Source organism: Peromyscus leucopus, chromosome 23 (genome assembly GCF_004664715.2).
Source record: "Peromyscus leucopus breed LL Stock chromosome 23, UCI_PerLeu_2.1, whole genome shotgun sequence".
NCBI lineage: Eukaryota > Metazoa > Chordata > Mammalia > Rodentia > Cricetidae > Peromyscus > Peromyscus leucopus.
In genome coordinates this window covers 7,818,838-7,890,926 of record NC_051082.1, presented here as the reverse complement: position 1 = coordinate 7,890,926, position 72,089 = coordinate 7,818,838, and the positions used below count along the sequence as shown (strand labels likewise).

General features: G+C 45.9%; 2 long non-coding RNA genes across 2 annotated transcripts; one reads left to right on the top strand and one right to left on the bottom strand.

Moving 5' to 3' along the window:
• Nucleotides 1-35,657: 35,657 nt before the first annotated feature.
• LOC119086560 lies at nt 35,658-48,346 on the bottom strand. Its single transcript, XR_005089866.1, has 3 exons — nt 48,124-48,346; nt 47,731-47,788; nt 35,658-35,815 (listed from the first exon to the last, which is right to left on the bottom strand). It is a non-coding gene; the product is annotated as an uncharacterized LOC119086560 (long non-coding RNA).
• A 107-nt stretch (nt 48,347-48,453) lies between these two features.
• On the top strand, nt 48,454-61,033 carry LOC119086571. The gene is made up of 2 exons (XR_005089878.1): nt 48,454-48,574; nt 60,461-61,033. It is a non-coding gene; the product is annotated as an uncharacterized LOC119086571 (long non-coding RNA).
• The last annotated feature ends 11,056 nt before the right edge of the window (nt 61,034-72,089 follow it).

Here is a 72,089-nt window from a genome sequence, read left to right as displayed (position 1 = left end):
CAGCTGATCTTGTTTCCTCAGACTGGAAGCCTCTGTGTCCTCATCCAAATGGCTCTCAGCTGAACTGTGCTGCTAGAAAGCCTGAAAGCTTAACCAGCCAAATGCTTAACCAGCCAAATGCTGCTAGTTTCTGGTCTTCATGCCTTTTATATCTTTCCTTTCTACCATCACTCCCTGGGATTAAAGGCTTGCTTTTTGGGATTAAAGGCATGAGTTACCATGCTTGGCTGTATCCTTGAACGGATGGATTTCTGCCTCTGGAATGCTAGGATTAAAGGTGTGTGCTACCACTGCCTAACTGAGTATCTAGTGGCTTTTCTGTTCTCTGACCCCAGATAAGTTTATTAGGGTACACAATATTTTGGGGAACACAGTACCACCACACCTGTGTGTCTGTAGAGGCCCTGGAATCAGCCACCCAGGGCCCTGAGGTCTCAAAGAACATGAGCAAGAAGGAGTACATCTCTTTCCCACTGTTGTTTCTCAGAAGAGGACATTGGGCAAGCATGGTGTCTAGGCCAAGCTGTGCATGTCAAACAGATGTGGGAACAAGCCTGGAACCTGGCACACTCTCTCTGTGTTTTCAATCCCTCATCCCTGACTTCAGATTCATGAGGCTTGCTGGTGAATGTGGAGCAGGAGAGGAACATGCCATAGATCTTCAACAGTGCTGAGGAAGGGTCTGGCTATGTTGTGAAGGACACCTCCATAAGAATCTTCAAAGGGGGGGAGTTAAAAGCACAGGTTAGAAGTGCCAGGAGAAGGGACAGGTACTTTGAAGATTTGTTTTTATCTCTTAACATTATGTGTCTGTGTGTGTGTGTGTACATGCACATGTGAGTGCAGGCACCAAAGAGGTCGGTGAATCTCCTACATCTGGAGTTACAGGTGGTTGTGATGCATGTGAATGCTGGTGCCCACACTCAGGAAAAGAGCATGAGGGAAGGAGGGAAGGACCAGGGAAAGCCCAATATAGGACATTTGGAGCTGAAATTTGAAGGTAGGGTGATGGATAAGTGAGGACTCTTCATGTTACAAGTGACCTAGAAGCCAATTTGTACTTAAATAATAATGTGAATTCATTGTTCAGGGCAGTTGGGGTCCAGAGGAGCATCAGGGTACAGCATGGCTTGATACTCGCGGCACAAATTCCATACCCAGGGATGTAGTTATTTTGTGTCTTGTTGGGACCCTGAATCACATTTGTGCATCTTGAGGGATGAAGGGTCTTCTGTCTGATAGTCCTTTTGGAAGATGAGGGAAACTTCTCTCCCAAGATCCTTTGCAAACACACTTCCTGGTTTTACATATCCATCCACAAATCAATCACTGTGCCCAGGGGATGGATACTCTGTTTAGCTGAAACCAACCTATTCATCCATGTAGCTGAAATTGAAGAGTACCATCTCCCGAAAGGATATTAAGGATACTGTCGAAAAGGGGGATGTAATGTGAGACCACAAACATCAGAATATCCATTGCAGTTGAGTTTTGGGGGTGGGATGGGAGCAGCTTGCTGAGAGTTATCCCAGTCTGTTGGGGAGTTCTGGGAAGAGCTTTTGCAGATGGCCCGAGTTCAGTTCCCAGAACCCACATCAGGTGCTCGCCACCACCTATAATAGCAGCTCAAGGGGACCACACACTTGCCTTCAGGGGTACTGCATTCACATACACATGCACTCACACACATACACACTCACACACACATACACTCACACACTAACACACACTCATTCATATACAGTTACACAACACACACACACCCCAAAACAAATAGAACTGGCCTGTCCATCAGAACTTCCAGCAAGATCTGGAGTCCTGTATTCTGGTCATTGCTGCATTACATCTCTGCCTCTCTGAAATATTGCATAGACCCTGGCCATTTTTCTACAAATCTCAGTCCAACGTGTAGGGTACAAGTGCATTTGGAAGATTATATTGGGGTCTTTATTATGCCTTTTCTGTATCAGGTATGGGGGCTTGCTGGTCTTTGATTGACTGTCCCTCTTAGGACTAGCCAATCCATAGGACAACGAACCAGCCTGCTGAGCACGTCTTTCAAATAGAACTCAGCCTCGTTTCTTAAGCTTTGATGTTCTAAATGACTGCCCAGTAATCAGGCACTAGATGGTCCTAGCCTCAGCTCCTACAGGAGCAAGCCAAATAGCCAGTGAAAATCATAGCAAGGCCTTTGCCCCCATGGTCTGACTGTCCCCCTAGCTTTTGAGTGACCCTGGTGCTTTTCCACATGGTCTTGTGGCATCGTGTTCCCTCTCTTGGGGGACTGTGAGTGGTAACCTCCTTTCTATGGCTACCTGTGTGGGTTTCTGTGTCTACTGCTCTGTTGGCCTCACATACCTCAAAATTTCTATTCATTTACTTATTTAAAAACATGGCGGTGTCTGTTTTTTAACCTCTTGCCACCCTCTTAGTATGATTGTTAGTTTTAATTATCAACTTGTCACCATCTAGAATCAACCAGGGAAGAGTCTCGAGATGGGATTGTCCAGATCGGGTTGGCCTGTGGGCAGGTCTATGGGGGATTGTCTTGATTACATTAATCGATGTGGGAAGACCTAGCCAGAAAGTGGGTGGGACCATCCCCTGGTTTCGGGTTTGGACTCTCTGAGGGCAGAGAAAGCTCACTGAGCACTAGGTACACATGCATTTAGTTCTGTCTGGTCTTGACAGCCACTCCTGGTGAGAGCCAGAAACCAGCGTAAGACATAAGGTACCGATTGATGACTCAGGGGTAGCTGAAGGAACTTTGAACAGAGGAGGCAAGACTGCGAAGAAGTTGAGACAAGGGCAGACGTGGAAGATTCCACCTTGGCCAGCTGTTTCTTTGATCTCTTCAAAACGGTGGACCAAAGAAAAATATGGTGGTGTATTGCAATGGGAGTCATGACCACTTCATAAAAAGGGAGTTCAGGACTTGGAGTTACATGATATGATTTATACTAAAGTGTGAGCCATTGACTCTGCCCTTGCCTAAACCAAGGAGATGCTGGATCCTGGAACAGTGAGGCTCTTGATGAAAATAAATGAGTCAACGGTGAAGGATGGAGGGAGGTTCTATGGCAAACAGTGAGGGCCAAGAACTGAAGGGAGGAGAACTCAGAGACAACTACTTCCATTTCCAAGTGTGTTCAGAAGTCATTTCAGTAGAGTGAGTCTCGCTCACACTCTGTGCCCCGATCCCAAGACAGTGTTACAGTTTTCACGTAGGGAACAGGCATGGGCATGAGATACCATGACATTTCCCAATGGCATCAAGACCTGACCAGGCTGGAGAACACCGACTTGTGTTGGTCATCAACATGACAGGATCTGGAATCATCCAGGAGGAAAAATCTCTCCAGGCAGAGCTGTGAGGGATTACCTGGGCTGGGTAAGCCTCTGGGCACTTTCGATAAGGCTTTTCTGGCTTAGCTTGAGATGGGAAGATCGCCCCTAAATGTGTGTGGTAGTGTCTCACTTGGCCGTGCTCCTGGGCTGAATACAGAGAAGAGAGCAAGTGGAGTACAAGCGGTCACCTCCTTCTGCTTCCTGACAGGGCTGCCTCACACTGCTTTCACTGTGAGCCCCTCATCATGATGGACTCTACCCTCCAACCACAGGCCAAAATGAACCTTCCCTCCTTTTGTCCGGGCATTTTGTCTCAGCAACTGGAAGAGTAAAGAATGCATTTGAATTTGCATGAACTTAGAATACAGCTTGGAACTCTCTTGACACTCTACACCCTTGGCACCCTACACCTTGGCACCCTACACCCTTGGCGCCTTACACTCTTGGCGTCCTATACCATTGATGCCTTCCACTTTGCCCTGCACCCAGTCTCCTCTGTCATTAATGTCTTATCTTATTGGGTGTCCTTTATTCATGAACTGATATTGGCATGTGGTTATTGACCCAACTCCACCGTCCATTTGGGTTTTGAGAATTTTTGCCTCATATCATTTCCTGGACTGGGACCCTCGGATACGAACATGTTCACTTGTTCATGTCTTTAGGCTCTTCTTGGCTCTGGCTATCTCTTAGACTTTCCCTGTTTGCACATGACCTTGGCCATCCTGGGGAGTGCTAGTCAAGTGTTTATAGAGCACCTTGTAATTGGGGTGGGTCTGGCATTTCTCTCATGATTCGATGGTGCAATGTGGATGGGGAGAAAGACCCCAAGGTCAAGTGCTATGTCAAGGGTACGAGGTATCAAAATGATTGATGACTGTTAATGCTGAACTCAATCAGCTTCTCTGCTATAAAATCACCTTTCCTCTCTTGTTCCACATTGTGTGTTTTGAAGAGTTCTCAGTACGTAGCTTACATTTAAGGAGTACTGTATGCTGCCCATCTTTGATGGCAAGAAATTAATCGTCTATATGTGTGGTATGAGTTCTCCAGATCTGATTCCATTATGATTATTGTACACTAACCTTACAAATTAATGTGATCCATTCTGAAAGTCCACACTTGTGGCATCATACAGGCATTATCCACCCTTCTAACCCAATTTTCTGGTTGTGGAATCTCCCCCAGGCCTCCTCCCCCTGTCCCTTACAAGCTGAGAAGGGCTACATGGAGGAGGCTAGATCCCCATATGGTAGAGGGCAAGGTCTAGCCCCAGAAGCGTTAATTCCCAAGTAGCATCAATTAGGCTGGAAGAAATGTGTTGTAGAAGCAGGATATTTACAGTGGGTTGTTCAGGAATATCAGGACTAATTAGCAAGGGTGCTGGGATGGTTCATGTCCATAATCGATCATGCCAAATGCCAACAGTTGCTCCTGGCAACTGTAATGGGAAGCCTAGAAGACACATCGAGGCTCAGAAGGGACACCACAAAAGGGGACAGGAAGAGCTTATATTTATAAGAACTGCAACAAAAAACAAGTGTCTATTTTTGCTTAGAAATATTCAAAACACACTCCATACCTTGAGCCAGTGTGGATGTAAGAAAATAGACACATTCATTTACACATTCAGGGGCCTCAAGACATCTCCATTCTTCAGTTAATAACTGAACTCAGGAATTTATCCGGCACCAGTGTGAACATGGTAAAAGATGAAGCTGTAAGAACTTGTGTCATTTGAGGCTGGAAGGATGTGTTGGTGCTTAGGAGCAATAGCTGATCTGCCTGAGGATGCTGGTTCAGTTCCCAACAACCACACTGGGTGGCTCATGACCACCAATAATTCCAGCTCCAGGGTATCTGATGTGATGCCTTCCCAGGGCAACACACACATACACACACACACACACACACACACACACACACACACACACACACACACGCTCCTCTAATAAATCTTTATTTTTATAAAAGAATATGTGCATTTCATTATTTATAATATAGGAAATCAGAATTAGCCTAAGTGCTTAAGGACAGTTGAAGTGTTTAATAAGTCTGTTATTGCACACGGGACACAACCTTATGGAAGTCACTATGGTGCTCCCGTAGCTTGGGGGGGGGGGGCTCCTCATATCCCTTGTCCTGGCTGTGCCACTGTGTGCTAGCCGACTGCTCAGTGCCAGAACCTGATTCAGTTTGGTTCCAGTCTTCTTCAGCTGTTGTACATCTCTCTGCTTTTCTGGAGAGGTAATCTCTGGCTGTGTCTGTGTCTCTCTCGTGTGTATTCATTTTGTGTTCATATGTGTGTGCACACATCCCCATGTGTGGGTATGAATGCATGCCTCTCTTATGTGCATTTGTGTTGTGTTCATACATGTGTGTGCACATTTCTGTGTGCATGTATGGGTGCATGCCTTGTAGAGGCCAGAGGTTGAGAGGGGTGTCTTCTTCCATCATGGTCTACCATATATATTGAGACTGGGTCTCTCATTGGAACCCAGAGCTCACAGATTTACTAGTCTGGGCAGCCAGGTTGGCCTGGGGATCCTCTGCCTCCACCTCTGGAGCACTAGGATTACAGGGGTACCCCTATGCCCACTGGGCATCCATGTCAATGCTGGAGACCCCTACATGCAGGTCCCTAGGCTTGTGTAGCAAGCACTTTACTCACTGAGACATCTCCCCAGCCCCAAGATGGCATCTCTTCCTCTAGCATCCCCCAGACATCTTTAGCGGGAGCTAGTCTGGACTGGTGGTTCTGTCAGTGTCGGGAGATACTTGTGTTTGTCAGGAGTTGGGATCCTGTAGGGGATGAGGATGCTGCTTAACATCCCACAGTGCACAGGGTGGTTAGCCTTGGAGCAGGATCCTGCAGTGCCCAGGTGGAGAAACTTGTCCACAAACATCCTGGTTTGCTCTCCTCAAACAGGCGAGGCTATGCCTCTGCTTCCAGCTTCCACTGGGGTGAATCTCTAGTTGCCTGCAGTGCGACTCAGCTCATGATCCTCCCTGTATGCCGACACTCTTTTTTTGTTCTGTGTCCTTGTCCTGGGAGCCGCTTCTGGGGAGAACACATTTTAGTGGGCGGAAGCCACACACTTGCCCTGCTGTGTTTAAAGACACCTTCTGTGGTCCACTAAGAGGGGAACAGCAGTATACTTGAGTACCATTTTCCTTTCCTTTGTTCTTTTTTTGGGGGGGAATTTCCAATGCATATTTGTGTGATAAACATTTCTAGAAGTCCCATAGCTAGGTAAACAAGCTCCCTCCTTCCTCCCCTTCCTTCCTCTCTCCCTCCATCCTTCCCTCTCTCCTTCCTCTCTCCTCTCCCCATCTTCCCTCTCTCCCTTCTTCAGTCCCTCTCTCTTCCCTTGCCTCCATCCCATCCCTCACTCCCCTCTATTTTATCTCTCTCCCCCTTCCCTCCATCCCCTCCTCCCTCTCTCCCTTCTTCAGTCTCTTCCTCCTCCCTTCCCTGCATTCCATCCTTCTTTCCTTTCATTGTGAATTTTAGGATCCACAGCACCGATCTGGCTACTGAGAGCTTAACTAGTTGGTGGTTGACACATCTAGACATGTTTTGGAAGTTGTGTTCCAAAGATCCTAAGATAGGAAATGGCCTTTTCTCCTCCTCCCCTTCCTCCTCCTCCTCCCCCTCCTCCTCCCCCTGCTCCTCCTCCTCCTTTTTTTTTTTTTTTTTTTTTTTTTTTTAAATACAGGGTTTCTCTGTGTAGCCCTGGATGTCCTGGAACTTTCTCTGTAGACCAGGCTGGCCTCAAACTCAGAGATCCTCCTGCCTCTGCCTCCCGAGTGCTGGGATTAAAGGTGTGTGCCACTGCCTCCCGGCTCCTCCCTCCATTCTTGTCTAGGGAACTGAAGTGCTTGGTCTTGATATTCATATTCTAGCACAGTTCTGTCTAGAGCTGGACTGATGTGTGGTTGATGAATGAGGGATGGAAGGGAGGAGGGGAGAGAGAGAAATGGCCCACACTCTCCCTCTTCTAGTCCTCCACCTCTGCTCTTTCTGTTGGGGTGTGCATACCAGCTCTTCCCTGACCCCCACAGAATAATCTGCTCCTGACTTCTAGGGCCACAGTCCAGGGTGGGATAGGAATTTATGGAGCCCCCACTGCCTCACTGCAAAGCACATTTATTGAGCACCTATTATGTGTTGGCTCCGTCCTGAGGACCTGAGTGAATGGCCTCATTCTTCCTTCCCGTCCTCTGAAGCTGCTGCTATTGTCCTCGGCCTAGTTTTGGGATATGTGAATTCCAGAGGAGGGGAAGCCTATGGAAAATTCCTATAACTCCTGGGGGCCTGTTACAATCCCAGCATCCACGTGGCTGGTTACATGGTCCTAACCATTAATCATGCATAGTTCCTTGCTGGTGGGGTCTGGAACAAGATGAGAGGGTTTGTTTGTCCTGGAGGGTGGATGCAGCATGCTTAGTGGGAAGGAAAGCACCATCGCAGAGTGGATGGTGTTCCAGACTCTAGAGAGACAAACCCTAGCTCTGCTCATGGCTCTGTGACCCTGCACAGTGGACCCAATGTCCCCATGTCTCCTTTATCTAAAAAAATGGAGACCACAGTGTCTCTTCTTTATTTTTTTTTTAAAGATTTATTTATTTATTATGTATACAGTGTTCTGTCTGCGTGCCAGATCTCAGTATAGATGGTTGTGAGCCACCATGTGGTTGCTGGGAATTGAACTCAGGACCTCTGGAAGAACAGCCAGTGCTCTTAACCGCTGAGCCATCTCTCCAGCCCCCTGGTGTCTCTTCTTTCTAAGGTTATTTTGAAGATTAAATGACATTGTATTTTTAGATATTTTTAGTACCTATCAGGCAGAAAGTAGTTAAGTGGCCAGTGTACATGTTCACCAAGAGTCCGTGAACTTCTGTGGGTCTGTTAGGGTCACCAGGATCACATCACCAAAGAAAACATGAATCCATTACCACAGGTTAGACCACCTCAGGTTGAAGCCCATTCAAGCCAACTTAGCAGCCGTGTGACATTAGAGTCACTGCACCTCTTTGGTCCTCATCTGTAAAATGGGAATAGTAAGTTCTTCATGATTCAGGGGGTCTAGAAAGCCAACGAGGCTGACAAGTATATTCAGATGTGGAGCAGGTTTTCTTCTATTTTTGTGCCACCCTATTGGGTTGGTTACTGTCATTGCTCCAGTTTTTTTCCCCCCAAAGAAACCAAGGCTCAAAGGACCGATGCTGTGGGTCACACTGCTGGCAGGTGACCACACTGGATTTACAATTTGTCCATGTCTGACCTCATAACTCTGCTTCTGAGGAGCCAGGGACTCTTTGGAGAGGATGCCCCGGTATTTCCACGATTGGTTGTGTCTGGCATTAGAGTCGGGGTGGCAGGATTTAGGGGACTCTTCTGCATACTGGGGGTGGTGACTGCCCAGCACGGCTTATAAATGCAATCACTGCCTGGCTTAAAGTAAACATCTCAATTAATGCAGGTGGCATTTGGGATTCCATGGCTGCAGGCAGCTTTGTCTTTGGATCCATTAAATCGTTGACAGCTAGCCCAGGCAGGTTCAGCTACATCATGGACAAGGCTAGGTGGATATGGGGGACAGGCAAGGGTCAGGCACCAATACATGGATGTGATTCTTAGTAAGAAATGCACTTTATTTCACAACCAGTCCATTACACATACGCGCGCACACACATACACACATGCACACACACATAGGCTTACACACAACTGTGGATTGGTGTTATTTTTCATTCTGTTTTTGACATGCGGGCTTCAATGCATGAAGTCAATTTCATGGCCCTAGAACTAGCTCCCAATTTGTAGCCGCAACCCATACTTTGAAACACCTCGTACTAGGAAGGAGCTGGAGAGGTGGCTCAGTGGCTAACAGCACTTGACTGCTTTTGCTTTTTCAGAGGACTCAAATTCAACTCCAAATTGGACAGCTCATAACTGCCTGTAACTCTAGCTTCAGGGGATCCATTGCTCTCTTCTGGCAGATAGCAGCGTGCAAAAGCACCTATGGGCACACACACACACACACACACACACACACACACACACACACACACTTAGAAATAAATCATAAAAAAGCTAGAAAGAGCTCAGGCCCAACTATGGTTTCTTAGCTTGTGAACTGGGGCATTCAAGACTCTGGAAAGTCCTGGGCTCGTCTGTGCTGAGGAAGAGGTTGTGGGCATGAGGCAGACCTTGGCGTTCATGCTCTTAGAACACCACGGCCTCTCCTAGTGCCCTCTCTCTGTGCCCACCTCTCCGCATCTCCACATTTTCTTTCTCACTAGCTTCAGCCATGACCCTGAGTGACACTGACCTCTTTCTCTTTGTATGACACACCAGCCACAGATCCACCTTGGGGGTCTTGCCCTCAGATGCTCTGGTGCCTGTGAACCCTGTGACTTCAGGACCCACCTACTTCATGGTCGCTGCCATGATCTCTCATCAGCCAGGCTTCCCCGTGACCCTGAATGGTGGGTGCCCATCATTCCTATGTGTTCATCTTCTTATTTCTTCCTGTGCACTCTCTCTCTTTCCACCTTTCCATTCACGAATCAGTTACAGAGAAACAGAGGAACCAGCTGTCACAATCCTGGGCACACACCCAGAGAACTCCAGACCCTGTCCTCCAGATGTGTGCGGCCCCATGCTGATGGCTGCTTTGGTCACTCTAGCAAAGAGTTGGAATCAACCTAGGTGTCAACCAAAAGATGAATGGATAATAAAAATTTGGGATATATATATATATATATATATATATATATACCTATCTATAGGGTGTATATATGAAATTATATATATATATAATATGCATACTATGCTGCTCTAAAAAATAAAGTAAAAAAATTCAGGAAAATGGATGGACTTACAATGTATAATATTAAGATAATAAGTGAGGCCACATAATCGCAGAAATAAAAGCATTTACCCCTCATACTTGGAACCTAACCAATAACACACATATATATGTTATATATATGTGTGTGTATATATATATGCACACACACACATATATATACACACACATACACATGCACACACAAATATGTCTATATTAACAAATGTAAATATGGGTACATATGACATGAAGAAAACAAGAAAGACTAAACACCAGGGCATGAGGAAGGACTGAATGCAGGCCACAGACATGAGTCATGAAGGAGGATATAAAGCCAATTGTTTCTCTGGCTGTGACTCTGTCATGGAGTTTTCCTTTTTGCTGGTAGTTAAGGACCTAAAATATATTCTGTAGTGAAAGTGTAAAACCCAGCACGAGACTCCATGGCTACATAACGGCTGCTCTAACTGTGAAGGAGTTCATTGAGATGCATAGACTTTGGGTCTGGTTAATTTCTGTGTGTGATGATTTTTCTTTGCAAGTTTTTTATAATAAAGTTTATTAAAAATACTTGAAAACATGTTCAACATCCTTAGCCATCTGGGGAATGCAAATTAAAACTGCTTTGAGATACCAAATTTAAAAAAAAAAACACAACAAAACAAGAAATGTATCCAGCTTCTTGTTATATCTCCAGAGGGGTGCCTAGTGCCTGGCGGATACCTAATGAGTGTTTGTCAAATGGCGGAGCCTAAACACGTGAGAAATGTGAGTGCTTATCCTATGTTCTAGCTTCCCCTCCCCTGCAAGGTCTTAGGAAATCATTTTCCAAATTGTAGTTAATTTATCTATTCTTTGAGAATTTCACACATGTCTACCACACATGCTGATGATGCCTACCACCAACCCCTCCCTCCAACTTCTCCTCCCAACATGCATTCCCCCTCCCAATGGCATATCTTCCAATTTTCTTTATAACCCACCGAGTCCAGTTGATTCTGCCCATATGTGCATGGCTGTGTGGCCATCACTGGAGCAGGGTAGCCTTTGAGGCAACATCCCTGAAGAAAACAGACTCAGTGGAACACTCACTCATCTAACTTGGGGAGGCCCTGTGTTCCAGCCCCAGCTCTATAGTGGAAGTCTACAGATCAACAGTTCACCAGGTTATAGCAGGTGATTAAAAAATATAATAATGGACTTTACAGTTGTATTTATGTTTGTTATTGTGATGAATAATGCTTCTACCAGCTTTCCAGTGCAAGTTAGCATGAGAATGTGTGGTATATGCGTGTGCACGTGGTGCATGCGCAAGAGTGTGTAGGGTGCATGTACTCTTGCACACAGCGCATGTGGAGGCCAGAACAGGCTCCCAGGCATCCTCCTCCTCTATGGCTCTCCATCTGATTCTCTTGAAACAGTCTCTCACCAAACCAGACGCTTGCTGTTTCAGTGAGGCTGGCTGGCCAGCAAGCTCTTGGGACCTTCCTGTCTCGACTCCCCCTCCAACGCTGGAGTTACAGATGCATGCAGCCATGCCTGCTGGAGATTCTAGCTGAGGTCCTCATGTCTGCCGTGCATGCACTCTTAGCCACTGAGCCACCCTACCAGCCCATCCTGGGTGAGGTTTTGTGTAGAGATGCATTTTCTTGTCTCTTGGCAGAAATGCGGGGGAGAATCACTGGGCCCTGTGTTGAACCTGAAGGATCAACAGGCTAGCTTCCAAAACCACTGTACCACTTGGGGTCCCCCCAGCAGCGCCCACAGCTTCTCCACATCTTTGCCACTGTTGTTGCAACTGACATGTTTATGCCAGCTGCCCTGTCCTGCTAGGTGGGTATGAGCATATTTTTTCTGTGCTCACTGGCTATTTCCATTATTATTTTTTTTTCTTTGGATTTTCAAGACAGGGTTTCTCTGTGTAGCTTTGCGCCTTTCCTGGAACTCACGCTGTAGCCCAGCCATTATCTCTGTAAAAGAAATGTCTATTCAGATTTTTTTTTTTTTGCTCAGTTGTTAGCGGAGGTGTTTGTCCTTTCATTAGTGAGTTGTGACAGTTCCTTCTATTCTTTAGATACACATTCCTTACCCGACACTGAGCTCTGAGAACATGTTGCTTTGCTTCTTTATTGTCTTGACAGTACTCTCTTAAAGCAACAACAAAAACAGAATCTTTTAAAAATTTGATAAGTCTAGCATCTCTAATTATTCTCTTCTTGCTTGAGCGTTCGTTATCTGAACCCGAGAGTCCATCATCACATGTTGCATCATGGGCGTCACCCCTGGGTCTTCATCAGAGCGTTTTATGGCTCTCTAGCTGTTGTCACGCTTGGGTCTCTGATCCACCTGGAGTTAACTGTGGTGTGTGGGGTGAGGAAACTGGCCCCACATTGCTTCACACACAGCTACCAGCTTCTCTGGCTTTATCTGTAGAAAAATCAATCTTTGTTTATGAAATGGCCTCCACATGCTTCTTGGTCCTCTCTAGAATCATTTGGCCCCAGACATGTGGCTTCCTTCTGGACTCCTAAGTCCACTCCCTGGACCCAGGTGTGTGTCCTTAATGCCGGGATTTTGATGTCTTCGACAGTATTGCTTTATGATGAGATTTGGAAACAGGAAGTACAGAGTCTCCAGTTTTATTCTTTCTCGAAGTTATTCTGGCTCCTGTGAATCACTTGCAATTCTGTATGAAATTTAGAGCCGTGTTAGCCCTTGGAATTTGGAGAGTGCCAAAATTCTACATGGAGGTCAGCTGCCACCTTGATGATGTTAGGTCACCAACCAATGAGCTCAAGACACTTGCCTATTGGTGAAATTATTAAGGCCACTCCGTGTAGTTAAAAGGAAGATTTATTTAGTGGTTAGCTTACAAATAAAGGGATAGGTAGGTCGCAGGGTCTGGGGAAGGTGTATCGCAGTCCAGCGGTGTTCTCAGGAACAGGGAGCACGCTCGCCCATCCAGATCTCGGGTCTCTCAGTGCTTCCCTTGGCCCCGCCTTGTAGGCGTGACAGTTGCCGAAGCCTCAATGGGGGTTGGAACTTCCAGATCAAAGCTGGAATGGCTACCTACTACACTTGCCCACTTATTTATTTATACCTCAGCCATTAACTTGGTTTTTGGGTCCTAGCGTAGTTTTAGGCTTCTACTGTTAACCTTTTTCTCTATATAGTATTCTTTTTCCTGCCATGGCTAAGTGGAATTTTCTTCACTTTCTCCTGCAATCCCTCATTATGATGCTGACAGATTTACTTCCTAGTGTATCCAGACTTGTTTTTGTTTCAAAAATGTGTGTGTTCATTTTGAGACAAGGTCCTTAGTATATAGCCCAGGCTGGCCTGGAACCTGTGATCCCTATGCCTCAAACTCTAAGTGCCCACACCACCACACCTGAGCAAGACTTCTAACTTAGCTTTACTCTTTTGCTTTGTCCTATGCATTACCAAGGGTGGGCTGGCCCGGACAGATGGTCAGGTCCTTCTTATGTAAGGAGCGCGTTCCCCAGAGGAGTCATCCTGCTGGCCTCTGCTCGGGTCCATTTTCATCGCTGTAAAAACGTCTCCCACTCTCTAGTGCTATACTTTGCTTTCAAGCCGATTTTGTGTGCTGATAGAGTCCACGGTGGCTTTCTCATGGCTTCTGATTGCAAGGTCGCTCCTTCTCATCGTCTCCACCAGTCTGTACCTCTCAATCTACAGCACGTCTGTTTTCTAGCTGGATAGTCTCTTCTTTACCGATAGTATTGTCAACCCATGCATGTTTAATGCTATTGATCTAGCCAGAGTCAGGCCTGCTGTCTCTTGTTTTGTTTTGTTTTATGCCTCATTTCTTTTGTTTTTTTTCCCTCCCCCTTCTTTTCTTTCACGGCTTCCGCTGGCATTATTAAACAAACGTTTTCTAATGTAGCGTTGCCACGTCTTTCAGGCTATTAAAACTTTTTGGAATTATGTTCTTAGCTGTCCAAGGGTTTCCTAAAACCACCTTATCCCCCTCAGATTCATCTCCTGTGGTCTGAAAGCTCGTCCGGCCTAGCCCTGCCCCTCCCCCTCCTGTGCCAGGGCCGCTCCACACACTTCATTTACAAATGCCGATCCAACCACACAGGGGATGTGAGTTGATAACATTTGATGTCTTTCCAAGCTGGGAGAAAGGAGAAAAATGCACATTGATAGCTTTGGTTATGTTAACCTTCTCTCTCATTGTTTCTGACTCATTTCAGTCATGCAGATAGATTCAAGGTCTTCCCTGGTATCTTCTCTCAGACAGATACAGCTTTGCTCGGGTGCACCCTCCCCCCCCCCATTGTGCACATAGCTTCCATTACGTCTATCAAGCAACCAATGTGCATCCTATGCATTTGTTTTTTTTTTAACGTGATAGAAATGCGTATTTTATCATCTTACACTTCCTTCAGATTCAATATCGAGAGCATGCCAACTATTTAAAGGTGAAACTTCTATTTCTTTTTGAATGTTCTTAGTTGAATAATAGAATTGCATCACTTTCCCTTCTCTATTTCTTCCCGCTAGCCCCCCCCCCCCGCCCCAGCTATTCTCCCCCAAACCCCTCTCTTGTCTCCTACTCTCAAGTTGGTAGCCTCTTTTTCTTCATTGTTGATACATATTTGAAAGAGAGCAAGGAAGTGCCTGTGGAAGGGTTTGGAAGGAGGAAAGAGATGAGGGAAGTGATGTAATGAGAGTATAATCTCAAGAGACAAATAAAATAATTAATTTTTTTTTCTCCTTGCTTTTGGCTCTGAGCGTTTTTCTTTGGTCCATGAGTCACTTGGAGTTTCTCTTACTCGCAGTCTGTTGTACTTAAAAATGTGTACATTTCTGTAAATCTAAAAAGTTTGTATCACATTTATATGATACACACACACACATATATATGTATGGCTTATTTGTGTGTGTGTGTGTGTGTGTGTGTGTGTGTCTGTGTGTGTGTGTGTCTATGTGTCTGTGTGTACAGACGCTGATCTTCTGGGTTTGGAGTTGAGGTGGTTTTGAGCTGCCTGACATGGCTGTGGGAACAGAATTCTAGTCCTCTGCAAGAGGAGCAAGTGCTTGCAAAAGCAGCAAGCAAGAGCAAAGAGCAAAGAGCGTCCTCCATCTCTCCACCCATGTATTACATGCTTTTCCCGTTCCTTTCTCTCCCTTCCTTCTAGTTCCCGTTCAGCCTGTGTGCCCGCACCCCTCTGAGGCTCCGTGGAGCCCTAGCTCCTTTCTTCAGATTGTGGGATTCCCCATCAGTCTTCACTTCGCAAGTTCCCATTCGGGTGGACTGTGGAACCCTCTAGTAACTTCTCCTGTCTCGGTTGCTGTGTTTTCCACTTAGCTCTTTTGACGCTGTATCTATTTATTTGAGGGGCGGGGCTATCATACCTTCCACCCCTACTTCCACCCCTTGATTCTTTGAGCACAGCTACAGGGGTGGTTTTGAAATGTTCACATGTTAAATTTAATATCTAGCTTGTGTGTTGTTGTTTGCTTGTTTGACACAGGGTCTCATGCAAAGATGGCCTCCAAATCACAGTGTAGCCCAGGCTGGCTTTGAATGCCTGATCCTCCTCATCTGCCTCTCAAGTGCTGGGACTGTGCCTGGATGACACTGGTTACTCCCACACAAAGAGCTCCTATTGACCATCCCCCCATAGATTTGCCAAGCTTTCCTGTTTCTTTGAAAGTCTTACAAATTATCTTGTTGGAAACTGGACATGGAGATCATCTGTGACAACCCTTCCTGCTATCTCTACCTCTCTGGGTCTTAGCCATCGTTATTTGCACTTCAACCCGTTTTTTGTTGTGGACCAGATTGTTTCAGTTACTTCTCCTTCATTTCGGGGTGCTGCCTCAAAGCTTTCCTCAGGGGCGTGGCCAGACCATGTCCACTGTTGTCCTGGGTTAACAGTGATTGTCATAGGGCTTTGTCAGTGTCGGTCGTCATGTGTGAAGGGCAGAAGACAGCGTGTAGGGGTTATTTTTCTCTCTTCATCATGTGGGTCCTGGGGATGGAACTCAGGACATCAGGTTTGGCAGCAAGTGCCCTTACCCACTGAGCCATCTTGGCTGTCCCTAAAGGGATAGATACTTCCTAAGGTTGGTGTCTGATATTAGTAGCAACAGAATGCGGCTTCTTTCCCCTCTCTGGCAAATTAGCTGACATACTATTTAATATTTGCCATGAGTATATATAGGTCCTCTGCATTGTCCTTCACTATAGTCAACACTCTCTAAAGGAACCCTGAGCCTTGATGCCTCTCCATGTTGTGCTGCAAATGGGGTTGATTCCCTGGAGGGAGGCACTGGGAGCCTCTGGTCTATGCCTGTCCTTCTTTCCTAGGTGAGGCCTCTCTGCCGCAACTCCAAAAGCAGGTATGGATGGATGGCAGACAACTTTCAGAGTCACACTCCCAGCCTAGGAGCCAAGCGTTCTGAGAGGTCAGCAGCACCCCGGGTCTTTGCAGTTGGCGTCTCCAAGGAGGCAATGCCCCACTCCATAAGCCAGGACAGGAATCGGCAGGTCCTTGATATTCCCAACAGTGTCGTGTTCAGGATAAAGACCCCATGTCTTTAGTGGGACAGGTAGAGGCAGGAACCCCCTACTTCTCATCCACACTGTGAAGAGCTTGGCCTTGGCAATGGACCTAAGGGGCGTCTCGGGAAAGGTTGATGCCCTGAACCACAGCCCTTGACTGGTCTCGGGGAGAGGAGGAGCCCTGTGTTCCTGAATGTACTAGTACTAGTGGGGATTTAAGCTTCCATCTTGCTAAGCTAGGAGAGAAGCAGAGAGAGAGGAGGTGTCTGAGTCACTGTTCTGTCGCTGTGAATAGACCCTATGGCCAAGGCAACGCTGATGAAAGAAAGCATTAGATTGGGAGCTGGCTTACAGTGTCAGAGGCTTAGTCCATGATCGTCATGGTTTGGAGCATGGTGGCAGGCAGGCAGGTACTGGAGCGGTAGCTGAGAGCTACATCCTGATCTGAAGGCAGCAGAAAGAGAGAGACGACGGTGGACCTGTCTTGGGCTTTTGAAACCTCAAAGCCTACCCCCAGTGACACACTTCTTCCAACAAGGCCACCCCTCCTAATCCTTTTTATATAGTGCCGTTCCCTGATGATTAAGCATCCAAATATATGAGCCTATGGGGGCCGTTCTTATTGAAACCACAACAGGAGGCTTCAAGCTCAAATACTTAGTGCTTTCCTTTGGGCTAAGTTTCAGGAGAATGTCCGACATCTGTTTTCCTCTGTTAGGTGTATGTTCTCAGGTCCATTTATAGAGCTGTAAAAATGCTAGGCGCTTAAAAAAATATATAATGTTTTCATTAAGTTTACCAGTTTGCAGGGAAGCAGGGCCACAGAAGTCCTATTACCCTGCCGGCACTGGAACTCTCTAGGTTCCATTCAGAGATGCTCAGTTGTGCACAGAGCCCTTCACCCCCATAGGAAATGGTCCCTACTCGCCCAGTCCTTGCTCCTCATCTCCTTGTCTCCCCATCTCCTTCCATCTGGCCCTTACAGTCATGTTGGTACACAGTCATCCTCCACACAGTGTTACAGTCACTTGCTTTTCTGCAACTTCCCCCTGAGATTCTTGCTTCCTTCGGGGTGGGGGGGTTCGTCTGTTCTTCCTGCACAACAAGTATTATCGAGGCATCAGGTACCTGTTAGGTATTCAAACAGAGTTGCCACAAAATTTCACATACAAGTTTTGTTTGTGTTACCCACCTCTGTGTATGTGACAGGGAGAGGGGGAGAGAAAGGGGGGGTGCATGAGAGAGGGGGGAGCAAGAGAGTAGGGGAGTGAGAGAGAAAGAGAGGGAGGGAGAGGAACCGAAACAGACAGAGAGACAGAGAGACAGAGAGGCAGACAGGAGATTCACGAGGACAGACAAAAATAGCTAACTGTAATTTATACATAGCAAGTGTTTTTCCCAGTACTTTCTACATATATTAATTTGTAATGTAATCTTCAAGGCAACCCGATTATGCATCCTTTAATATGCTTAACCTTATTATTTCTCATTTAGAAATGAGAAAACAGACACGGAGCCTTGAGTCATTCACTCAAAGTTGCACACTTGTACGTGTTGGGCCGGCGTTTGAGCTTAGGCAGTCAAATTCCACAGCTGCCCTGATGAATTGTCTAAAGAGCATATTGTGCTGGACACAACAGGTGTTAAATAATTAGTCACTGAATAAATGTGTGCATGAAGAAATGCAAACTTTCCCTGACAGAATGTCCCATCTTTTATCTCGTTTTCTCCCATGATCTACTCTGCCTCTGATTGCTGCCTTCCTTGAAAACTGAGATCTGGCCAAGCATGGTGGTGCACATCATTAATCCCAGCACTCAGGAGGCAGAGGCAGGGAGATCCCTGTGAATTCAAGGCCAGCCTGGTTTACAGAGAAGAGTTCCAGGGCAGCCAGGTCTACATAGTAAAAGCCTGTCTCAATTTTTTTCCCTTTTATTTTGAGATCTGAGGTAACTGGGTCATAGGTGATACTATTGAATGTTATCATGTGACCTCCTCAGGAGGCAAGGAGCTGGTTGTATCCCAGACACCCACATTCAGCCCTTCCTCGTCATATCACCAGCTGCCTATAGAGCCTCTTCCATCACCAAGAATCATGCCATCATTTTCTGGCCTCTGCACACTCGTGTTTCTTAGAGCAGGCTCTGCTCTCCTGTCTACTTTACAGAGCATGCTCACATCCTGGCTCTGAATCCGTTCTCGCTCAGTGCATCTACACAGTTTCAAGTGCTCTGCCTCCCAGTGGATGCTCATGTTCATGGACATGTAATTGTGACCAAATGACACTCCAGCATTTTCAACTTTATTTTCTGGGCTTATGAAGTACTGACATTTAATTTTTTAAATAAGATGGGAAATAGTGTTAGTATTGCATATTTACTATTAGTTTATTTATATTTTTAAGAAGTGTGTGTGTGTGTGTATGTATACATGCATTTATCTGGGAGGCTGAGGAACAATAAGGACACCCGAGACTTGGTCAAGAAAGGGGTGGGGCTTCAGAGCCAACAGTTCATCAAGGCCACACCCATCACTCTCCTGCAGGGAAGCAGACATCTGCAAGAGTACTTGAAATTGTGCTGATGCGCTGAGCAAGAAAGGATTCAGAGCCAGGATGTGAGCATGCTCTGTAAAGTAGACAGGAGAGCAGAGCCTGCTCTAAGAAACACGAGTGTGCAGAGGTCAGAAGAGAGCATCCCAGAATCTGGAGTTTACACATGTTTTTGAGCTGCTCACTGTGGGTATTGGGAACTAAATTCGGGTCCTCTGGAAGAGCAGTAAGTGCTCTTAACCATCTGTCCAGCTTCCTTTGATATCATTTTAATGGGAAGATGACATGTTTAGAGTGTGTAGGTGTGACACCTGCAATTCCTCCCTAGATGAATAACTAGAACCTGGGTAGAACCCAGAGGCCATTCCCCAGCCAGAGTTCATACCCAGAGTTGACCAATTTCTCTGACATCCATCACAATAGGAAAATTTGCCTGTTTGGGGTCTTCATAGGAAATGGAATTGTGATGCATGCTATGTGTTTGTCATCTCTTGCTCATCATTGCCACCAAGAATTGTCCATTTTTTTTTTAATTTTTTCCATTGCTGTATAGTTTTCCATTGTATGAATATACCACAGAACAACTTCTTCATTGTTTTGCCAACACCAGGGTGGTTTCTAGGGGTCATTATAAACATTAAGCAAATCTTTGTGTTTTCATTCGTGTTTGGTAAATGCTTTGGAATGATGCACTTGAGGGTGCAGAGAAGAGGTATACACTTTATTAGAGTCTTCCAGACCTTTTCTTACAATGGTTCTCTACTTACTATGTTTGCTATGTGAAGTTTGAGACTCCTTGGCTCTGCTTCCTAGCCAAGATTCGATGTTGCCAGCTTTTCTGTGAGCCTTTTCGCTCTACAGAAAGTGTTTTCTAATCTCTTGTTTAAAATCTCCCCGATAACTTTTGACACCAGATATATTTTCATGAGCTAATTTGTTATTTACATCCATTCATTTGTTGTTTATTTTATGCATATGAATGTTTTGGCTCAACTGTGTGTCTGTGCACTATGTTTGTGCCTGGTGCCAAAAGAGGTCAGAAGGGGGCATCAAATCTCTTGGAACTGGAGATACGGGTGGTTGTGAACCACCTTGCGGGTGCTGTAGTTCAAACCTGGGTCCTCTGCAAGAGCAACAAGTGCTCTTAACTGCCGAGGTGGCTGGCTTGTTCTGCTTCTCTGATCTTTCAGCTTTCACCCCAATATTTGGCTCCAGGTTTTTTGTTATAAGACCTCTTAAGATTCGTGTTACAATGAGCAAGTGGGGAGTTATAACCATGGAGCAGGGTGCAGGTCAGTGGATGTAAAATGACTAACAGAAAAAGTAGGGGCTAGGGGAGATCTTGGCTAACTTGATCTTGTGGGATTCTCTGTGGGGACAGACCAGGGTCACCAGGCCTCTTGAGGGAGAGAGTAGGAACATGATCACATACACAGGGTGGGAAATGCTTGTGGAACTAATCTCCATTTTTTTTTTTTTCTGAGACAGGGTTTCTCTGTGTAGCACCTTTCCTGGAACTCACTCTTTAGCCCAGGCTGGCTTCAAACTCACAGAGATCTGCCTGCCTCTGCCTCCTGAGTGCTGGGATTAAAGGTGTGTGTCACCACCACCCGGCTAATCTTCCTGTTTTAAGACTAGATTTTTTATCAAGATTATGGTCATGGATAGAGAAGGAAGCTGACTAGAGTTTGGTCAGCAAGGTGATTTTTACCATCAAATAGATCTGCAGATTCAAAACTCTGCCTCATGTTCTCTCTATAATTATGTATACACACATTATATATATATATATATATATATATATATATATATATATATATATATATACATATACACATACATACACATCTATCTATCTATCTGTCTATCATCTATCTACCATCTTTCTATCTATCTATCTATCTATCTATCTATCTATCTATCTATCTATCTATCTATCATCTATCTATCCATGCAGTTTTAAGCCTCATAATTGTGTTTATCTTTAGTTTCTCTTTGTCTTTCAACCCCTCTCTCCATTTCCTCTGGTCTCTTCCTCCCCCCTTCCCCCTTGCCTCTCTCCCCTTTCATTCTCTTCCCTCTCAGCATGTTTGTGTCCTCTCTCTAGTTCTCCTCTGCCTCTCCCAGTCCCTTTGTGTTCTTCCTTTGAGTTTGATCAAGTGCACATTCCTGTAAATCCTGCCCTGGCTTTCTCTGGGCCTCTCCCATTTCCTCTACCCTGCCTGGGCCATCTACCCATTGTGCATCTGAGCACATCTGTGCCCGCATGCGTCTCCATTCTCCTTCCTTGTTAGTCTTCTTTCTCTCTGGTTTACACACCTCTACCCCTGAAGCTCTGCAGCTTCTTATAAATACAAACTTGGCTGCAGGGATGTGTGAGACACAGGGCAGACCCTGCCTCCACCACTGCGGACCTCAGGATGCTCAGGCCTTCTTCGGGAACCCTGTCTGGGTCTGTCCTGCCTCTGAGCAGGGTTTATCTGGGTCCCTCAGCCTTGTGTGTTGCCAGAGATAAGGTGGCTTTGGTGGCAGGGTTGACTTGGACATGACCTTCAAAAGACTAGATAAGAAGCAGAGGCTGCTCTGGGCTGAGGCCGACCTTCCTGCCATTGACTTTGAAAAGCTACAGCTCTCTTAGGGTCTCTGTGCCCATCCAGTTCTTAGGACAAGCAGATTCTCACTTCTCTTTGAGCTGATATCAATTCATCTTACATTCAATAATTAACTTAATGTGTATTGATCAGTACCGTACACCGAATTCTGTCCTCGACCTTCAACAAACAAATAAGTCTTGTGCCACGGACAGCATACCTACTGTGTTCTATGGATTTCATTATACAAAGAGCTTTGTAGAAGAAATCTTGGCAATAAGAGAATGCCTCTTTTACTGATAAAGACTTTACCTTCTTGTAAATATTATTACAGCTATTAATAGACTGGATGCCCGGTTCCTTGTATTTGGGGTGATCTTTACAGGGCAGGATCTTGTCGCCGTTGGAGGGGACATTGACCTCACTTATCAGTTCTGGTGCAGTGAGCTGTTTAAACACGTAGCCTCCTGTCACTCACGCATGCACACATGTCTATAGCCACGCACTGGTTCTTCTAGTATGTTCCTAACCGATCAGGCACAGTGTTATAAATAGCAGGTCTGATCAATGGGATACCCCAGAGAACTCGGGGAGGAGCACAGAGAAAGAGGTTGGCTGAGTTCATGGCACTCAGTGTGTCCCAGGGAATCTAACCTAGCCAGAGGAATTAAGGAAGGCTTTCCAGAGGAAAGAACAGCAATACTGAGACCTAGATGAAGAGGAGAGGCTGCTTCCATGAGGTTTTGTTCTTGGCCATGCTTTGATGTTCTCTTCGGGAGAGCATTGGGTTCTACACACAGCTGGGCCTCATGTAACCAATGAGCAAAACTCCATGCTGAAAACAGTTCTCTGGTAATAACTGAACAAGGAAACCACCATGAAGACATATGTACCATTTTAGTTTTTGAGACAGGGTTTCACTGTGTACACCTGGCTGGCCTGGAACTCACAGATGTCTTCCTGTCTCTTGTCTCCCGAGTGCTGGGATTAAATGCGTGTACTATGTTGTATATGCCTGGCTATGTTGCTGGGGTTTTTTTGTTTGTTTGTTTGTTTTAACAAATAGTATAATACTGTTATCATGGCTTTATTGCCATGATGTAGTTAGTACCTATAGCTGGCCAAGAAACAAAAGCATCCTGCCTGTCAACAGCAAGACCTTCCATGCAGACTTTCCCTACTCACTCCTGCAGACCAGGAAAGCTCATTAAGGTCTAGGAAAGTATCCCAGGAGGCAAAAGCTGGTGAAAGAAAATATTAGTTCTCACACTCATGCCTGGAGGGGGCCATGTGGTATTTATTTCTATAGTTCTAGTCTTTGGAATAAACTGATTCTGGATTTCCATACAAATCTATTTTTATATTGGAGAGAGAGGGAGAAAGAGAAAGAGAATATTCTCTCTCTCTATGTACATTTAATCTATCTATCATCTATCTATGTACATTAAATTAAGACTCCATCATAAATAGCAAATCAAACACCTAGGAGAACACCTGGCTGTCCTTCCTGACTTAGAGGTTATACATGAGACATCTGAAGGGAATAGAGGAGACTCACAGCCACTAATGCCACCCCATTGTTCTGAGCAGTGTACTACAATGTTTTATAAACCTTTATTATGAATATTCATTATACGAGTATCCCTATTATCTTACTTAATCTTTGCAACAACCTCACGGGGCAGGTATTGTAATCTTCTTTTGAGGACGGTTGCCAAGTTAAGTCCGCACGGGCTCCGTGTTAACTGCAGGAAGCACCAGAGTTGAGCAGATTTGAAGTGGGCCGGGGAGAGGAGAAGGGTTTTGAAACAGAGACCTGATTTTTACAAGCTCCTCAAGTGGCAAGGACTTTAGCAGCCGTAGAGTTATGAAGACACTGTTGGTTCAAGGGCTGAGCGTCTTCGTTGCCTGCTTCCTGTTTGGTTTTTCTGTCCCTTAAGGCTGACCCTCTCGTTTAGATCAGACATCTTGGAGAACATACCTGGTTCCCCGCTATGCAAATATGGTGGGTATGTATCAGTCACTCCCTTGAGTGCCATTTGAGATCTGTCCTGCCAGTCCCACGGCTGGACTTTTCTTATCTTAGGCAGCCACTGGAGCGGTTAAACCCCTCTGATCCACAGGACTTAGTCACAGCTGGGAAGAGAGGACTAGAAATTCTTTGTACCATGGCCTTCTGTGGATCTGGCTGGTGGGATGAACACGGTGTAACTCAATGCAGGAGAATCCCTGAATCCCTGAGGACCTCCTTCAAAGAGATCCAAGGCTCCACCGAGTGTCTTTAAGTGGAATTTAGCAAAGTCATGGATCATAAAACCACCCCTGGTGAAGAGCTGGTGTCTGCCTTAAGATGTGAACCCCAGGAAGGAGCCCATGGAAGTGTTCTACTGCCTCAGAGACTTGGAGAGGTCAGAAAGGAGGGGTTACCTGCTGCATAATACACACGGAGCTCAAAGTCTGCTGTATGTTAAGCCACCAGGGCATTTTTCAGAAAGTGGGGTTTGTTTGTTTGTTTGACCCCTGTTCCTGGAGAGTCAGATTTCATGAGGATATTTGTTATGAGAAAAAAACAAAAACAAAAAACCAAACAAACCAACAAAACAACTTATGAGCTTGTAGCCAAGCTTTAAGAATGAGAGGGTTCTTGTGTTTTGACTCTCAAGGCTCTCCCCCACAGGTACCTGTTTGGAAGGCACCCTCCTCAGAAGACAATGGGACCTTTAAGACACCTCCACTATCCTTGGTGCAGGGAGGAGGGGCTTGGACCTGCCTCAATTGAATGTACCAGGCTCTGCTGACTCCCCAGGGGAGACCTTGCCTTGGAGGAGGTGGGAATGGGGGGTGGGTTGTTGGGAGAAGGCTGGGGGGTGGGAGGAGGGAGGACAGGGGAATCTGGTTGATATGTAAAATGAATAGAAATATCTCTCTCTCTCTCTCTCTCTCTCTCTCTCTCTCTCTCTCTCTCTTTTAAAAAGACACCTCGCTAGCAGAAGCAGGTCACATTTCGAAAGTCCTCTTTGTTTTCCCATCTACCACCATGAGAACAGCATTTATCTCACACTCCTGCCATGGGTGGAGCCCTCTACCATGCTGTCCGTGGTACAGCAGACTGAAGTCCCTTGAACACAGGAGCCAAAGCTAACTTTTTCCTCTTCAGTTGTTCCTGTTGGAGCCTTGGGTTAAGGGAAACAAAAATGGTTAAGATGGTGGTCAGGAGACTGACAGAACGGTTCCTCCTCCACACTTCACCACGGAGTGAGGGGCTGGGCACTAACTGGTGGATGCATCTCTTCTGCATACTAACTTTAGACTTGGGCTGAGAGATCTTGAGTAATATGATCCCCAAATGTGATATACTGTGTACCCTAATGAACTTGCCTGAGGATCAGAGGACAGAGCCAGCCACTAGATTAGACAAAGAGATCAGGCAGTGGTGGCACACACCTTTAATCCCAGCACTTGAGATCTCATGCCTTTGGGAAGCAACACACACCTTTAATCCCATGAAGTAATACAGCAGGGCAGAGAAAGGTATATAAGGCGTGAGGAAACAGGAACTCACTCTCTTGAGGCTGAGGATTTTGTAGAGGTGAGAAGTAGTGGCTGGTTGTTCTGCTTCTCTGATCTTTCAGCTTTCACCCTGATATCTGGCTCTGGGTTTTTTTGTTTTGTTTTGTTTTGTTTTGTTTTGTTTTATTATAAGACCATTTAAGATTCGAACAACACCCCAAAGACTCTGATGGAGGTGCTCCAAGGAGAGAAATTCAGAACATGAGCTTTGTAGCCAGTCAGAGCTGAGTGCCACCTACGGGCTGCAGTTTGTGTGTACAGTGAATACAAGAGCAGACAGTAGTAACCCTTGCCTCAGGCAGCGGTTGCAGAGAGACCATGTCCTGCACGAACACCATCAGCACACCTGGGAGGCAGAGACAGCAGGATCCCTGAGACTTGCTGGTCGGTTAGCCTAGCCAAACCTGCAGCTCCAGATTCAGAGAGACCCTCAAAAATAAAGGGGCTGGAGAGAAGCCTTAGCGGTTAGGGGTGCTTGATGCTCTTGCAGAGGTCCTGAGCTTGGTTCCTAAACCACACTGGGTAATTTAAATTGTCAAATTTAAATAATTTCAGTTCCAAGGGATCTCATACTCTCTTCTGGCCTCCAGGAGCATTCTCATACACACACACACACACACACACACACACACACACACACACACACACACACATACACACACACACACACTTTAACTTTTTCAATCTTTAAAAAAAAAATAAAGTATAGAACAGTTGGCATTAACCTCTGGCTTCCATGTGCGCACGTACATACATACATGCACACGTATGAACGTGTACTCATACACAAGTGATAAATGCTTCATTTTTAACTGTGCCAAGCATTCCAATATTAAAAACTCTCATATTAATGCAGCTAATAATTTCATTTAAGTCAACAGTCCAAAGATACTCTCTAGGTAAGTGCTGGCATGAAAATTTGAGATCAGATGAATTTCTGGGTGGTGTGTGTTTATGGCTTGGGGCATGGCCTAGTAGGTTAGAGCACTTACTTGCCTAGTGTGTGGTGGAGGTGCATGTGGGAGTGGATTTCACCCCCAGCACTGCAGAATAAAATACCATGTTGGGAAAAAAAAATCAAACAAGACCTGTTGATGTTCTGGGGTGGAGAGAGTGGCAGGAAATATTGTAGAAAGTTGATCCAAATGACATTGTGTGATGTGCGAGATATGAGAGCTCAGAGGAAGAACGCGCAGATGAGAAGTGAGGCAAAGAGATCTCGAAACCAGGAAATGAGGGCCAAGCACACATCCACCTCACGCCCTTTGGATTCTTAGCCAAAAGGAAGCAAAGCTAGAAAAAGCCATGGTATGCTTCTCCAGAAAGACCCTCAGGAAACAGACCAACCCACTGAATGTGCTCACACCAAATGAGGCCTGACCTGTTTATCAATAGCTACAAAGCCTAACACATAATTGCCGTAAGTCTCAGTTTACCCTCAGAAAATGGGAACCGTAATTCCGGCTACGACTTTTCCACAGAGATCCCATCAGGGAAATGTGCAGGGATGCTTTGGAAAGTTACGATTATCAACCCAAAGTTAAGATTTATATTTTTATTGAGCAAAGCCTGACGGCCAGAAGCACTCCTGGAAATTTCTATTCCTTGATGGATTCTTGGAGTTTTAATTTTGTAGATTAAAAATTTTTCAGATAAGAAAGGAAAAAGCAGTGGAGGGAGATTAAAGGATAGGTTTTCTTGTGTAGTTGTTTCCATGGCGACTGGCTCAGAGGTATCATCCACTGGCTGAAATACAGATAAACAGGAAAATGATGGCAACATGTTTTGCACAGTGCCTGGTCCATAGCAGAAAAACCACTGTATATGAAATAAGAGTCAGAGCTCCTGTAACAGCCTGGATAGCGATGGAATGCTTCTCTTGAAAAGCATCATGGGGAATTTCTTTCTCCTGTGGAATACTTCTGCCTGAACATTCTAATGAATGTTGAAAATGTTTCTGAGGCAGAGAAACCAGAAGGAACATGACCTAGACACAGAGTTTGATGTGTGAACTCTTCCTGGATCTGAAACAGCTGTGATTCACACCCAGTTTCGTTGTGGCACTGAAGATGTTGTTGCCTAGTTCGAGTTCAGAATATCCTCCTGGGTGTTGTCTTCTCAGAAGTTTATTATACTTTCTTTCACAGTTAGACCTACAATGTACCTGAGATTGGTTCTGTAGGATGAAGTAGAGACCAAGGCTGAAATGTTTTTCTATATGGATGACTAAGTGACTGTAGTAGGAATCTTAAAAGGTCTCATTAATAAAAACAAACCCAGAGTGGAATATTGGGGTCAACACTAAAAGATCAGAGAGACAGAGCAGACCACAGCTAACCTCACCTCACCAATTTCTCAGTTGATCCTGTTTCCTCAGACTGGAAGCCTCTATATCCTCAACTGAATGGACCTCAGCTGAACTGCTGCTCAAAAGCCTGAAAGCTTAATCAGCCTCTAGTTCCTGGTCCTCATGCCTTATATACCTTTCTGCTTCCTACCATCACTCCCTGGGATTAAAGGTGTATGCCACCATGCCTGGCTGTTTCCAGTGTGGCTTTGAACTCACAGAGATCCGAATGGATCTCTGCCTCCAGAATACTAGAATTAAAGGTGTGTGTGCCACAATTTTCTAGCCTCTATGTCTATCTAGTGGCTGTTCTGTTCTCTGACCCCAGATAAATTAATTAAGGTGCACAATATATTGGGGGACACAATATATCACCACGAGTGACCAGTACCATTTACTTTCAAAGCCAAAGTCTCCACTGCTCTTCATAAGAACCTCTGTCTTAGAAAGCCAAAGGTCTTTGTAATGTTTAGGCTTGCCCCTGAGTTTTCCATCATGCTCCACAAGTCTATTTATCTTTCTTGTGTTGGCGCGTGTTCTAGAAAGTTCTCTAGCCTTATCAATAGCTCCTGGTGACTCACGATAGCGTCCTGACTTTTGCTTTTTCTTCATGATAATCTTGGCCCCTTGGTTTTCCTCATACATCGTAGGGTCACCTTGTAAATTTCCAACAAACCAAGCACGTGGTGGGACTTTGAATATGATGACAGTGTCCAGATAAATTTGGGGAGGACAAGTGTCCCCACAACCTTGGCTCATTGTTTTTCCCCCACAGCTGCTGAGGTAGGTTCTATTGTTGATCCCACAAGATAGACACCATCTCCCTCAGTAGGTGGGGTGGGAACCAATCAAGGATGTGGAGTGGACACATTCTGTCCTTCATGGAGATATATTGTAGCATTGCTGTTGGTTTAGTTACCGCTACATAGTCGCAATGAAGAGTAGTCTCCTGTACTGTTCTTTTTTTTTTATTACTTTTTTTTTTTTCTGAAGAGGGGAAGGGATACCAGAGCCTTGAACACACAGAGCACCTGCTCTGCCACCCGGCTATAGCCTCATCCCTCAAGTTCAAACACAAGCATTGCTACTTTAGCACCGCTCTCAGCCTTGGTTGAAAGAGGCTTCTGCCTGCAACGTGAGGCATTAGCAGAGACTCCACACGGTTGGTGTGCTGAGTCCAGAAGCCCATTGAGTGCTCAGCCCTACATCTGACTTGCAAACCCTCTCCAAGGCCCAGGGGACAGCACAGAGGAGATGGAAATGGTATAAGAGTTGGAGGATGGGAAGGAATGCTGCAAAAGTCTGTCTTCTGAACATGGCATAGATGCTGCACCTGGGAACTCCCAACTGCATGGCTACTGCATTGGATCTGCACAGGACCTGGGAACTCCCAACTGCATGGCTACTGATCAGATCTGCACAGGACCTGGGAACTCCCAACTGCAATGGCTACTGCATCAGATCTGCACAGGACCTGGGAACTCCCAACTGCATGGCTACTGCATCAGATCTGCACAGGACCTGGGAACTCCCAACTGCATGGCTACTGCATCGGATCTGCACAGGACTTGGGAACTCCGAACTGCATGGCTACTGCATCGGATCTGCACAGGACCTGGGAACTCCCAACTGCATGGCTACTGCATCGGATCTGCACAGGACATGGGAACTCCCAACTGCATGGTTACTGCATCGGATCTGCACAGGATCTGGGAACTCCCAACTGCATGGATACTGCATCAGATCTGCACAGGACTGGGCTCATGAGGCCTCAACCCTCCCAGAGGAGCTATGGGCAGTTAAAGGTTGGTGGCGGGAGTTGGATCCACCCATATTCCTGGGTAGATTGCCTTCATATCCAAGTTCGTGCAGACACCCTAAGAGCAGTGGGGCTGCAGGATTGGGAAGAAGGGATTTGGTGAGGGAGGGTATAGAAGAGGATGATGAGGGGGTACTTTGATCAGAGAACATGTGTGTATATGAAACCATGTAAGAATAAATACATTATTTATTTATAACAAATACATGATGTTAGTTCACCAAGTAGCCCTGGTTGGCCTGTAACTGTATAGACAAGGCTGGCCTCAACCTCACAGAGTTCTGCCTGCCCTTGTCTCCTGAGTGCTGGGATTAAAGGTATACCCCCATTCTTGGCCCGTAAAAAAGAAGAAAATAGTCAAAAAGCAAGAGAATTTGTCGCTGTGGCGCTTTCTGACCCAGAGACCCTGCCCACACTGAGTTGCCCAGAACCTCAACTAGACACCGTGCCCACCTCCTCCTCCATGGATAGTGGCTTTTTCTGCATTCCTGCCTCTCTTGATCCAGTTCTTTCCTTGATCAGCCCTGAGATCCTTCACGTTCACTTCATGCGTCCAATTAAAACACTCAAACTGTTTTCTTACCACATGTAGCAGGAGCATCTGTCTTTGGGACAGAGACCAGAGACCCCCTGAAGACAGAATCAAATGAGATGAGTCTGAGTCACTCTCTCCCTCCCTCAGGGCTTCCGAGGTACACAGGGACATTCAGCCCAGGATGGGAGACTCAGTGGGAGAGCTTCCAAAATGGAGGTCAGCATGCTAGGCGGAAGAGTAAGCGTCACCTGGGTAGTGGTCTGGTTGAAGAGCCAACGTATCACACAGAGGCCATAGAAAACTGTGAGTCCATCCTCCGTCAGGCATCCTTGTCCAAGGTACCATTAGCAACGTAGCTATTTGCAATCCCAATAAAAGTCACAGTAATAGGAAATTCATGTGGAGGCAACCGCACTGCCTACTGGATTTTTAATTGTCATGAGGGTGCCAGAGGCAATCTTGAGCCCATTACTTCTAAATGAGGCACTTTCTAAAAGGCTTGCAAATCCAAACTGCTTTTGCAGTCATTAATTAGCCAGGCTTCTAAAGGGACCCACAAGATCAAGCTTGTCTCTCTGGTCCCTGGAATGGGGTTTGGTAGGCAGTTGTTCAGGCTGCACTCTCCTGTCCATCTCTCTCCTCTCGAATTATTTCCCACACAGCAGTTAGGTGGGTCATTCTGGGTGACAAGGGATAGAAATCTAACGTATATCCTTCAACTATAAGAAAAATGTAAAAGAAGGTGTTGGGGTGCCTGGAACAAGTGAGGGGGTGAAAGGGCACGTGGTCAGCAGTTCCCGATACCAAGTGTCTCACTCATGTATTCAAGGTTCTGAAGTCCTGGACGGAGCATCAGAGTCATTCCCTTATTCCTTCGGGGACCCTGTGGTGGTTTAGTGGACAGGATGACGCCACAGAGAGCTTCAAAATTGAGAACAGCTTACCCTAAGGTTGAAGAAGAAATGCATGCTGGGTAATTCTGCAAGGGATGTCTCTGGTCTCGTGTGGTCAGCAAATGTCACACATCAAATTGAATTCACTTCCCATCTCCCTTTGGGAGTGTCTCCCATGAAGGAAGAAACAGGAAATGTGATGTTTTGTAGCAGGAGTTATCTCCAGTCCCGCCCGGGGCCACAGCCACTCAGACTGAAATAAACACATAGACGCTTATATTATTTAAACTGTTTGGCCTAATGGCTCAGGCTTCTTCCTGTCTAGTTCTTATATCTTAAATTAACTTATTTCTATTAATCTATAAGTTTGCCATGTGGCTTGTAGCTTACCGGTACTTGACACCTTACTTCTCATGCACAGTGGCTGGCAGCATCTCCTGACTCAGCCTTCTACTTCCCAGAATTCTCCTCTCTTTGTCCCACCTATACTTCCTGCCTGGCTACTTGCCAATCAGCACTTTATTTATTAACCAATCAGAGCAACACATTCACAGCCTACAGATATCCATGGCGATGTTTCCTCAGACTGTGGTACAGGGAGAGGCTTGTGAGGCACCAGGAATTTTGCTACATACTGTCTGTAGATTACAGACCACAAGGTAGAAAGTTTCACTGTTCTGAGTCTCTAATCTAAAACTCAGGGTTTACACAGGGAAGCCACTTGTCCATGGACACTTAGGTAGAGCACAGATCCAAACCTAAACTACTAGGCTCTACCCTTCATATCATCAGCTACTCTTCTCAGGGCCGACTTGGGGCAGGATACACCTTCACAAGGAAAACAAAAGCTCCCAGGTCTACAGACCTGATTGAAGCCTGATGGAATGAATAAACATATCTCAAGATTAAAATGAAGTGTTAGCAGCAGGGAAGCGAGGAGCCGGAGAAACAGAAGAGATAACAGCCTGGTACACCCGATAATGTTTGAGGAGTGGGATGAACTAGGAGGCCTCGGAGGTCCCTAAGCCTCCTGCTGGTGAGCGAATATGGATCCTGCAGGTAGGTGGTATGAAATGGCCCCATAGAGAGATGCTCCGTGCTCTGGGTCCAATCCAAATGGGCAGCTTTCTGATAAGAATTTAACTTTTCAAAGTCCCCTGGGAAGAAGTACATTGGCCAGTGACCCCAAATATTCAGCCTCCTTGGAAGTTAGTGTTTTCAGTGTAAACTAATGCCTTGAATCCCAATGACACACAGGCCTCTTCAATCAGAAACCCACCGGAAAATAACAAACAATAAAGTCTTGGGAGTGGAGAGGTTATGGAGGCAGGCCAGCTGCCACCACACGTGCCTTCCCAGTCAAGTGGCTGCAGAGGCTCAACCTCCTCATCAGTAGACGAAATAAACCAGAGTTTGCCTCAGCACCATGAGGACCAAACCACTCAGCACATATAAAATATGGAGTCCAAGGACTGGCACAAAGAAAGTGTCCCATGGTGGGGAGCCATTATTATAATGATGTAATTTGCATATGAGCTCATTAGGATGTGAGATCTAAAATAGTCTCATAGAAACAGTGGGATAGTGGTTGTCAGGGGCTGGAAGACAAGGCAGATTGGGAAGATGTGATACAAAAGAATCAGTCACACAAGAACGATAAGAGTTCTTCTGAGCAGTATCCCACCTGCAGCTAATGATGCTGTCTTCTGCGTTTTAGAGGTTATGAAACAAATGGCTATCACATGAAAGTGTAGTGAACACAAACACAAATAATAACAAACAGAGCCCTGGGGAACATCGGAGCTGATGACTATGTTTATTATTTTGTTTAGGTGATGATATCAGGAGTGGATTCTTGTTTCCAAGGTTACCAAATTGTGTGTATTCCGAATGGGCAGCATTTTGTCTATCAGTTCTGTCACAATGAAAACTGCTAATAAAAGATGAATAAGGATCTGGAGGGATGGCTCTGCAGTTCGGAGTAGTCACTGCTCTCGCAGAGGACCTGAGCTTGGTTCCCAGCACTCATGTTGCATGCGTCACAACCATCTGTAACTTCAGTTCTGTGGGATCTGATGCCCTCTTCTGGCCTCTGTGGGTACCTGCACTCATGTGCATATTACCCATACCCAGACAACACACAGTTTGTAAAAACATTAATAATGGACCTCCAATGACCTGTCTATGGGATGGGACTAGAGATCCAGTATCACCCCGACCCCGAGGCAGCACTGTGCCTATTGTAAATAAGTGAATACTGGTTTAGCACATCAGCCTGTGACCATGGTTGATTTGCTTCACATCTGGTTGCAGAATCTGCCTCTTGTGCTGACACATCCAGCTGCAACCCTGCTAGGTCAGGCTCTGTCTCTGGAACCAGAGACCACCTACTATGTGCTAAGACTGGCTCAGGGTTCTGAGTGTGCACATTTGAGCTTGAGCCGGAAGGGATGATCCATGTAGGTACTAACGGAGGAGTAGTCCACCTTAAAAATAAACTTTAAACATGACGGCAGGCATACAGGTATTTCCTTGCTCTTACCCATTGGAAGTGTGTGTGTGTGTGTGTGTGTGTGTGTGTGTGTGTGTGTGTGTGTACAAAGGCCCCCCCAAACTGAAGTAGTTTTGAAGAAGAGCAAGAAAAACCAGTGTTACTGGGCATTAGAAAGAGGACGGTGAGAAAGATTGACATATCTCTGAGCAAATCGGATACCATAGGCTCAGGCAAGAAGCTAGCCTTTCCTCTGGCCTTAGAATTGGACTTCTTATTGAAGAGCCCTCCCCCACCCTCCCTCCACTGCCACGTAGAGAGAGAGGAGAGGTTCACATGAGAGAAGATGAAGGTGGTCATCATTCTGGACATGGGGTGATGTGGTCCAATTTTGGGTACACTTTCAAATAGGTGGGTGGAGGAGGGGCTCATGACACTCCCCCCACCCAGTGTCATAGGCAGCCAGTGGTTGCTCTGATGGTTGCTCAGGGAGGGGAACACGTTTCCTAGTGCTGTGGTCACTGACATTCTGCCCTTGGTCCAGTCAGCAACCATCACGCATGCTCATGCAAACAACTTAATGCAGTGAGTCATAGAAGGAAAGGAATGATAAAGAAGAAAGCTGGTGCCTCTAGTGGAAGTGGGGAACGAGCCCCTCAGCCTCTTTCATAGGAGCAATAATGCCACCCATGAGGACAGAGAAACCTCATGACCGAGTCACTACCCCTCCATCCCTTCATCCCACCACACTGGGGATTAACTTCCAACATCTGAACAGAAAAGCATTCACACCCTACTCGGGGACTCACGTGCCCTTGATTAAAAAGTCATTGTTCTGGAGAAACGCCCAGAAGCCTAAACCTAATCAGACCGGAGTCTTTCTCAGCCTTTCCCACTTCCTGGGCATTCTTAACAGATGCCCAGATCGTTGTCAAGAGACACTCTTGTTAATCTCGGCTGCTTCAAACTTCCTGGACAGACCACACTTCTTTATGAGAGTAACAACTCCATGAGAGGGAGAGATTCCATCTGTCTGATTTCCAAAGGCATCCTGGGAGCCCAGAACTGCGCCTGGTGAGCAGTCATTCGCCTCACAAAGGCTGAAGTGGCAGCTGGAACGGGGACTTGTGGTGATATTTTATTTGTATGTTCATAAAGTTGCCTGGAGATCAGAGGTCATAGCCATTAAGCAGAAGTCCGGCAGTGGTAGCACACGCCCTTAATCCCATCACTTGGCAGGCAGTGTCTCTGTGTGGTCAAGGACACAGCCAAGAGTGATGACACGAACTTTTAATCCCAGTACCAACCAGAGAGATCTGGAGGTCTGTATAGACAGGCAATGACAAGGAAGTCATGTGGTTGAGTTTAGAGCCAATGAGAAGGCAGAACAGAAAGGCAGTTAAAAAGACAGTCACACAGGAAGAAGCACTCTCTCTCTGGGGGAAGCAACGGCAGCGAGGTGGTCAGTCAGATAAGGTAGTCGTGGCTCTTGCTCTGATCTCTTGGCTTTAACTCTGTATTTGGCTCTGTGTTTCTTATTTAATAAGACTGTTTAGAATTTCGTCTACAGACTTGCTCCTGTTTACTAAGCTCGTTCTTCTGATAGGTGCCTCTTTGAGCACGTATGCACCTGCCCACACGCGAACACTCCCACACAATTACATTTCAGTTACACAAATACATACAAGCATGTTATCCTTAAACATCTATTTGCCTTGGGGCTGGAGAAATGGTTCAGTGGTTTAAGAGCACTTGCTGCTCTGTCAGAGGATCCAAGTTCAGTTCCCAGCACCCTCCTTAGACATCTTACAACTCTCCCCAGCACAAGTAACTGCACTCATTTGCACATACCCACTTGCGTGCACGTGCATGCACACAAATGCACGCATGCACGCACACACCTGAATGTAGTTTTTAAAAATCACGTTATAAATAAAGTCAAACTCCTCCATTTCTCTTCCTTCCTTCCTCTGGAGTGTACTCTTCCACATCTTCTTCTACACTGTAACAAAAGCACCAATGGGAAAATAACACAGTAACATTTCAGACAGTGGGTATGTTAGTACGCAAACACAAATCTGTTACATCAGACGCACCGTCTTGCAACTCGCTTTCATTTGAATTCCAGACAGAGGCTGTCATTGAAATCCACGAGAGACAGGTGGTTTGGGTGCTCGTGGGCTGGGGGTTGGTGGCCTGTGTCCTCTTGTGCTTCCAGGTGGGCTGTTGAACATGGTCGGTCTCCGTGGCCTTGTGTGCATCCCTGGAGAATCTGCACAAGGATGGTTATAAGGCAGAGATGGTTTAATGTGTGTCTGCACTTAGGGGAGTTTCCAGAGCATTTCGACCCTGGACAAGTACAAGTAAACGCTACTCAGCTGGAGATGAGGCCCTTTTGTTGTATGGTGACTTCATGGTGTGTTTTCTGCGACAACTTTTGGGCTGTGTGATTGGTCATCGTTTATGTCCACCTGCTTCCCGCCCCACTTAAGGACAGATGCCAGGAAGAGAAGTCTCTGTTTCTTGGGGAGCAAGTATATTTTTTAGTTTTGATAAACACTACCAAACAGTCCTCCAGAGTAGCTATGGGCAAGGAGAGGAGCCTGATTAACAGTAGAGTGTGGTGGTCAGGTCATGACCTGTTTGTGCCCGCCTTGCCGGATGCTGAGCCTGCTTCTCCTGAGCTCACTGGGCCACATCTATTTTCAGAGCTCCTGGCACCTCTAGCTGTCCTCATCATTATTCGGGCTCTGGGTCCTCGAGCAGGCCAAGCTATTGCTTTCTTCCTATTATTTACCACGGCCAAGTACTTTTGGAATTCTGGGTAATAATGGCAGACAAAACGGGAGCGAAATGGAATGTGGGACTGGAGGTGCTGAATGCGGGGCTTTATGCTGGAGACTTTGGCATGATTTCAGCTCGAAATGGAGCACTTTGCGCTCGCCCTAAATTGCCTCAATTGCACCTGGCGAGCAGGGCAGACACGGTGTGGCAGACAGGTGGAATGAGTTTTAGGAGGAGGGCTGGCGGCCTTCCCCAGTCTGGGAAGAAAGGAACCAACTCCCGGGAGGCAGAGAAAGGGCAGAAACCCAGCTTTGGACTCCAAACTGCGTTTTGTTTCAAATCCTGTGGATGCCAGCCAAAGGGCCTTTACTTGATAACCTCAGACAGTCCTCTCTCAACACAAAAAGGGAATTTTAGTCATTTACAGCCTCCATTGGCCATCTTAAAACCCACCTCATTTCTTTATTATCATTGCCACAAGGTTTGGAGAGAAGGCAATATCTGCAAAGTGGAACTTAAGAGACTCTTTGAGAATTCGAATGAGCCCCCCAGCCGCTTCCTGTGGGGGGGATGGCTTTTCAGTGGGCTGGTGTTTGCCCACCCAGAGCGTCCCCCCACACCACGCACCTCTCCCCATGATTACTGCGGTTAGTCAACTATCGACTTGGGAAACAATTTTGTTCCATTTGCTTTCTCTGCCTGAGAAAAAGAAATAAAAGGAAGGCTTTGAAGTACCTTTCTGGCGGGTGTTTGCATTCAAGTGCTAATGTGTTACCGAGGAGAGCGGTGGACGCTAAATGTTTACATTAAAATGGAAATATGGGATCGATTTTTTCCGATAGGGGCTCCTGGTCCCTTCTTAAAAGTATACTTCAAGAGGCCGAAAACAATACAAAACCCGAATCACCATCTTTAAGTGATATCGGCTGAGGCAGCAACTTCTGGTGAGTTACAGCTCGAGCCAGGTAGGATAATTGTTTTCAATGGCTCATCAGTACGCCCCTGTCTTTGTCACAAGAAAAAAAAAAAAAAAGGAGAATTTATTTCTCGGCCAGGCACAGGCTTATTATCATCCCAGGCACTTGTGTTTTCCCTCGCTGTGACTAATATCTGAGGAAACTACTTAAAGGGTACAAGATTTATTTGGGCTATGATTTCAGTCCATGGTCCGGCTCGCTCTCATGCTGTGGGCCTGTGGCAAGGCAGAGTATCACACTATCACACTGGGGAGAGGAGGGAGAGGATGGAGAGACCCCCACCCTCCCCCAGTTAGGTACTTCCCCTAGTTAGACTCAACCTGCACCTTTCATGGCACCAGTAACTGGAGATCAAACCCTCAGCCCAACACATAAGCCTCTGTGGGACCTTCCATAATCAAACCTTCACAGCAATTTTTCTAATCATGACACCTTCCAGACATTTTGTTTTTAAAGGAAGTCCTCCAAATGATTAAGGCTGAGGCTCCATGAGTCTAGCTGGATGTTGCTAGGCAAGCTTAGAAAAAGTAGATTAAGACACTAGTGTTTTGGAGTTTGAGAGATGTAGCTGGCTGTTCCCAGGCTGTGTGGTAAATGTCTCTTTGAACCTTGGTCTTTCCATATCTAAAGAATGCGGCCCAAGTTAAGGGGAGGACTGGGTTCCCACTGGGAAAACACAAGAGAAGAACATGCATATTAGAAACAAATTCCAAATAGTGTTCTGTTGTAGACCCAATGTAACATTACTAATGATATTCACCTGTAACTCCAGTTCCATGGGGTCTGTTGCCCTCTTCTGGCCTCTACCAGCACTTCACACACATGTGTAGGTACACAAACATACACACACATGTGCAGATACATAGACATACACACAGTCACAGAAATAAAAGTCAAACGACCTTTAATGATAAAAGATATTTCTTGGCATTTACTCACGCAGTTTTTCAAACCTCTAACTGTTTCCATTGGGTAGACACTATTCCTTTGCCAATTCTGCAAAGATACCAGCTAACTTATTCAACAAATATTTATCAAATGTGTTTGCTTTTCTTAGTCAAATGGGATCAGTCAACTTATTAAAATATTTACCAGAAGTGAGTGGAGACCAGGCATCTATCCAGAGCTACAGTGAAGAATGCTAAGGACCAATACTCCTGCCAAAGGGTGTGTTGTGAGAGAGGGAGCCATGGCCACACCCCTCCCTCTTCTCTCGGGTTCTAGTCAATCTTTGTATGCATCCCTAGACATCTGTAAGACCTGGGCCATAGAGAAGAAGGTTCCAGAATGAAGCCTGAAGAACCACGATGACAGCCCAAGGGGTCATTATTGACTTGAGAAACTTGACAGGGTTTCAATTTCAATGACAGCTCAATGGCTTGGTACATGGATGACTGAGGCAGGACCACAGAAATGCTTAACAGATGCTCAGAGATTTCATTCTATCATGCCAGTCTCGGGGTGGAAATGTCTAGACATTATGCAGGACATGAATGTGTGTATTTACTCCCAGAAGAATAAATGTCTGCTGAATGTTTTGAACCTCTGAATACAAGACAGGGTAGAGGGTGGGATGTTGTGAATGTGATGGTTTGTCACTCTTTTATCTCTGTAGGACCAGAAAATATCCTCCCTCAATGCCTGTGCTCTGCCGGCATGACCAGCCACCAAATTATTTCTCAGTTCTTCCCTGTCTGTTCTACCTGCTGCGTCATGTGGGAGTGCCGTCATGTTGGAAGCTAGGTTGAGAACCACTGACTTAGAGCATCCAGGGAGGACCAGAGAGGCTGGTCAGGGGTCTTTTGCAGTGATGTGGGTGGAGGACAACGATGTCTGAGATTAGACTAGCAACACCAAGGTGTTGGGGAATGGCTAGATTCTGGAAGCACTTCAGTTCATGATGGATAAATTGTGGGTCATGTTAGAGAGATGATGTCAAGCTGAGCCATCAAAGGAGTGGAGCTTCAATGGGAATACGGACAGAATGGACTTGTGGGTGGGGGCGGGGTGGGCAGGAGGTGCTCTTGGGAGCTTAGGATTAGACATGGCAAGCCTGACATGTTTATAGACATTTAAAGGATGACATTGAGCCATGGGTTGATCATGGGATTGAGGTGGAGTCAGGTGGAGGGCAAGCAGTCCACAGTCTGGAGGGAGGTGCTGGTGAACAGCAGGCAGATTATTCCCAAACAACACACAAGCATGTCCACAGGGTGATGTGCTGTGGGCTGTGGAAGCACAGAGCCAGGTCCAGTCCTGTGCTGGGGAAGCAATCCCCCCCCCACCCCCACTGAGTGACAGCAGAACTGTAACCCCGAGGCTCCTACAGGGCAAGACCAAGGAGAAGAACAGTGTCAAAGGGAATCATCTAAGCAAAGGCCCAAAGCAACAGCAGAAAGTCTTGCCATTTTGAAACTAAAAATAGTCCAGTCTTTCTCCAAGAGGGCAGAGACTGGGGGGAAGGGCGGAAGGAGGAGTATGGAGTGGCCGTGACTTGGAGGCCACATTAAGAAGTCCTGACTATTTTATGAGCATACAAGGGCACCGCTGGGATGTGCTAAGCAGGTCTCTGGGGTCAGATTTAATACACGCCTTTCCTCTGGACAGACCTTTCCCCCCAGGAATGTGGTAGGCCAGTCGGTGAGCTCATCTCCCCTGGGCCGCTCGAAGGCTACCTTCTTGTCCATCCCCATTAGTGCCACTCCAGACCTCATCAGGCATGTCGCATCTAAGTAGGTCACAACAGACAGAAAGGTCCCTGGGGCTTCATTTCCCAGTGTCCCAGCCGAGACTCAGGCAAGAATAATCGGCATGGACAGGCTGGCTTTGTGCACTGAGTTGGAGGCTCTGAGTAGGGAGTGCGGAGTGCTTTCTGGGACAGCCCCGAAAGAGCCAAATAGAGAAGCTTCACTCTCTTGCTTTCCGTGGGAGCTTTTGTTTGTTTTGTTTTCATAGAGCTTTGTACAGTAGGAAAGATCAGCTAAGATCTAAGATTCAACCGCTTTACCCCCCATGGTTCTTTCACTCTCTCACGAGGTTGTGCTAAACATTGCAGCGTGTGGGCATTTAGAATGCCTATCTGAGTCATTTCTAGAAAGAGTCCAAGACATACCCTGCGGCTTCCGGGAGGGGGCTAGATCTGGATGCCGCAGATTGAGAGCACGGGTTCTGAAAATCCAAACTCTTGGACTGGATCTGTCCTCTACTACACAACCTGGGGCACGGCAATAACCACAGCCCAGCTTTAGCAGCTTCACCTTTCAAAGAAGGAGAGTTAGACTGAGGAGTCAGATAGCGAGAAACAGCAGTTGATTAGTGATGTCTGTTAAGGGCATGGCATGAGAGAGGGGAAGATAATCACCTAACTGCTCTTTTTTTTTTTTAAACTCTTTTAACGTTTTTATGTTAAATCACAGATTTGTAGAAAAACATAGCTTAATATTATTAGAAGCATCAACAAAAAGTAAATAGTCTTGTATTTATATTTAAAGAAGTTGAAACCATAACTTAAAACCTCCCTTTACCTGCCCTTCTTCATCACTACAGCCATATTTTATCAAGTATTTAAGGGTAAAAATAATAGCAAAATTACACTATTTCAGAGCAAAGAATTGCCAGAAACTCATATTACTGGGTCATAATTCCTGAAAGAAAAATAAAGACATTACAACAAAGTAGTAGACTGATCACTAAAAATTTATAAAATTTATAAATACAGTCTTGTCAAATACATTTTACCAATACACAAAATGATAAATTTGTTGAAAACAGAACAGTAAGTGCCCTACACTTTCCCACATCAAACCCATGGCAGACATCACTAATCTATTGCTTGGTTTTTGTTACTGAATTTTTTTCTTCAGCTTAATTCTTCTCAGTCTATTCATGCATCTACCATCAATCAATTAAAATTGACACATGAGAGGAGATCTACTTGATATCATCAGACTAATGGGTCCTACCAATATAAACCCCAAATGCTATAATTTTTTTATCCTGTTGAAGTCTGGAGGTCATTTTACAGGCAAACATTTCAATCAGGGTGGAGTGAATTACTCAAGATTAGACATGGAAGGGCAAGAATGTTTTGAGACATGCCTATGAAGAAATATGTTGTAAGTACATACCTAGGTCCACCATAATCTTGTTTGTGCTTATTTGTACTGAGTTACTAGCCCTCGAGGGCAACGTTGGACCTACAAACATCTAAGGCTATTGACCGAGGGTTAGATTCTTAGAGAAGTGAGTGCGTGGTTCTACTCTTGGAGTCATAATGGTTACTAGGGATGAGGTCTGTCCTGGTAAGGTTTAACTGTCAACTTGACAGAACTTAGAATATTCTTGGAATAGAATCTCAGTTGAGGAACTGGATGATCAGTCTGGCTTCTGGTATTATCAATGAGGGATTGTGTGGTTAACTGATGTAGGAGAGTCCAGCCCACTGTGGGCAACACCATTGTCTAGGCAAGTGATCGGGAATTATACCAGAAAGCTAGCTGAGCGTAATCTCCTGCCAGCCAGCAATCAGCATCCTCCGTCACTCCTGCCAGACTTCTTTGACTGTGAAGTGAGTCCTGGGTCGGAACAGATACTGTGTGAAATAGCAAGTAATCCCACCTTCAAGCCCTTGCCTTGACCTCCCTCCATGAGGGACTGTGACCCAGAATTGAAGCCAAACAAACCCTTTTTCTAACCTATATTGGTTTTGGTGCAGGTGTTTTATTATAGTAACAGAAATGAAGCTAGAACAGGGTCGAATCCAGTGGCTCTCATGGATGGTTCTGGCATCTATGCACTAGAGATCCCCCACGTGTGTGTGTGTGTGTGTGTGTGTGTGTGTGTGTGTGTTTGGTGTGTATATATGTGGTGTATGTGTTTGTGTGTGTATAGGGTGTGTGTCTTGGACGTAGTATGTGGTATATGTACAAATGTGTGTAAATGTGTATGGGAGTGTGTACTGTATGCACAGAGGCCAGAGTAGATGTCAACCTTCAGACGGGGTCTCTTGATGAACCTAGAGCAAGAGTGGCAGTTGGTAAGCTCCAGTGACCCTCCTGTCTCTGTCTCTACCACGTACAAACAGCCTTAGCCATTTTTAACACAGGTGCTGAGGATTTGAACTCAGATCCTCATACTGAACATGTCCCTGCCTCTGATTACAGATGCTTCTATGACTGGCTTTAGCTTTGCGTCTGTGGATTACAGACGTTCACACAGCCACTTTCTTGTTTTCTTATGGCTGCCTTAGCTACTGCTTAAACTCACAGTCTAGTGCTAGTATGGAATATATTGTCTTTCTGCTCATCTTCTTCCATATCTGGTCCTTCTGTGTTTTCTACAACCCACCACCATCCCTCTAGTTACAAAGGTCAGAGAGGCTTTAGAAGATGTCTCTGTCAGATCTCACATCTTAATTAGCTCTCAGGCATACTTACTTTTCTCTCTCTCCCCCCCCCACCCAGCACTGTGCTCCCATCATCCTTCACGGGCAGGACGGTAACAGTCTGAAATGGTGCTCCTTCATCCACTCTACCCCCCACCCACACCATTCTCCACAGTGCAGCCTGGATAATTTTTCCAAAGGACAAAAGTGGATTATTCATTCCTTGCTTAAAATGGGTTGGAGTCTCCATGCTTATAAGGCAAAGAGCGAGCCTGCCCTACATGGTGCTAAGGAATCAGGTTCCTGACACCTGCTGTGTCGTGGACCAACATCTGTGACTTCCTGTGCACACATCCCACATCCTGCCCCAGCCCAGCATGCTCTTCTCAACTCTCTGCAATACATCTCTCTTCCTTCCTGTTTAGCTCATTCCTAGATACTATTCCTGGTTCCTCTCTTGGCCAAGTCTTCCCGAACCTTCCAGCTCCTTTCCCAACAGGCTGTGGGAGACTCAGGGACTCTGTTCCATCCCTTCATTTATTTTTGTAATGAAATGCTCATTTGTCTGATTGCTTGCTTAATGTCTGCCTTCCCAACTAGACTGTAAAGTCCATTCAGACAGGAACATGTTTATTTTAGCTATTACACCCTCTGGGCCTTGTTCGCTGCCTGGAACTCAATATACATTCGATAATCATTGATTAGTGATGAGTGAATGAATGAATAAAAGGATCTAGCTGCCTTGTGTAATGGTTTGGACTTTCCAAATCCCAACCCTCTTGACATTTTGGGCAGGACACGTTGCTACAGAGGGGTTAGCTTGTTCCTTATAGAATGTTGTCAATATTCTTAGGCTCTGTCCATTTAGATTTTGGCGATATTTTCCCTGTTGTGACCACTAAAAATGCTTTTAAAAACTGCAAGTCTCCCTCAGTGGGCCAAAATGGACAACTACTATGGTATATTATACTAAGTATGCAAGGCATTTGTTTGAAACTCTTGGCTCTGGAACTCTCTGTTCTGTGCTTTATGGAGTGCTCAGTAGCATACTCTGGTCTCTCTATACTAGAGTCCTTCTCTAGTTGATAGATCCATCTGCCTGCCGAGTAAGGCTCCTTTCTGGTGTCCCTTCCAGAGTATAAGTCTATTTCCTGCCCCATGAATGTCAGAGGTCATGAACTCCATGACTTTCCTCAGCAGAATGAATTCCAGTAGATATGAATGTTGATGTCATGCCTGAGACAAAACTCTGAGTCATAGATTCCATGGTTTTCTTTACCCTCTGTTTCATGAATGGGAATGAAGCTGCTTCTCAATAAGTCTATAATAAAGAAGATGTGGGCCAGTGTGGAAACAGATTTGTTTGGGGACACAACAGGGACGTATATCTATTACTCCAAGGCTTCCATGCTCCATATGCAAACAAGGGATGCAAAGTCCAGGGGAGTTAGTGCCATGTAATTGTAAAGAATAGAGGTGTCACTCTATGGCCCTCCGTCTATATAAATAAAGTTTTATTGGAGAACAACTGTGTTGCTGGTTTTCCTTGGGGCTGTTTGTTAGTAGTTACAGCATGATTCAACAGGATCAGATTATTAGAACTTGGAAGTGGTCTAGCCAACAGACTCATTATGGGCTGCAAACTGATCCAGTTGAGTTCCCTGTTTCAGGGCATACAAATGGTAGGAGAACAAAGGAAGAAAAGAGCCCTTGAGTTCAAACGCTTAATGTATTGATTTGGGTTCTTACATGGGGTTCCAGAGGTCTAGGACCAGGGAGATCACAGAGTTGAGTTTATTCTAGTTTCTATATGTACTCTTTACAGTAGTCCCATTACTAAATGCACAGGCCTTTGTTTTATTTTTTTTTCAAATTTCATACAAGCACTGCATCTATATTACTTCCACCCTCTTCCTCTCCAACTTCTCCCACAGTTTACGATCTTTTAAATTATTATTATTTCATGTATATGTGCATTTTTTATATCTACACATGTGTACCTTACTGAGTCCATTTAGTTTTGCTCTTATGTACGTGTGTCTGGGGTTGGTCACTTGAGACTGGACAACCTATGTGGGAATTTAATACCAAGGCAACTGATTCCCCCTTCCTGAGCGGCCACTGACCTCCCTGTAGTTCTATCATCTAGGGAGGGAGACCATGTGGAAGGTCCCCTAAGAATATGAGCATGCTGTGAATGGAGAAAATATGTGTTGCTCACATAGATATCCTCAAAATTACATTATTATTGATTAGAAGAGGTGGTCACAGTATTTCTTGAGTGGCATGATGAGGACCAATGCCCACATACTCTGCCCTTCCCCCCCCTCTAGAGCTTTTGTTCTGAGCAAGTTGAGAGGGCCATGCTCTCCACTATGTGTGATGGAGGGTCCAGGACTTTGATAGGGCAGAGTCGCAACGGGAGGTATCTTGGGTTCTTGTCGCACTGGGATGGGGAACTCTCTGGGAGAGATGGTGACCAGACCAGTTCATAAAATGGTAATAACTTGTTTTAAACCAAGAGTCTCTCAATTGGCAGTGATTTTCGTGCCCTTCCCCAACTCTGTGTACATAATGACATTGTCTGGAGACTTATTTTTACCTATGTATCTATGCATCTGCATGTATGTGTGCATGCCATGTGAGTGCAATACCCATGGAAGCTGGAAGAGGTTGTTAGATGCCCTGGAGCTAGAGTTACAAGTGGTTCTAAGGTTCCTGAAGTGGATTCTGGGGACCAAACTTGGGACCTCTGTACGAGTTGTATGCTAGGTCACTGAGATTTGGGGATTTTCTGCTTTTATAGCATCATAGGTCCTTTCCTTATAGCCAACAAATGGCTGAAATACAAGACACATCTTAGCTTCATAACTAACAAAATCTCCATATTTCCTGTGGTGCCAGAATCATTGAAGGAAACAATAAAGGAGTTATGAATAAATTGAATAAGGTTAACTCATGAAGAGCTATCACATTTTCCATATCGAAACAGATATGTGGAAGGAGAAACAAAGTGCAAATGGAGTAGATATTTTCATACCACAACCCATGGGTCCAATTTGGCCCTCTGCCTGTTTGTGTAAATAAAGTTTTATTGGGACACAATGATGGTTCCTTGCTTCTGTATCAAGTATGATTGTCTTTGTTTTTTCATTGTTGGAATGTAGGCAAGTAGCTGCAACAGAGACAACACATCTTGCAAGGCCTATATTATCTACTGCTTGGATCTTTGTAGGGACAACTTTTCGGACTCCTGGAGAACCTGGGTTCGAGTTCTATCTCTGACATCCACCAGCATATGATATTGGTCATGTCACCTCTCTGAGATTTAATAGTTTCATCAATCAAATGAAGAGAGTGACAGAACCATATCCTATATGGTTTTATGATCCTAATCGTTTTATGATTTAATAAGCTCAAGTGCTTTGCCCATTCCCAAGCCACATAAAATATGTTTAATGGAGGATAGTTACTATTGTTATTTACACATTGATCAGTCATTTGATTTACCCAGTTCTCAAATATGCACAGGGCACTTCCTGTATGCCTATTGGTCTAGGCAAAATGGATCCAAAGGCCAGGTGATGTTAAATCCTGATCTTCAAATTAGTTTGAGTTTAGGAAACAGATAATAAAGGATGATAGCTCTTATTAAGTTAGTATTACAGATAATAATAATAAATGACGATTGTAGTAAAAACATTGTTTGGGCCTCAGGTGGCGGTAGATACTTCCATGGGGATTAGCAGTGAGTTTTCTTTTTTCCTTGCCGACACCCTGGCAGCCCACAAGGAAATGTGTTTATCTTAGAGGCACTTGGCAGAGGTAGTACAACCGGGGCCAAGCTGGTAGAAAGACCCCATTTCTCAACCCAGCTTTCTACACGGAATTATTTAGAAGGAAACTTTATCAGACGGCCTTCCAGCTCCACGTCATCCATCTTGCAGAGGTAATTCAATAGCCCTCGCCAGCTGATGATTTATGGGATGGGTGGCCTCCGGGAGGCTGCTCTTTGTATTACAGCCTGTCTTTTAGCAATGGCTGGCGACCTGCTAGCTGGGGCCAGAAGCAACAGGCTGTTTGTTTAATCCTGTTAATCCAAGTCTTGGTTACAGCTAGCTCCAGGGCCAGCAGAGGGCCCATGGCCACTTGGGCAGATGAGAGTCTCAGATTGTTCCAAGTTGGGCACTCTCTCATTAAAATGGAGTGACTCTGTCTTAATACAGTGGGGCTATTTCTTCTGTACAAAGCTTCCCTTTGGCTCCAGCCTCCAGACCCTCTTGACCTGCAGTTCTCAGGAGGGAGACTTTCCTTTACAAATGAGAAGCCCACACTGGGGGGGGGGGTATTTACTTAATTCATGGCTCGATTGAGAAAGCTGCAGTGAATACATGGGATCTGTTGTGAGGAAGCTCAGGGTGGTGGGGACAGGGCGTGTCTGAGCTTTTGTCTCCTTGTTGTCCTGACCAAAGAGCCACGCTGAAGCAATCTCCAGGAAGCCTCACTTTCTCATCCATAATGTCATCTGCAGCACTTAGCTCTGGGACTGACACACAGCAGGTGTGGTGGCTTGGATGAAAATAAGTTTCCATAGAAACTCATAGGGAGGGTCTTTATTGGAGGAGTGGTCTTGTTGGAGTAGGTGTGGCATTGTTGGAGGAAGTGTGTCACAGGGGGGTGGGGCTTTGAGGTTTCAGAAGCTCAAGCCAGGCCCAGTGCCTTCCTGCTGTCTGTCTGTCCTCTCTGCCTGCTGATCCAGATGTAAAACTCTCAGCTACCTCTCCAGTATCGTGCTTGCCTGCACACTGCCATGTCATGCCATGACGATAATGGCCTAAATCTCTGAATTGTAAGCTAGCCCCCAATTAAATGCTTTCATTTATAAGAGTTGCCATGGTCATGGAGTCTCTTCACAGCAGGAGAAACCCTAACAAAGACAGTAGGTACTCAATCAATGTTTAAGGGATGAATGTTTTCAGGACTTTGTAACTTCAGAACTGTTTCTGTTCCTGAAACAATCCTCCATATGATGGTGTTGCTCACCTCAAGTGTCCTTTAAGGTCAAGGCTCAGTTGCCATCTTCAGGCAGCCAGCATCCAATCTGTAAGTTGGGAATCATGCAAGTTAATTAAACAGAATACAGGGAGTTGGTTCAACATTGACTGGAGGGTGGGGAAGGAAGAAAGGATCAGTATGCAACACACAGTACTTGCAATATCTGCATAGCCCGTCACCCTGGTAGGTGGCATGGCTTCCCTGGGTCTGCTGTCCCAGGATGTTTCACAAGGCAGCTGCCATATGTCAGCTGAAACTGGGGTCAGTTTCCTCTGAGGGAGGGATCTGCTTCCAAGATCGCGCCAGTGATCACGGTGAGGTTCAGTTTCTTCATGGGCTTTTATAGTGAAGTCTTTGGCTATGGGTAGAGGAGGTCCTTACCTCCTAGATGTTTCCACAGGGGACTCCCAACATGGCTGCTGGCTTCATCAGAATGAACAAGCCAGAGAGAAAAGCCATGGCTGAGATCAGTCTCCTCATTCAGTCTCAGGGTGGCATCCCATCACCTCTGCTGTGAGGAATGAGACAGGAAGCCCATCATCTCTGCCACAGGAGAAGGACTCACACAGGGGCATGAGTCCCCGGACCAAAGATCACCGGGAAAACTCAGAGGTGGAACCAGGCGGGAAGTAGCTCATCATTCATAGGGCTAGAGGAACAATGGGGATGGCTGGGGTTCTAGAATCTGAATGCTTGGAAGAGGGGCTGGCAACGATCCTGAGGAGGCGACCCTGACCAGCTGGTGCTGGTAATGGATAGGCTCCCATGGTGGTGTTTCTAACGTTATTATTTCTGGAACCATTGAGCGGCAAGGGGGACAAGATTCAGTGAGGTGAGCTGTACCTCTGAAAATTCACCTCCTACATCCATAATGAAGCTTTCTAAAATAATTTCCATTCTGGGCAGGGGGGAGAGGGTGCACAGTGCAGGGGGAGTTGTATATGGACTTCAGCACATTTGGAGGTCAGAAGTCAATCTTTGGGTCCTTCATGGTTCTCCATCTTGTTTTGAGACAAGGACACATTGCTGCCATGTGCCAGGTCCTGTGAATGTCTATGGATTCTCCCATCTGCACCTCCCATCTGATCAGAGGGTGCTGGGATTCCAGGCACATGTGCTATTGTGTCAGGCTTTTATATGGGTTCTGGACATCTTCACTTGCTTCTTCATGTTTAAGTTTCTTTTCCTGACAAAAACAACTTAGAACTGGTTTATTCTGGATCAGTGTTAGAGATTCAGGCCCTTATAGTGAAATCAAGACAGCAGGAGCCCAAGGTGCTGATCACATAACATCCATAGTTAAGAAGCAGCAAGCATACTCTGTGCTCAGTCCAGGATCCCAACCCAGGGAATGCTACCACCCACAGTGGGTGGGTCTTCCCACCTCTGTGAACACAGTCCAGATAATCCCCCACATGCTCAGAGTTAGCTTAACCTTGATATCACCTCACTGGTGTGTCCAGACCCTTGTCTCATGGACGATTTAGAGCCTGTCAAGGTGGCAACATGAACTACCACATCATGCTTGCTTCCTGAGTACTTTACTGATGGAGACATCCCCCAGCCCCACATAACAATCCTGAATCCATAGAGCCTGGGCTGATATTTGGGAACAGGGTATTTGCAGAAGCAACTAGATCTGAGAGATGGCAGACATGCACACCAGAAGGCATGGGAAAAAAGATAGACCAACTGTGCCTATAAGCTAGAGGTGCCAAAGGTTGACAGGAAATGACCTGGAGCTAAGAGAAAGGCAGGGGTGGATACTCTCGAATCCCACAGAAGGAAACTTTCCCTGACACCTTGCTCCTCGATTTTGTTTGGTACGATCGATGACAAATTCCTATGCCTCAGGCCACCTGGCTTGGGGTTCTCAAGTTGCTCCTTAATCACAGTTTTCCTTTCTGCTGTTTCAGTTGTGATCAGCCACGAACCCAACATGCCAGATGTCAACAGCTAATGAGTTCCAACTAACTCTCTCAGTGCCGTGTGTTATGATCAGTCTATTTTACTTTTAATTTTCATTAACCTCCTATTCTGTCTGTCTTGTGTATTAAACTTTATCATAGATGCATAAAGGACAAACCCTTCATGTGTATATAGATTTTAGAATAGCCTGCAGTGTCTAGGCATCCTGGTGGGTCTTGGAACAGATCCTTCATGGATGACGGTGTGTGTCTTTTTGTTATAGAAGGTCTGGGTTGCGAACAGCCTCCCTCAGCTTGAGGTCATCTCTGGTGCCATTTGTCATGTAGACCTACAACAGATGTCCCAAGGATGCTTTCAGTATGGTTACTGTCTATCCTTACCACACAGGTGACAGAGGGTGGGTAGAAGGGGAGCAAGGGTAGCATGGGCACTAACACATGGCTCTCTGGAGGAAGCTTTGGTGGCCCTCCTACCGTGCAAACCCTGGCTGGCTCTTCTCCCTCCTCCATGTCCCTTTGGTCTCTTGAATGGCACGTTATCAAGGTGTCTCATGCACTGTCTACTTTCTCATGAACCCCATGCGGGTAGGCACTCCCTTCTTTTTGCCTTACTCTTTCTCTAGGGCCAAGCACATAGTAGGTGGTCAGAAAACAGTGGTTAAGTTGAATATTTGGTAGGAAAAGTGGAGAAAGGGAGGCTTGTCGGCAGAAAGGCTGGGTTAGCTCAGTTCCAACTGCGGTCTTCACGTTAACATTTAATCTTCATAACAGTTCTGGGTGCAGGTGTTTAATCTCCATTTTGCATATATGAAAAATGATCCAAATGATTTACCCACGAAGGAATGGCAGAACCAGGGCTTGAATCTTCTTTCTACAAAACATCCCTGCTCTCACATCCTTCTTACAATTGTCAGGAATGAACAATTAATGTGTTCCCAGAAGCCGCAGGGTGGGTCTGTGTGTTGCCATCTGCATCCATGCCTGTGTTAGTGATATTACCGTTTTATTCATTTTGTGTATGTAGACCTACAACAGATGTCCCAAGAATGCTTTTTGTATGTGGAAGTGTGCAGTGTATGCATATATGTGTTTCTGTACATGTGAGTGCATGTATATATGTGTGTATGTATGTGTATTTGTATGTGTGTCAGTATGTATGTGGTACATATGTGTGGTATCTGTGTTTCTGTGTCTGAGTATATTTGTATGTGGGAGTGTGTGTGGGGGGGTATATATGTGTATGTGTGCATTTGTGGTATATGTATGTGTTTGTATATAAGTATGTGTGTGGTGTGTATGTGTTTGTGTATGTGTGAATGTGTGTGTGTGTGTATGGTATATATGTGTATGTGTGCATTTGTGGTATACGTATGTGTTTGTATGTAAGTGTGTGTGTGTGGTGTGTATGTGTTTGTGTGTGTGTGAATGTGTGTGTGTGGTACATGTGTATGTGTGTGGTGTTTGTATCTCTGTGTGTGTCTGTGTTGGGGGAGTACATGTGGTATATGTGGACATGTGATATCATTCATATTCTGGGCACTGGGGCAGTTGAGAGGTTCGCTCTCTTGAGAGCTCTGGTTGTTGAAATGGAGCTGCTCTGTCTGGGAGTGTGATGAGGGCCAGAGGACGTCAGGTATCCAGCTCCATCACTCTCCACTTTATTCCTTTAAAAATATTAAACTTCATGTAATGCATTTTGATTCTATTTGTTTCTGCCTCAACTCCTCCCAGGTCCACCCCTTTCCCCTCTGACCCAACATTTTGTCCTTTTTTTAATGCCCAGCAAATCTAATTTATGTTCTTGGACATGTGGCCTTCCCCGGAGTGTGGTCAACTCACTACACACAGAGAGAAGCGCCTTCCTCTCCCAGCAGCTAGGGCAGGACTTTCCATGGTGGGATTTGGTCTGGCCTGAGCTTGCACAAGTTTTTCCCATGGTGTCCCTGGAGCTGTGAGTTCCTGCGCAGCTGCCCGGCTGTGACGGTTTCTTCATAGTCACCCACCGTCTCTGGCTCGTATGCTCTTTCCACCCAGTCTTCCTTAGTGATCTCTGGGCCTGGGGAGAAGGAATGTGATCTGTGCTCACTTAGGGTTGAGCACTCTACTCGGAAGTCTCCTGTTCTCTGCACTTTGACTCGCCGTGATCTGTGTTAATCACTATCTGGAGCAAAGAGAAGGTTCTGTGGTGAGAATAGAGAGATACATTCATCTTTGGGTGTGATGAGCTGTTAGGAGTCAGTTGAATACTACGTCCACCTTAATCCTTTGGAGACAGGGTGTGAACCTGGAACCTGGACAGCTGCCAATACACATCAGGGATCTTGTCTTCTCCCACCCGAGTACTAAGGTTGCAGGGCCATGCTCAGCCATACCCAGATTCTTACATGTGTGGCGGGGATTCGAACTTAGGTCCTTGCGCTTCTACAGCAAATTCTCTTACCCACTGAACAATCTCTCTAGACTGACATCCAATCATCACTTCACAGAATAAGCAGTGTTGACGGAGAGTCTGCAACCAAACTGAATATTCTAGTTAGCGCCAATTCTACTGCACAGCCAGACAGCTGAAGTCTACCAACATCCCTCCATGAAGAGTGATTAATAGGTTGTTGATACATCTAATGGTTTGTTTAATTGATGGCTTCTGCCATTATTAGGGGAGAGTTTAAAGGGGCTTTTTATGATTGTAAGGCCCACATCAATTAGTCTTGGAAACAAGAGTGTAAATACAAATGCCGTTTGTTCTGTTGCCAATCAAAACCAGCGCCTATACTTGTAGCCAAAGCTTTAAGGATTTCTTCTGTAAATATTTGAGCGTGTATTATGAGTCTGGCACTGTTCTTGTGGTGGTGTGGGACGTGAACATGTCCAAGATGCACCCTGTCCTCAGGGGTCTCGCAGTGTAGTTAAAGAAGTGAGTCATACACACGCATGTTAATTAACACAAGGCCATTGAGGGTAAAGTACTAATTAGCAAGTAAGATACTAGGGGAGTTGTGCTGTGGCTAGTTACAGTAACAGTGGAGAGGAGCTTTGATATCAGCACTGAGCGCTTGGTGCTCATTCTGTTTTGGAGATGAGGAAACCAAGGGCTTAGAGATGCTGAAGGACTGGCACAAGGTCACAAAACTAACAGGTGAGACGTGATGATTAACACCGACTGTCGGCTCGACAGGGTCCAGAACCACCTAGCAGACAAGCTTCTGGGCTCCTCTTAAGGGACTTCCTAGTTTACATTAATTGAGGTGGGAAGGCCCACCCCAAATGCGGGTGGCACCAATTGGAGTCCTGGACTGAATAAAAGAGAGTAAGAGAGCTGGACACCAGACTCCACCATGCTCTGCCTCTTGTCTGTGGATGTGACAGCTACCTCATGTTCCTGCCGTCATGACTTCCCTGCCCTGATGGGCTGTACCCTTGAACAATGAGCCTTGCTGTGGATATCGCTCTATATAAATAAAATGCTGATTGGCCAGTAGCCAGGCAGGAAGTATAGACAGGACAAGCAGAGAAGAGAATTCTGGGAACAGGAAGGCTGAGTCAGGAGACGCCACCAGCCACCGCCATGAGTACCAACATGTAAGATACTGGTAAGCCATGAGCCGTGTGGCAAGGTATAGATTTATAGAAATGGGTTAATTTAAGATATAAGAATTAGATAACAAGAAGCCTGCCACGGCCATACAGTTTGTAAGCAATGTAAGTCTCTGTGTGTTTACTTGGTTGGGTCTGAGCGGCTGCAGGACTGGCGGGTGAGAGAAATTTGTCCTGACCTTGGGCCAGGCAGGACTGAAGAAAACTCCAGCTACAGAGCCTAGATGAACCCTCTAGTTCTTGAGCTGGTTTTGTCTGAGGATTTTTTACTATTGTTACAGGAAAAGGAGCTGAGACAGGAAATGACCCCAAGTTATATTGTAGGAGGATGAACGCTTAAGCCCGGTATAGAGCCTGTTCTGTGTGTGGCTGTGGATATCAGTGGCTGTGTTGGAAAACCTGGGAGACTTGTGATAAATTTTCTTACCTTAATGACATTTAAACTGGGTTTTGAAGCACAAACAAAGAGGTCGATAGTTAGAGAAAGGGAGACAAGATTTCAGCAGAAGGAACAGCCCATGGAAAGTACCCATGTTTGTGCCTTAATTTCCCCTCCTCTTTAGTTACCACACTTACCCTGTCTTTTTCTTCTTTCCAAGTCAACATCTATTTCTTGTGCCCCATCTTCCTGAGAAGGGATGGACATGGATTCTTTATCCTACCACCATGAGGCTTAGCTTTTTGGGCGCAAGAAGCCTCTGTAGTTCTAAACTAGATTTGTATTTCATCCATGATATTCAGTACTTTACAGAGAAGGTTGTAAGGTCCCTGTGTTCCCTCCATACATACTCTGTTAAGAATGCTAGAAACACATGGAGGGAGCTGTCTTAGGAGGTCTAAAGTGCTTATGGCCATTAAAAAAAAAAAGAAATTCTGAAAGAAAACCAAAGCAGATGGGAACAAATTGAATTTTCTGCCCTAGGAGGTCCTGAGCTGTGAAACTCACATAATTGACCCTGCTGGCCTGAGGTGGTGAGGGGGTACAAGAAATGGGAAGGCTGGGGAGGGAAGAGGAGCTGAGGAATGTGTGCAAGGGAGGGAAGGATCATTGTGCAGGAAGAGGGGTACACCCTCTGGGTGTCTCCATCTCCATCAGAGAATGGAGAAACTTGATAAGGACACCCCATGCCACCGCCACTCAGAGCCTCTGTGGAGTGGGAACAGTGGCATGGAGCCTATAAGGTAATATGAAAAGAGGCCTATGAAGAGCTTTTTGGTACATAGCAGGTCATAAACCCCCAAATAAAATATATTACTGATAACATTGGGCTTCAGGGTAAGATGCCAGCCTGTGTTTCAGACTGGGTTCCATAGAACAAAAATGTAACAGGCACTAGAATTCTTGGGAACTTGATATACTGAGGCAAGAACAGAGGTGTGGGGATGGGAAAGGACATGAAGAGGGAGTGGATGGAGTCTGTGTTGCTCATCTAAGACCATAGCCTGACCCCCCTGGGAGCCCTGGAGTAAGGATGATGCAACGGCATTCTATATTGAAGTCAGACACACCTTTCCAGCTCATTAGTTGTTGAATGTAGGATGTATTGGTAGAGAGGTGAGTTGGTGGTCCCGTTTGACTAAGGGCCTTCTCTAGGCCATATGTCAGAGTAGCTGACATTCACAAGATCTAGTGTATGGACATTTGGGCTAATGAAGTGGATCAAGATCGACTATATCAACCTGGTCCGTTGCCATGGTGAGGGATGCTGAATGGGGGTACAACAGAGTAAAGATGGTACTTCCAACACAAAACCACAAGGTTGAATGTTGAACACCAAATTCACAGAAGAATCACTCCAGTGTCAGTGAGGAGACTTCCGAGTTCCTTTGGGATCTTGATCTTTTATGAATCCTGCTCTTCCATCAGAACCTACACTATTACACTTCTATTCCAAGACAGAAAATTTATCCTAATCCATAAATTATTCTCATATTCCTTTGTGCCTTGTATACAGTTGGTGCTCACAACTGCTTTCTCAGAGGAAGTACTTTCAGCAGTGAATGTATAGACTTCTTCCCCTGACATTTCTGGCCCTCTTGATTCCCTTACGAACAGTCACTGTTTCAAAGATGATCACTGGGCTAAGCATGCTTCTGAATTCAGGAATGCTGCTGAATGAGTAAAGCCCCACAATGCCTTTGACAAGTAGTCAGTTATTCTTAGGACAAGACTCCACGTTCACCTTGCAATACATCTATAGCCCTCTAGGAGGCAGTGGCTCTCAGATTGGAATCCGCTGCTCTGGTTAATATAGGTCTTTGCTGTTCCTGAGTCCGACTGATTTTTGAGGTTCTGTCCCCACCCTGAACTTTTGTTCTGGCTACATCTTCCACCTGAAATGACCTCTCAAATTTACCTTGATCTCTATGTGTACAAAGCGCATCCGTCTTTCTTTAAAGCCTCAACCCAAATGCCAACACCACTGAAGTCTTTTTCTGATTCCATTCAAGTAGGAAGAGGATGTATGCCCCTTACTGTGCTGGTATAGAGCTCTTTCTGCTTGGCACTCATTTATAGCACTGGCTGCCTGATTTGGACAGTTTGTGAACCAGTGACATTCACGAAGAAAAGATAAAAGGGGAGTTTCAGTAGAGAACTATTCTAATAAAGAACAGTAGTTGGCCAACTTCTGAGTTTGCCAACATGTCTTTGAAAGGAACAGGTCTTGTCAATGCCATCATTTCATCAAAGAGGCCTATTTAAGCACACGAGAGGAAGAATTGTATCATGTCACAGCACAAGAGTCATTTTAGTAATCAAATAAGTTTAGTTGTATGAAAATTTTCTCCTGTTTATGAGTCCTTGTGAAGAATCTCTCACAGATCAGCCCTGGCCCAGAGAGGCTCCCTGGCATCTTCATCTTCTCTCCTTGTTCATATCTCTTTCCCTTCATCATGGCTAGCCTGTCTCTCATGCATCTGAATTAATATGGTCTCCCTGATGAAGCCAGGCTTCTGGGAAGCAATGTCAAACTATTTGATGAAGCACCATAAAATGCAGAGATGTTGTTCTTTTTTCAGAATAGTCTGGTTCCTTATCCCCTAAGTAGGTCTATAAACCCTGTGAAGTAGCTGTACCGGGAACAAGGCATTAGGCTTGCAATACCTGTACAGCCCTCTAGGAGGCGGTGGCTTTCAGGTTGAACTCCAGTGCTCTGGCTTTGTTCTTCCTGATTGTGACTGATTTGGAGATTCTGTTCCCACTCTTGTACCCTCAGTATCTTTAGCCTTTTGCAGAAGGAAGCGGCATTGAGGAGTCACTTTGATTTCTGCCTGCTAACTAGCACGGAAGGAAATATTTGGTCCTACAGGAAGGCACTTTCCATCGTCCATATGAGACCAGAGCACACTCCATTAGCAGCATCATGGTAGATGTTTGATAAATCCTGAAGAGATCTCCAAAGAGCTGTCTCACAGTTCATGATGTTGGCTCTCTTTGTTAGTTCTGAAGACACTCTTGGTTGATCTTGAGCCTGCTCATGCCTGGTGTTATATTCCTGACATCCCCTGTCCCTTGAAGCAACAGCAAGAGAGAGTGGAGACCAAAGACAGCCTGGCGCAAGGTACATCTCGGTCACTGAGTACCGGGATGTCTTGTGACTCCCCTGAGCTCCCTTTGATCACTGCCCCTCTAGGAGCCCTGGGAGAGCTGTACCAAAAGAAACATTTTCCTGGGTCAAGACATTTAACCACAGACCCCCCCAGAACAACACAGACTGAACCGTCCTGTGTGGGCTGAATGGCTGGTACTCAGATAGTCGGTCTGTGGGTACCAAACTCTTCTTTGATCATCTGCTGTGTAAATCACTGACGATGTTGAGTTAATCACACACTGGAAACCGTTCCTCTCTCTGAGTTAATGAGCCCGACACTCTGAGCGGAATCTGTTTACTCACTCTACTTTCAAATCTTGGGCAGTTTGAACAATGAATTGTACCCAATAATTTCTCTTTGTTTTTAGGCAATAGGGAAAAATTTTCTTTTCTCCGCAAAACACATAGACTCATTGGACAGAACTATTTTGTTGTCTTCTTTTTATTTTATGTTGAGTGTGTGTGTGTGTGTACGCGGGGGTGGTGTGGACTGTGTGTGTGCTTGTGTGTGAAACAGACACACACCTGCTACTGCACATCTGTGGAGGTCGGAGGGAAACCTCTGGTGTTGGCCTTCACTTTCTTTTGTTGGAGGCAGTCTCTTGTCTGCACTGTGAATACCTGGGGGTTGCTGTGGGCGAGGACAACAGCCTGGAGGGCTTGCCAGAGGGACAGCACCAGGGTAGCTGGCCCACCAGCCTCCAGCCAAGCTCCAATGCCTGCCTCCTACATCCCTCTAGGGATATGATGAGATTGGTTGGCTACACCTAGCTTTTAGGCGAATCCTAGGGATCTGAACCCACATTCTGAGGCTCACGTGGCATGCACCTGACCCCACTGAACTATCTCCTCAGTCCCCGAAATCCTTTTTTCTCATTTAAAAAAGAAATTCTTTATAAGAATTAGAAGGGACATGTGTGAATGTGTGTGTGCTCGCATGTGTGTGTGTGTGTATGAGTATGTGTGTGCACACGTGTGAGAGAGGGAGAAAGGAGGGGGTGGAGAGGGAAAAAGGGAGATTTTTGTCCTTGGTTTTTCTGAGTCACTGCCTAGTAAGTTCAACCGCAAACCAAGAGCTTCACTGGTGAGATTTTTTTTTTTTTTTTTGTCTCATCCATAACAACCACAGAGGCAACATTTCTCCCATTTGTGTGTGTGTGTGTGTGTGTGTGTGTGTGTGTGTGTGTGTGAATGTGGAGACTGAGAAAGCATCATTCCCCCCTTTGCCAAAGCTGTGCATCCTCTCAACGGCCTGAGGACTGGAGGTGGGTGCGCTCTAAGGCCCTGAGCCCTGGCTCTGTGATCCCTGACTGGCTCTCTGGTGGGAACCTCACTTCCCTTCAAGTCCCAGTGCCAATGGTTCTTCCCTGCTCTCCCTAGGGCAGCTCAGCTCACAGGCAGAGGATCAATGTGTCCGTCACAGCTGCCACTTAACACTGAACAAGCTCTCGTCACTTCCCTGAGCCTTGGTATCCCCATCTTTCCCCCAGGGAACAATCATGGTGTCTTTGCGTATGTTCTTAGGAGGATGGAATGTGGTGATATAAGGAGAGGTCATACAGTCCTCTCTAGTGGCAACTCTATTGCTATTCTTTATGAAGCACGTCCTATGTGCCAGGTCAGCCCTCACTGACCCCAGAGCTCATCGTTCGGCTAGCCTGGCTGACTGCCTTGCTCTGAGCATTCTCTGTCTATGCCTCTACAGGTTGGAATTACAGGTAGTGTGGGCACCATGGGCCCTGGCCCCCGACTGGGAGTGGCTGCGGCCTTGCTTGCTGACCTCGATCAGATGTCCTCCCTATTCAGATTCCACCCTTCTGAATGCTTAAGGGAAGTTCCTTGTTTGTGTATCCTGCATTTTGGGCGTTAACAACTTAGATGCAAGAATGTAGAACATTGGGTCTGGAATGTAGACCATTGGTAGCGAACTTCTGCCCTCCGGGGGTTCCTCCATTTGTACTGTAAGCCTGTATGTATTTAAGGTTTCTTCCCTCTTTCAATAAACGGCATTCACCATCCAATCGTATGGATGACCCGCTGTCTCTTGTCTCTATTTTTTAATCCGCAGCCCTTCGCTCGGACATGGTGAACGGGTATTGGTAATGCTGGCGCTACCGCTACAAGGTAGCCACCATACGTGGGTCCTGGGGACCTGAACTTTGATCCTTAGGCTTATATAGCAAGCGCTTTATCTCCTAAGCCCTCTCTACAGTCCCATCTGGACTTTTTCTATGCAAATGATTAACAGTGCCTTCATTAGAATTTATAAGAGATGCTAAGAGATGATATATATATTGAGACAAGGTTTCTCTGTGTAGCTTTGGTGCCTTTCCTGGAACTCACTCTGTAGCCTGGGCTGGCCTCAAACTCACAGAGACCCACCTGCCTCTGCCTCCCTAGTGCTGGAATTAAAGGTAGGCGCCACCACTGACTGGCTGCCTTAAATACATTTTATGGACTGTTTTGGGTGTTAAAATGTGGAGTTGAAGAATATAAGCCATTAAAATGGCCACATAAAGTGAAAGGCGAGCTATTCTACAAAGCTCATAAGAAGAATCAAGGTTATGGATCAGCAGGAGAGGAAGAAAAAGGAGCCTGAGGGAGAAGGGAGGCGGTGGGGGAGATCCTTGATGTGAGAAAAGGGTAAAGCTGTCCAAGTCCAGGATACTTCACTTCTAACTTCAAGTACATTACTTTACTGCAGGGTACAGATTGTAGACTCAGGCTGACAAAGTCTGTTTCACAGAGTGAGACTCCTGTTGGTGGTGTTTTGGGGAGTGGATGTTGAGGGGTAGGGTTCTGAATAAGAAGACACAATTTGGGAAAGAGAAGAGCATGTTGGGATGCTGATCTGATAGCCCACAATCTGAACCATCTAATACAACAAATACCCAAAATTGAAGAAACAGAAGCCCCCTTCTTAGTCCCAGGGGTTCCCAAAGTAATAGGAAGGAGCCTGGGTCTCCCATTAATTATAAGATCCAAGTCTGCAGTAATTTCCTTTTGAATTTCAAAGAACAGGGTAGCACTAAAAGATGTGTGTGAAATATAGGATGCTCTGCTTCCCTGTTTAGGCTCCTGGGTTTACAGATGGGGAAACTGAGGCCATGTAGGCAGAAGGAGGCTAATGGATGTCTCATTTGATGGCTGCCCAATGAGCCTTCTTCCCTGAGCCTGTGGTAGGAGACATTAGGCAGGGTTAATGAGCCAGCTCCTCTATCTACTGGCAGCCTGGGTCTGCAGCACTCAGCTCATATTTGGGCAAAATATCACAGACTCCCAGAAGCACTTTCACTTTTAAAGGGAAATTGTCAGGATGTAAGTGAAGGCTATCTTGCCAGAGGCATGAGTGTGTTTGTTGGAGATGTTTGAGTGGACTGTGGGAAGGACGGATAGCCTGTGACCGGAAAGAGGGGAGGAAGGGGTTGCATTTGGCTCCATCTCCTGCTTTTAGCTCTTGCTGAGGTAGTCATTCCAGAACAGTGTCCCAGGACATTAGGTCTTGCACGTAAACTGTAGGGAGGGGGTCCCTTAGCAATGGTAACTCAAGACTCCAGTGGGCTAGAGGATGAAACATAAGTCCCCCCACTTGCCTCCCTACAGGGTCCACATTTCCAGGACTCGCCACCCCTTAGGGATGGATCATGAAATGGAGATGTCTTGGCTGAGAAGGAGCAGACTCCATTATACTCATGGATGCCCTAGAAAGGATTCACTAGCCCACTAATACCCAGAACTGGCTGCTGTTGCTGTTTGCAAGAACCCGAACTGTAACACCGACATCGGAGCCCCACCACCCTTTAGCTATGAAGAAGAGGATGCTCTTGTGTTTCATGGGTGCGTAGGACTAAGATAACATCACCCAGAGTACTCGCTGTGGTTGTTTATTTACCTCTAAGTGGGTGTTACCTTTTTTTTCCTATTCAATTCTCATTATAAAAGTAATAGGTTTTTTTCCCTTAGACAGACAAAGATGTACAATCTAGCTAAAGAAGAGAAGAAACTTCAGCCATCATTTTATAATTCAAAAAATGATCTCATTTTCATTTGGGGGCAGATCCCTGTGTTTCTTTCCATAAGCATCACGGCTTTTTAATGGAAATGGACCAAGAACGTATAGACTTCCGTGATGTAAATGGATCATTATTTCCTTAACAAGACTTATGATGGCAAGCATTTGTTGAAATTATTTGTCGAAAAGCGAGATGCCAAGCTAATGAAGGCTCCACTAATGGACAGAGCACGGTTCTTATAATCCAGATTAATATGCAACTGAACCGATCAGGGGCAGACAATTCATCCATTTATTTAACAACCAGATTGAGTTATCTACTTCACTTCAGACAGAGCTTACCGCACAGGGGATGCAGTGGCTTAGAGGCCGCCTGAAGCGTACACACGCTGGGTGGAGACAGGACGTAAATAAATAAACATGGGAGTGGATACATTGCTGCGGTTAAATGTAAAGAGGGCTCTGATAGTGTAAAGAAGAATAAGATGACGTCTGCAGACACTGAGAGCTAGGGCGGGGCACTATTGTCTTCAGTTTCACGATGTTTTGTTTCCCAGTGAGTGCAAAAGCAATGGATTCTTTATGACATGTTCCATACATGTTATTGTGCTTTGTTCGTATTTACCGTCCATCAAACTTCCCGGTCCCACGTTCCCTTCTTGGCCTACTCATTCTTCCATATGCATATATCTACATAGAATATAGGATATACACATACATGACATATACATGGTGTATGTATACATCACACATATTCACATATGTATATACACATATGTGTATATACACATATGCCACATATTTATATGTGTGTGTCCTATATATGTCATATATGTATACACACACAGATATATATACACATATGCATCACTTGAATGTATGGCCCACATAGATTCCCCTCACAGCTCTCTCTCCATTCACCTCTCTCTATTCTCCTTCCCCCACGAACCCTCACATCCATCTATAGCTATGGATATAAACCTAGATTCCCATTATGAGAGAAAACATACATTTCGTGTGATGCTGCTATAAATGTTCTTGAGGCACTGGAACCAGAGCAAGGCTCTGAAGTCGGAAGCGATGTCCTATGTGACTATCGAGTCCAAAATGGACCCATGTCAAATCAGATGGGGCAGGCAGACGGGGCGGTGGTTGCTAACGGGGACATCCATACCTGGTTTTATTGTGACCAGCGAGGACATAGGCACAGGTGCTTCACAGGAGGCCCGGAGTTAGATTCTGTAGCATCTTGAAGGTACAGTGGGATGCTGGGATGGTGGATGATGGTAACTTCTGAGAAGGTTGCCCACAGAAGGTAGGGTATGTATTTTCAAAGGTTCTTTTCTACCTCAGTGGGGAGACCCCTCGGGAAGAGGCAAGAAGAAGAGCCAGAAGTTGGGATGGAGGGGGGGCAGTAGAATCATGTGGGGGAGAGAGATAATCAGAGTACAGATGAGGAGCTGGTAATGGGGGAGCAGGGCGGGCAGGGATCAGAGTTGAGGGGAGAACTTAAGGGCTGAGCCTTTTGGATGCTGAAAGATGGGCTCTGGGGTGAGGAAGGGACTTAGTTAAAGATGGCTGAACAGCCAGGTGGTCCCACAGTGGAGAGGGGGAGAACAGTGGGAGAAGAGTTGGGGGAATTAGATGTTTGATTTTAAGTTTAAGATCTTGGTTGGAATTTGCTTTGGGTTTTATTGATGTGAAGAGAAACCATGACTGTGTCAAATCTTATAAGGGGAGATATTTAAGTGGGGCTGGCTTACTGTTTCAGAGCTTTAGTCCATTATCGTCATGGAGGCAGACATGTTGCTGGAGAAGGAACCTGAGGGTCATACATCTGCATTGGAAGGCAGCAGGAAGAGAACCTCTGAAACCTCAAGCTCTCCCTCAGTGACACACACTTCCTCCAAGTGTGTCGCATAAGGCCCCACCTACTCCAACAAGGCCACACATCCAAATCCTTTTAAATAGTGTCACTCCCTATGAGCATATGGGGGCCATTTTCATTCAAATGACTACAGAGTCCAAAGTGGATATCTTAATCCTACAGTGAGATATACACATGCTGAGGCCAGAGGATGGATTGAAAATGAAGATGTTTTACAATCTTTAGCATGTAGATGCTCATGAGAGCCATGGGACTACATGGGAAAATGACTACATGAAAGAGAGAGAGAGAGAGAGAGAGAGAGAGAGAGAGAGAGAGAGAGAGGAGAGAGACAGAGGCAGAGAGACAGAGACAGAGAGAGACACACAGAGAGACAGAGAGACAGAGAAAGATACACACATGCACACACACAGAGACACACAGACACACAGACACACACACACACACACAGAGAGCGAGAGAGAGAGAGAGAGAGAGAGAGAGAGAGAGAGAGAGAGAGAGAGAGAGAGAGAGAGAGAACTTGAGCTCCAATGGGGCTGGGGACTGTGGCAGCATCTTTTTAACATTTGTTTGAGAGGAAAATTGGCTGGACCAACATTCTTCTGTGAAGTGTGTGTGTGTGTGGACCAACATTCTTCTGTGAAGTGTGTATGTGTGTGTACGTGTGTACATGTGTACATGTGTACATATGTGTATGTGGAGGCCAGAGGTGTATGTCAATTTCTTCTCCAGTCACTGCCCACCTTGTTTTTTGAGACAGGCTCTTTCACTGAACCCGGAGCTTATCAATCTGTCTAGACTGGCTCACCGGCAAGCCACAGGGATCTTCCTGTCTCTGTCACCCCAGCGTTGGGATGACAGGTATCTTGGTGCTTGTGTGGTAATAGCTTTACTCACTGAGCCCTGCACTTCCACCCCCCACCCCTCAGGTCAGACATGTATTCTTGATGGTGAGAGTCTTGGTAAGAGGGTGCCTGCAGATTCCATCTAGAGAGGGGTGGAGGTGAGCTCAGAGTCTTGAAAAGAATGCCCTACAGCTCTGGGAGACAAGATGGGGATGGATGCAGGAGGCAGAGGAAAAGAGGTCAGACCAGAAAGAAGAGAGCCTGGGTGGCTGATGCCCAAGCTGATATTCAAAACAAGCCCAGGGTGGTTGTTCTCTGTGAGCAGGTGATAACTTCCGGTTGATTTCCCGAGGCCAGGAGCTTCTGCTGCTTTTCAGCAGTCAGCCTCCCCATCTTCCCAGACGCTGCTGACTCAGTGCCTGAACTGGCAGGGGGTTTTCGCCACACACCCTGAGTAATTTGAATCGCACGTGACACTGCCCACTGCTGAGAGCGCACCCATTATTTCGGAACCGTGAAATTTAAAAGAAAGCTTTTGAGGCAGGCACTTAGTGCAAGGGTCTGGGTAAATGCCCAAATCTAAGAGCTCCTAGGTGGATCTTCTCGCCCTCCTCCCCTCCTCTTCCCCGGCCTGTGTGCGTGCATCCAGCCACCATCATAGCTCCACTCATTTAGAGCCACTAACTAGGAAGATGCTCTTGCCCTGGGGTAGGAGCTGGACTTGGTGTCACGAACATAAAAATTTAAGATGGGAAGTAAGGGAAAGAATTTCTCAGGTCTGTTGTAGCTAGGTGGTGACAGTTTGGTCGGAAATTCTCCAAAACCAGTCAGAGCATGAGTCTGTTACATTGTAATTATTTGAGGACATTTTAAAAATAAATATCCTTAGCCCACTTCAGAGCTGAACTCTTGCAAGGAGTGTATTTTGCAAAGGTCCTCAGGTAATTCTGATGTTCAGGCCAATTTGGGAATTCAGCTGTAATATTCAAGGGGATGTAAGGCCCCTGGTGCAAAATGGTGTCACTTTTCACAATTGCATCTTAGGGTTTTGTTAAAAATGAGGTCGCCTGGGAGAATCCTCCCCGCACAGGGGTACTCCCTGGTGGGTCTTCTGACATTATCTGTCAAGTCAAAGGCATCCTCAGCTCCACATCCACTGCAGTATCACTTCCAGGTAGGAGGTGCAGAGTCCTGGCTTCTCCAGAAGAAGACCCCCCCCCCCCGGGTGATTGACAGTCTCACCAATGTCAGCTGGAGGGAGGGGCATGCTGTTGGTGCAGCTGGCCCCAGGGTAGCCACACCTGCGAGAAGGCTGCCACTCTTCTGAATCACAGCCCTGCCTGGAGTTGTGACCTGGGCTGCTCCATTCGTGGGTGACTTGAGTGTCCATTCCACAGGACAGTCAACCAAGTTGAGGAAGCAGCTGCAGTAGAGAAATGGAGGCTATGAGTGTGCAAGATTGTTCTAGAAATCGACCTCTCCCTCTTTGTTTGGTGGGAGGGCACACCCACCCTTCCTTCCAGTGCAGAGGGATTCTCTGCGGACATCACGGAGGCTGCAGGTCTCAGAACCCTGCTTTCTGTCTCCCCAGAGCGGGAGCTGGTTTGGGGATAGGGAGAGTCCCTGCATCTTGCTCCTTGAATTTGAATGTGCGCAAGACTCTTCTAGACACCCCGGGTTTGTTGTGTGACAGATGTTTCCTGGGGATACTCAATACACACACACACACACACACACTCTCATTCACACACACACACACACTCTCATTCACACACACACACATACACACAGGCACAGACATACAGAGACAGATAGACAGAAAAAACAGACACAGATAGACAGAGAGAGAGGCAGGCAGACACACACAGACATACACGGAGAGAGACAGAGGGAGAGAGAGACAGACACAGACACAGACACAGACACAGACACAGACACACACACACACACACACACACACACACACACACACACACACACACACACTTTCCCCAGGAAGGAAGCCCACAGCAGATACACAAGTAATCGTTGTACCAATGCCCAACTTGATGGACCAGTGAGTTTCTATTGGGGTTTCTAACAGGGGTGTGGGTAAGGGGTCACTCACATGGATGATTTAAAAGCGGCTGCATCATTGGGAAGCCCAGCCCAATCTGGGTGACTCACGAAGCTGCATGCCTGGACCTCTCTGCACATCACACAGACAGCTGTACAGGTCCACAGGATCTCCTCTCTGTGGCTCAGCTGGTCAGAGTCTCTGTCCACAGCCTCTGCCCACTGCTGCCATAAAGCTGCCGAGGGTCCTTCCAGAATCCCGCAAGCTTCCACTTTACCAGACATGTGACATTCGTGTTTACTTCTTGAGTCTCAATTCAGAGGAAATTGCTCTACAGCAAAGTTCAAATTCAGCAGGCTTGGGGTGCGGCCAAGACTGGGCATTTTCAAGCCGCTCCTAGTAATAGCGAAACTGGCACACAGTTTAATCAGAAGATTTGAACTCCACTAACATATTCTTGAAGAGAACAAGAAGTATTTCCTCCCTCCCATGATGAATTAAACCAGACTCTCTGGCGGTAGGGACCCTGCCATGATTCACACTACAGTCAATGCCGAGATGTGCTGACTTAAGAAATCACTCTCCCTGCCTCCCTCCATCCCTGCCTCCTTTTCCTCCCCTTCTCTCTCATTTTTTTTCTTCCTTCATCTTTTTGAGACACTGTCCTGATCCAGCGCTTACAGCTGGACTGATGAAGAGCTCTGTGCCCCAATGTCCCAGGCACAGAAAAGATGCTGGGGAGGGCGAGCTCCTGAAACAGATCGCTCTACTTGGGAAAGCTTCCTGGGGGTGGAGCCTGTCTCCTGCCTGCTACAACTGGACTGCCTACTCTTGTTTCTTTCTTCATTCCTCTCTTTCACAGGAGTTCTGATTTTCCCATCTCTCGTGTGAAAATGGAGATGGCCATCGAGGACACTCCTGTGTGTGGTCCACCTCCATCTCCTCCAGTTATGAAGTCTGATGAACGGAAATGCGGTGAGAATTGGATGGGAAGGCTCCTGTAGCAGTGGGGACTCTGGGTAGTAAGACAGAGAAACTTAATACAGAGAAAACTGTGTGGGTATGTTTCTTTTATCTGTTCATACAACTAAAATCCTGATAATTTCAACTGGATTGATAGGTTGAGTTGACATTCCCTGAAGTCTCATCTCCTTGCTGACATCTCTCTTATATAAGAAGACCATCCACATCCTGGATTTTTTCCAGTAACCCCAGGAAAAGAGGAAGGAAATATTCTTTCTTAATGGCACTTCCTCAAATTTCAGTGAATGGACTCTGGTTTTTAGTGAGTCATAACTGCATACATCAGTCAGTAAGACCAGCATCACAATGTGAACATCCGATTGGCTACTCTGGGACCATCTTAGTCTTAGAACCAGGACTGGGATGGGTCCCACCTGAACCATAAGAGTGAGATGCTGCACAGATGCTGCACAACCTCATGAAACCCTACTGCCCACACCCAAGGCCATCTATCAAGCCTTGTCCAACCCAGCACACCCTTGCTCCAGTGTCTGTTCCTGGGGTGTTGCTATGCAACAAGCCCCTGATAATGTTGCTGCCTGGGATGGGGGAGCTGTGAAGAACAGGAAGAGGGTATGTATGGACTTATACTTCCTTTCTTTGCAAACCCAAGAGTCCACAGTCAATCTTGAAATGGAATTAGTTCACCTGTTGGGCAAGAAGACAGGGGAGGAGGCAGAAGTTCCGAGAGCCCAATTCCTGGTAAATTTTCCCCCTAGAATTCTAGAACAGACCTCTTCATTTCCACAATGACATCTTATCCACAGGCGCCGTGGGGTGGGGAGAAGCCCTGTGATGCTTTTGAAAAGTTGCCAATTCAGATTGTGCCGCTGTCTGCCGATGGCTTCCCGCCACGCTTAGGCTCAACTCTCAACTCACAGTTGGATGATCTCACTCCTGCTCCAGCCCTCCAGACTCTGTGGCATTCTCTGTCTTAATCAAAATGCTCTCACCCACCTGCTGCCTTCTCTGTCTGAGGCCTTCAGTCCTCCCGGGAGTCCTCCTCCTCCCCCCTCATCGGAGTTCTCACTACTGCCTCAGTCTTTTGAATTCATTTTTTTTGTGGTTACAAGGGAAGTCAGGACCTTGTACATGCTAGGCAAGTGTCTTGCCACAGATGTATAGCTGGTTCCTCCCTTTGTGTGAATATTTGTGTGGGGTGCAGGTGTCTGTGTGTGTTTACAGGGTGGCATGTGTGTGGGCACATGGATGTGTGGAGACCAGATGTGGACACTGAGTGTCGATCTCCCCAAGTCCCTCACTTGAACCCAGCACCTGACAATTCATCTAGTCTAGGTAGCAAGCTTGCTCTGGGGATCCCTGATCTTGGCCTCCTGAGTGCTAGGATTACAGGTAGCCCACCCCACTAATCCAGCACGGACACTGTTTCAGGGAATCAGAATGCCAGTCTCTTGCTTGGACATCAAACTCTTTACCTAATAAACCATCAGCCCAGCCTCCTTTACCCCACAGCCATTTTTTTTTTTTTTTTTTGAGAAAGAGTCTCATAAAGTTGACCCACAGGTATTGACCTTACAATCCTCCCGCCTCAGCTTCCTGCTTGGGAGAATGGCAAGGCTGTACCACAGGCTCAGCTCTGCCTCACCCTTCCCTGTTGGTTACTAAACTCTCAGTCATCCCGCTGCCTTCTAGCTGGTGAGAGCCTTGCTGGACATCCATGATAGCTCTGGGGTCACTGGGTCTTCTGCATTTACTGCATGACTGATCCCTTTCCCACGGTCCCTGCTCAACTGTCCACTCTAGGAGGACGAGAATGCTGTCTGTTTTGGTTGCCCAGGGTCATCACTGCTTAGCGTGATGGTGACAAAGAGTGGGGGCGCTATAAATCATTGCCTAGTGGATGAGCCCACCAATACCGTCTCCTGGATCAAGCACTCACAAACCAACTGGGAGATCTTACAAATAGTGCAGGCTTCAGAATCCTCTGCTTTGAGTCTTAAGAGTCAAGACACCCAGGGTCTTGAAGAAGAAACTTCTGGGAAATTTAGAAAAGGGTTGAGTCCTCAAAGAGGATCAGGGGCAGCGATGGGGAACTGATGTTTGAAGGCAGTTTTTAGTGAATCACGGAAGACTGGAGTGAAACATGACAAGATGGTACTATGAATTAAGCAGTGGAAGGTGGGAGATGTTTGTTTCCAGAATGCAATGCAATGATACTGTGAACTCAGAATGGCAACCAGATGGACTCCATTAGCTATCAACCCACTGCGGTGCTACATACCTGCTTCTCTCCTTACTCTTGAGGATAACCGGCTGGTTTCCATATGTCATCAGAGAATGGCTTATTCCTGGAACACTTACTCACAAGCCCATCACATTTTGAGCCAGACACTGAGCTCAGTGTCTAGCAACAGCTGCTGCCACACTGGTGAGAACATCCCCAACACTTTCCCTGGTGTCTGATGTCATAGGTTCAAGGATTTCTGATACCATAAATACCGTAATGTGGTGGTATTGTGTTCCCCAAAATATTGTGTACCCTAATAAATTTATCTGGGGGTCAGAGAACAGACAGCCACTAGATACAAAGGCTAGAAAATGGTTGCACTCACACCTTTAATCCTAGCATTCAAGAGATAGAAAATCCCTCTGGATCTCTGTGAAGTTCAAGGCACAATTGGAAATAGCCAAGCATGGTGACACGCCTTTAAAATCCCAGAAAGCAGCCTTTAATCCCAGGGAGTGGTGGTAGAAAAGCAGGAAGATATATAAGGCGTGAGGGCGAGAAAACTAGAAGCATTTGGCTGGTTAGGAATTTGGCTGGTAAGCATGTGGCTGGTTAAGCATTTAGGTTTTGAGCAGCATAATTCAGCTGAGACCCATTCCGGATGAGGACTCAGAGGCCTCCAGTCTGAGGAGACAAGACCAGCTGAGGATCGGCGAGGTGAGATAGCTGTGGCTAGTTCTGTCTCTCTGATCTACCAGCATGGACCCCAAAAACTGGCCTCGAGTTTGATTTTATTAATAAGAACTTTTAAGATTCCTGCAACATCTGGCGCCCAACGTTCGTGTTACGAATTCATGAAAAAGCTGTTTGCCTGTGGCCTTGTGAGCCCCAGCTCAGGCCCAAGCTACACTCAGCCGGTGGTGGTGGTGGTGGCGCACGCCGGTAGGATTTGCTGAAGGAGAACAGAGGCAGTAGGATCCCGAGTTTGAGCCGGCCTAGGAGGCTTGGGAGAAGCTTTGACCCGGACTGAGCCACAAACAGTGGTGGGACCATGGAAGCAGTGGCTACTGCTCCACGTTGCCAGCTCCTTCTCATAGTGTTGGTGACTGCTGTGATGCTGCTACCTGGGATGAAGGGTTTACTGCTGTTGGTTCAGAGAAGAATTGCCAGGACCATCGTGTTACAAGAAAGCATCGGCAAAGGTCAGTTTGGAAAAGTTTGGCAAGAAAAATGGTGGGGAGAAATTGCTGTGAAGATTTCCTGTACTAGAGAAAAATGTTCATGGTTCCGAGAGAGAGACATTTATCAGACTGTGATTGCTCCAAACCACAGAGGAGGAAAAAAAAAAAAAAAGAGTCTGCATGAAACCATGACCACGCCTAACAGTGACTTTGAAATCTTCAAAAAGATGACAGGATCCTACAAACGATGATTCCACATGGACTATGATAAAGCCATTAAGCTGATTAACACCATAGAAAAATCGACTTTGGACTACAAACTGGTCAGGACAATTTCTAGAGGACTAGCTGAGATGATCCAGCCTGACAGACTACTTGAACAAGGACTTGAAACAAGCCCTGAACTTTCCTTTTATGCAGAGAATGGACAAATGATACAGGACTTGACGATTAACCCAAAAATTTTCTTTTCAAGATTCCCTAAAGATATCTTCACCCCTAGAAAGCAAAAAGAAAAAGAGAATATAGATATGAGATAGATCATCGAATCTACTTTGAGAAAAAAAGATAAAGAAATAATAGGATAAATAGGTAGATCATCGAATCTAACACTGAAGAAAAAGGGGAAGATATAAAAATGACAAAAGGTAGACTAATGAATCTATTATGAAAAGAAAAAAGAGAAAATATGGATATGATAAGATAAAAAGGGAGATTATGGAATCTTCTTTTAAAAAGGAACTACTTGTTTTAAAATAAGATAAGTAATGAAAATTTTTTGGTCTGAGTTTATCAGATGTTACTGGACTGGAACATTGTTAATATATATAATGGAGTTTTTATCTGAATCTGTCAAATGTTAATGGACTAGACATCATTAATGTAATTTTTGTCTGTATATATTGTATTATACTTATTAGATAGTTTTGTTGTATTAGTTAATAAGCTTTCTTTAATTTTAGACAAAAAGAGAGGAGATGTGGTCTTGAGGCTATTGTTTTCACCCCAAACATAAAATATTGCTGTTTACCACCTTAATAAATATTTATCTGCGCGGGTCAAGGAGAACAGGGACAGCCACTAGATAACCACAAGGCATAGAAAAAAATGGTTTGCCTCACACCTTTATTCCCTAGCACTTCAGAGATAGAAATCCCTATGGTCATCTGTCGAGTCAAGGGCCAATTGGGAAATAGCCAAGCATTGGTGAACGCCTTTATCCCAGAAAAGCTCAGCCTTTTATTCCAGGGGAGTGGTGGTAGGGAAAGCAGGGAAGATAGTATAAGGCGTGAGGGCGAGAAACTAGGAAATTCATTTTTGGCATAGTAAGAGGAATTGGTGCTGGATAAGCATTTTCGCTGGCTGGTTAAAGCATTCATGCTTAATTGAAGCAGATAATTCCAGCTTGAGACCCATTCGGGGCGGGCATTTGAGGACTCAGACGGCCTCCCAGTTTTTCTTGAGGTGAGGACAAGACCAGCTTGAGACATCGGCGACGGTTGAGATATGCTGTGGGCTAGTTTCTCGTCTGCTTCTGATCTAACAGCATGCGGACCCAAAAAACTCGGCCTCGAGTTTGATTTTTTAATTGAGAGGAAGATACTGTTTAGATCCGTTGGGCTAAGAAGCACCGTTTAATTCATTGTTGTAGCGTGCATAGTATGGCTTGGAAAAGTCTATTTAAGCTAACCTCAGCTGACTGATGGAGGGTAAGAAAGAGTAGTTTGTTCCATTTCTTGGGCGCATGCTTCTTATTTAACAACCTCTTACTTATTGGCCAGATCGTATAAGTGGCGAGTTATTAACTTAGACCAGGTTCTAGAACCATCATTTGGGCTATCATATGACGTGCTCCTGTGTGTGTGTGTTGTGTTGTGTTTGTGTTGTGTGTGCTGTTGTATCTTTGATTATATTAAATTTTTCCGAGGGAAGGACTCCATTTTTTATTGTAGCTAGGGATACATCCCCCAGATGTTATGAGGACCCTGACCGGCGATTGTGTGATAAGGGCCAAAGCTTTGATAGACACTTAGGGGTGC